The following is a 60,948-nucleotide window of genomic DNA, read 5'->3' on the forward strand; positions in this document are numbered from 1 at the left end:
CATAATGGCAGCCATTCTAATTGGTGTGAGATGGTATCTCATTGTGGACTTAATTTGCATCTCTCTAATAGCTAGTGAAGCTGAACATTTTTTCATGTGTTTCTTGGCCATTTGTATTTCCTCTTCAGAGAGCTGTCTTTTCATATCTTTTGCCCATTTTATAATTGGGCTGTCTGTACTATGGTCATTGAGTTGTAGGATTTCTTTATATATGCAAGATATCAGTCTTTTGTCAGATACATGGTTTCCAAAAATTTTTTCCCATTGAGTTGGCTGCCTCTTTACATTTTTGACAAATTCCTTTCAGGTACAGAAACATCTAAGTTTTAGGAGTTCCCATTTATCTATTTTTTCTTTTGTTGCTTGTGCTGTGGGTGTAAAGTCTAGGATGTGGCCACCTAATACAAGGTCTTGAAGATGTTTCCCTACCTTATCTTCTAGAAGTTTTGTTGTATAGTCTTTTATATTGAGGTCTTTGATCCACTTTGAGTTAATTTTTGTGTAGGGTGTGAGGTAGGTGTCCTCTTTCATTCTTTTGGATATGGATATCCAACTCTCCCAGCCCCATTTGCTGAAAAGCCAGTTCAGTGGCTTTGGAGGTCTTATCAACGATCAGTCGGCCACAGATCTGGGGGTCTATCTCTGAATTCTCAATTCAATTCCATTGATCAATATGTCTATCTTTGCACTAGTACCATGCCGTTTTGACAACTGTGGCTTTATAATAAGCTTCAAAGTCAGGGAGTGTTAAGTCCTCCTCTTCATTTTTCTTTTTTAGAGTGTCTTTAGCAATTCAAGGCATCTTCTCTTTCCAAATAAATTTGATAACTAGCTTTTCCAAGTCTGCAAAGTAGATTATTGGAATTTTGATTGGGATTGCATTGAATCTGTAGATGAGTTTGGGTAGAACTGACATCTTAATGACATTTACCCTTCCTATCCATGAACATGGAATATTTTTCCATCTTTTAAGGTCCTCTTCTATCTCTTTTAATAGAGTTATGTAGTTTTCTTTATATAGGTCTTTTACATCTTTGGTTAAGTTTATTTCTAGGTACTTGATTTTTTTTAGATGCTATTGAAAATGGAATCTTTTGCTTTGAGTGTCCCTTCAATTTGTTCATCTCCAGCATATAGACACGTTACTGACTTATGTGCATTAATCTTGTATCCCGCTACTTTGCTACATGTTTATTAGCTCCAGTAGCTGTATCATCGATTTCTCAGGGTTTTCCAGATATAAGATCATATCATCTGCAAACAATGACAGTTTTACTTCTTCCTTTCCAATTTGGATCCCTTTGATTTCTTTGTCTTGCTGGATTGCCCTGGCTAGCACTTCCAGAACAATGTTGAATAATAGTGGTGACAGTGGGCATCCTTGTCTTGTTCCTGATATTAGAGGGAAGACTTTCAGTCTCCCACCATTGAGTACTATGCTGGCTGTGGGTTTTTCATATATGCTCTTTATCATATTGAGGAAGTTTCCTTCAATTTCTACCTTTTGAAGTGTTTTTATCAAAAACAGATATTGGATTTTGTCAAATGCTTTTTCAGGATATATTGAGATGATCATTTGATTTTTCTCTTTTGATTTGTTAATGTGTTGTAATACATTGATTTTCTTATGTTGAACTATCTTTGCGTGCCTTGAATAAACCCCACTTGGTCATGGTGTATGATTTTTTTATTGTGTCTTTGGATTCGATTTACAAGTATTTTGTTGAGAATTTGTGCATCTATATTCATTAGGGAGATAGGCCTGTAGTTTTTCTTTTTTGTAGCATCTTTGCCTGGTTTTGGTATTAGATTGATGTTAGCTTCATAAAATGAGTTAGGCAGTGTTCTATTTTCTTTGATGTTTTGCAAGAGTTTAAGTAAGATTAGTGTCAGTTCTTTTTGGAAAATTTGGTAGAATTCCCCTGTGAAGCCATCTGGCCCTGGGCATTTATTTGTGGGAAGCTTTTTGATGACTGATTGGTGATTGCTTGTGATTGGTTGGTTGAGTTCTTCTGTTTCTTCTCTGGTCAGTCTAGGTTGTTCATATGCTTCTAGGAAATTGTCCATTTCCTCTATATTAACCAGTTTGTTGGCATATTGTTGTTTATAGTATCCTCTTATAATTTTTTTAATTTCTTTAGGATCCACAGTAATGTCACCTTTCTCATTCATTATTTTGTTTATATGGGTCTTCTCTCTTTTTGATTTTGTCAGTCTAGGTAGGGGCTTGTCAATCTTGTTCTTCTCAAAGAACCAACTTTTGGTGATATTTATCCTCTCTATTGTTTTTTTGTTCTCTATGTCATTTACTTCTGCTTTAATCCTTGTTATTTCTTTTCTTCTACTTGGTTTAGGATTGGTTTGCTGTTCATTTTCTAGCTTCTTCAGTTGATCCATTAGTTCTTTGATTTTGGCTCTTTCTTCCTTTTTAATATACGTGTTTAGTGCTATAAATTTCCCCCTCAGTACTGCTTTTGCTGCATCCCATGGGTTTTGGTATGTTGTGTTCTCCTTTTCATTTGTCTCTATATATTTAGCAATTTCTCTTGCTATTTCTTCTTTAACCCACTGATTGTTTAGGAACATGTTGTTTAACCTCCAGGTTACTTGTATTCCATTGTGGTCAGATAATGTGCCTTGAATAATTTCATTTTTTAAAAAATTTATTGAGGCATGTTTTATGTCCCAGTATATAATCTATTCTGGAGAAAGTTCCATGAGTACTAGAGAAGAATGTGTATCCTGGTGATTTGGGATGTAATGTTGTATACATGTCTCTTAAATCCAATTCATTTATCAGATTGTTTAGGTTTTCAATTTCCTTATTGGTCTTCTGTCTGGTTGATCTATCTATAGGAGAGAGTGATGTGCTGAAGTCTCCCACAATTATTGTGGAAACATCAATTGCTTCCTTCAGTTTTGCCAGTATTTCTCTCATGTATTTTGTGGCAACTTGATTGAGTGCATAAACATTTATGATTGTTATTTCTTCTTGTTGAATAGCCCCTTTTATTAGTGTGTAGTGGCCTTTTGTCTCTCATAACATCCTTGCATTTAAAGTCTATTTTTTCTGAGATTAATATTGCTACTCCTGCTTTCTTTTGGCTGTAGCTTGCATGAAATATTTTTTTTCCATCCTTTCACTTTCAATTTCTTTGTGTCCCTGTGTCTAAGATGAGTCTCTTGTATGCAACATATTGATGGTTCATTTTTTTGATCCATTGTGCGAATCTATATCTTTTAATTGGGGAGTTTAATCCATTTACATTCAACATTATTACTGTGAAGGCATTTCTTGAATTAGCCATCCTATCCTTTGGTGTATGTTTTTCATATATATTTTTTCCCTCTCTCTAATGTCCTTTAACATACCCATACTGAATCTCTTTAGTACCGAACCTTCCTCCATCTCTCTCTCTCCTTTCTTTGTTTCTCTGTTGGTAGGGCTCCCTTTAGTATCTCAAGTAGGGCAAACTCTCTCAGCATTTGTTTGTCTGTGAAAAATTTAAGCTCTCCCTCAAATTTGAAGGAGAGCTTTGCTGGATAAAGAATTCTTGGTTGGAAATTTTTCTCTCTCAGACTTTTAAATATGTCATGCCACTGCCTTCTCACATCCATGGTGGCTGCTGAGTAGTCACTACTTAGTCTTATGCTGTTCCCTTTGTATGTGGTGAATTGCTTTTCTCTCGCTGCTTTCAGAACTTGCTCCTTCTCTTCCATATTTGACAGTGTGATCAGACTATGTCTCGGAGTGGGTTTCTTTGGATTTATTCTATTTGGAGTTCGCTGGGCATTTATGATTTGTCTATTTATGGTGTTTAGAAGATTTGGGAAGTTTACGCCAACAATTTCTTTGAATACTCTTCCTAGACCTTTACCCTTCTCTTCCCCTTCTGGAACACCAATGAGTCTTATATTTGGACGTTTTATATTATTTATCATATCCCTGAGGTCCATTTTGATTTTTTCTATTTTTTTCTCCATTCTTTCTTTTGTTCTTTCATTTTCCATTCTGTCATCCTCCAGGTCACTGATTTGCTGTTCAGCTTTCTCTAGTCTTGTACTATGAGTACAACAGATTTTCTTTTATTTCCATAAGATCATCTATTTTTTAATTTACTCTTGCCATTTCTTCTTTATGCTCTTCTACGTTCTTCTCCATGTGCTTTATATCCTGTGCCATGATCTTCTTCATGTCCTTTATATCCTGTGCCATAGTCTTGTTGTTCATCTTTAGTTCTTTGATTAATTTTTCCAAGTACTGTGTCTCCTCTCATGTTTTGATTTGGGTGTTTGGGTTTGGGTTATCTGTATCATCTGTGTTTTTCATATGCTTTAAAATTTTCTGTTGTTTTTGGCCTCTTGGCATTTGCTTAACTTGATTGGGTTCTTTTAGGATTTGTAGACCAATTAAAACCGTATCTCTAATTTGTCCAATCTACACTTTCTGTAACTAACCAGCAGGTGTCGTCTGCGAGCCACCTATTCCCCTCAAGCCAGTTCTCCCCCACTTTGTCCTTGTGGTGAGTGGGGGTGTGAATCTTGTGGGGTCCAATTGGTGCACCAAGCTTGCATGTGTAGTTGGTGTTTCCCGCGCTGTATATGGGGCGTGTGTCTGAGCGGTTAGAGAGGGGGGGCAGCTTTAATAATCAAATCTTCCTGGTGTTCCTGGAGATTTAAAGCTGTTGCAATAATCTAATCCTTCAGTTCAGTCTCTGTCTCTGCCACTGACCCACAAGTCCTTGGTATTGGCATATGGTCCCTGGCACTTGTGAGTGTGTCCCTCTTCCAAGCCATGCACTCCTAGGTCCTCTGTTGAAGGATGACTGTGCTATCCTTCAACAGGTGAGTGTTGTCCCCCCAGGGTGGTTCTGGGCTGCAGGGCTGTGTAGGGGTGTTCCCAGTTTGCTGAAAGGGTGGAGATTTCACTGATCTCAGCTGTTCCACGCATTCATGATTGTTGTATGAAGTATGCCCAAAGTCAAAGTGCTCTGCAGTGTCTGATCCACACAGCTCCTGGCTTTCTACCTACTGCCTGTTCTTAGATGGAATCCAGGCAGCGGCCTTTCCCATGCCACAAAGAAAAATTCAAAATTAAATCCTTGTCATGGAGGGACCAATTGTAGTTATGGTCCTCTCTAACTATCTGAACTCAACCCTTGCCTGGGTCAGCATTGACAGTTGAAAATGCCTGAGACTTCTCTAATGAGCTATGTAGAATGAGAAAAAAAAAAAAACAAAAAATGAGAACCAGTCCCCAGCCCCTGAATTACCAGTCAAGAGCCAGAGTTGGTGCCTGTTTCTATGTGCTCCTTTTCTTGGGACACAGCCCATTTTCAGTATTCTGAGCTCAGCTGATTCCAAAAGCCTCTGTTTCATTTATGTATGGATATTTTTCTGTCACCCATGCCTCCTCTCTGCCAGGAGAAACCTCTAGGTTCCTTTCCTGCTGGCTCTGGGTTTATCTGTGCTCATAGCTTGTATTCAGTACTCCAAATTTGTTAACTAAAACTGCAGTTGGAACTTGGTTGAGCTACCTTCCATTCCTCCTAGTAGACTGCTTTTTCCCACAGGAGTTTCAGCTCAGCCTGCTGTGCGTGTGGGGAAGTGATGTCAGCTCCACAGTTTGGGGAAGATTTACTTACAGTTCTATGCTGCGATTTCAGCCATTCCATCCATTCCAGATTGGTGTATGATGTGTCCGGTCACAGATGTTCCCCAACAGTTGTTCCAGACTATTTACTATTTGTTCCTGGCTATGTGCTAGTTGTTCCAGAGGACTAACTAAATTCTACATCTCCCTGCCACCATCTTGCCGCACTTGCTACTGTATAATTTTAGTCCTTTTCAATTTTTTGAGACTTGCTTAATGGATTTAAGTATGCTTTATTTGATAAATGTTACATGTGCAATTGAAACAAATGTGTGTTTTGCACTTTTTGGATATAGTATTCTATAAATGCTAATTAGGTAAAATTGGTTGATAGTGGAATATTTTAATTTTATGGTGTGACTGTTTTATATATTTAATTTAATTTATTGGAAAAAGTGAGTTGAAATCTCAATATGATTGTGGATTTGTCATTGCTTTTATTCTACCAATGCTTACTTTAAGTATTTTGGAGCTATGTTCTAAGGTTCATCCAATTTTAGCATTGTTGTTGCTCTCTGTTGAATTAACCTTTTCACTGACATGAAATTTCACTCTTTAATTTGAAGAATACTTCTTGCCTTGAAGTTTACTTTGTATTAAATTAATATAGTTATACATGCTTTCTTAGGTTAGTTGTTTACATATTTGATCCCTCCTTTTACATTAAACTTGTTTGTGTTTTAATATTCTAGTGTGTTTCTCGTAAGCAGCATATGATTAGGTGTATTTTTATAAATATCTCCTAATGATCTGTTTTTACACTATTTTGTTTGTTTACATGTGCTAAAATTATGAAGTAATTAAGCTGGATTTAAATATTGCTATTTGTTTTCTATTTTTCCCATCCATTTTTTTTCTTCTTCTCTTTGCGTATTCTTTTTTCATTTTTTATTGGAGAAGTTGTAGGTTTACATAAAAATCACACATAATGTACAGAGTTCCCATTTACCACCCTATTATTAACACCTTGCATTAGTGTGGAAAATTTGTTACAATTCATGAAAGACTATTCTTATAATTGTGCTATTAACTATAGTCCATCATTTACAATAGAGTCCACTGTTTGTTTTGTACAGTTCTATGTTTCTCTTTTAATTTTTATTCTAGTAACATACACACAAACTAAAATTTCCCCCTTTAACCACATTCACATATATAATTCAGGGCTATTAACATTCACAATGTTGTGCTACCATCACCACTATTCATTACCAAGACTTTAGTCAACTCCAATAGAAACTCTGTACAATTGAAGCATTAACTCCTCACCCCCTATCCCCACCACATCCCCTCATAACCTATATTCTAGATTTTGAATCTATGAGTTTGCTTATTCTAATTATTTCATATCAATGAGGTCACACAATATTTGTCCTTTTGTGTCTGGCTTATTTTACTGAACATGATGTCTTCAAGGTTCATCCAAGTTATCACATGTATCAGACCTTCATTCCTTTTTACAGCTGAATACTATTCCATTGTATGTATCTACATTTTATTTATCCATTAATTGGTTCTTAGACCCTTGGGTTGCTTCCATCTTTTGGCAATTCTGAATAATGCCACTATGAACATTGGTGTGCATTCATTCTTTTTATTAATCAAGGATTTGATAATTCCATTTAATCAGTTTTGGTTTCCCTTTTACTATCAGACTTTTATCAGTTAATCCTAGAGATAGATGTACTTTTAACTTACTAATGTGTAGGTACATTATGCCACAAATAATTCAAGAATCTTCAAAAGTTTATCTCTATTCCCCCATTTTCTGTTACTGCATGTATATCTTTTATTCCCTACCTATATTATAACCCTCACAATTATTTGCTAAGATTATTGTTTAATAGTCAATAACCTTTTATATTTACCCATTGTGTGATGATCTAGTATCATTTTCCCTCAAATTGAATAAATTTCTTAGAATTTCTTATTAAGCTAGTCCACTGGGAATGCAACTGACCAGCTGTTATTTATGTGAGACTTTTTTTCACTTTTATATAAGAAGTTTTGTTTTTGTTCTTGGTATAGAATTCTAGGCTGGCTGGATTTTTTTTTTCTTTCACCATTTTAAAGATGCTATTCCATTGTATTCAATCTTCCATAATTTTTGTTAAGAAATCAATTATTATCTTTACTGTTGTTCCCCTGAAGATATGGTATCTTTTTTCTCTGGCTGCTTTTAAGATTTTCTTTTTATCTTAGGTTTTAAGAAGTTTGATAATGATGTGCTCAGGTTTGGTTTTCTTTGTATTATCCTGCTTGGGGTTTGTAAGGCTTCTTAAATCTATGAGCTTTATCACTCATTAAATTTGGAAAATTTCCAGCCATTATTTCTTCAAATATTGCTTATGTCCTACTCTCTCTTTCCCATTCTTTTCGGCCTCCAATTACATTTGTGTTAGGCCCTCTGTGCCCCTCATCTTTTTCATACTATGTTCTTTTTTTTTCCCCCATTCTTTTTCTCATTCTGTCCTTCAATTTAAATATTTTCTATTACTAACTTTGATTCTAGACTGGTACTGAAATAATTCAAACAGTTCTGAAATTCATATATTGCATCTTGCATTTCTACAATATCCATTTGATTCTTTTTCATAGATTCAAATCCTCTGTTGAAGTATTCTTTGTCTTTTCATACATCTTTTCATCTCAATTCTTTAACATACTAATTATGGTTATTTTGAAGTCCTTGCCTGATAACTCCATTATCTGAATCATCTCTTTTATTGCTTTATCTCATGGTGATTGGGCATTTAAAAAAAATTTTTTTTGCGTGATTTTTGTTTATTTGTTTGCTGGTTGTAGTGGTCAATACAGTGAAAAAGCTTTAGATTATGTTACCTTATTCTCAATGTTGAATGTTGTTCTGGCACCAAGTGTCTATGTTTAGTCCTTACTTATTTTATGTAGTGCACTAGGCCATGGTTTTTAATCCTTGGATGTGGCCTTTTTGGGGTTTATGAAGTTTTCTCCATTCTGCCTGGGCCTAACCTGTCACATCTCTCCATTATTGTACAACCTCTGAAATCTCTTTCAGCTCTCAGCCTCCCAGCAACTGTTCTGTACTAGGGATCCTGGAGTCTTTCCCTACATAATGCATCCTAACAGTTGGCCAAGTACCTGAGGAGGATTTTTATGCAATTTTGAAGGGCTCCTTCTCTGTAGCATCTTCTTCTAAGGGATCCTACCCTCCAAACCCAGCTGTATTAGCAGCCCTGAATTCAATTTCTGTCTCCTCTGCTCACAGACACACTGCTCTCTGCTTGGTTTCTATAACCCTGTGCTGGAATGAATGTGAAGCTTTATCTTGAGTGCTTCCCTTTCCTGAAGGATAACAATCCCATTTTGCTTGCTGTCCAGGGTCTGCAAATAGTTGTTTTATATAAATTGTCTAGCTTTGGTAGTTGTTTACAGCAGGAGGTCAATCATAGCCAGAACTGGAAGTTGAACTATTTTTTAAAAGGACTGAATTTAAGGAACCAACATGTTTTTCTCATCTCTAGCTGCAGTGCAAGGCCAAACATAATGAGCCTTTTACCAAATACTCTCATTCAAATTCACACTTCAGATTGAATGTCCTATATTTTTATAGGGCTCTGTCTTTTATTTTCATGCCTCCCATAAAACATTTAAAAGCTTAATAAAATATACTCAACCTAATCTTTGATAAGCTTTCCTATAATTGGAATAAAGCTAAAATAGTTTACATGTTGAGTTTCATATTAATAAACCATTCCAAAAAACAGATTTTTTAGGTCACAGATAAACATGGAAGTGAAAGTGCTTAGATTTTCTTGAATTGTTAAGTAAGGGTGAAATACATGAGTTTTGTCATCCCATTTCTTCTTGCTTTCTGATGAATGCAAAACCTAAAGGAATAAAAGCTTATACCTTAACTTAAACTGGTAAAGAGAGAAAATTAGAGTTAGGGAGCTCTGTAATTCCCATTTTCCCTACAAATTGCCTTTCAAGACAATTCAATTCCTGGGAAGGAGCCTAAAATAAAACTGTTATAGTAGAAAATCTTGTGTTATGGTCGTAGAAACCAGGATTTACTTTTGTTTCCCTCATGTTGCAAAGGAAAAAGGCGTTACTTAGCCATCCCAATTTCCCAAACACCCCTATTACTATTTACTTGACATTAAAGATTAAAGTTATTTAAATGTTTCAAAGGGGCTTTTAAAATAGAATGCCTACTATGTTCAAAGCATTTATTTAATCATTAAATATACATGGAATATTTGATGTTCAAACAATGTAGAGTTATAAAAAATGACTCAAACATTTTCTTATCTTCAAGGAATTATAATTTTTTGAGGAGGTAAAGAAATATAGTCTGTGGAAGTAAGTGGCTATTTGCTACCCTTTAGGGTGTTATGAAAGTTCAAGGAAAGGAAAGATCTTATTTGTTTGGGTGGGTAGAATGGATCATAAAATGTTTCATGGAGGCACTGGTATCAAATTTGGTCTGGAATTTTGGGTAGAATTTTGACTGGTGGAGAAAAAAGGAAAGGGTGTGCAAGGTGGAAGAATTGTAAAGTCAAAAACAGAAAAGAAAACAGAATAGCAGAAGATCTAATTTGCCTGGAAATCAGAAATAAGACTGAAAGGGTACTGAGAGGTCTCTTTTTTGGAAGCTGAAATGCAGGTGGAGGAGAGTAGACCACAGGAAACCAGAGAGGCTGTTGCTGGTTGGAGGAGCATTGTGACTGGAGCTCAGCTTCAGAAACAATTCACCTGGCCACAAAAAGCACATCAGGACCTCAGGACCAGGACTCATCCACTAAAGTGTTTCCAACCACCAGAGGAGAAAAGCTAGAACAATGTAGTGAGTTCACATAAAAATAAATTTAACGTGAAGGACTTCCCTACATCCTGAGGTTGGATCCTCCCTTATATTCCCATTTTCAAGTCTATAGAGAAATAAATGATAGTAGTTTTTAAGAATGTTATCTGGCAAAATTACAAGTTAACAATCCTATGTTAGTTCTTGAAATACTTTTTTGAAATGTTACTGGTCTGAAAACCAGAAGCCTGAGAACAACTGATATAAAGGGTCAATTGAAGCATGAGAGAGATTGGAGGTGGTGCTAGCCCTCTTGGATTACAGTCGTTGGTGAAAGTGGAAGAGAAGGAAGAAAAGATATTTAGGAAATAAAACTTATAGAATGAGGCAACATTTGACCATGGGAGTTAACAGAGAGGACAATTCCAATGTGCCATAAATAAAAACAAGGGCCAAGAGGGACACTTTGAAGAAAGCACAGGAGCTGCAGATGAGAGACATTTTGAAGACGGCCATTGGAAGCAGCCTCTTGCTCCAGAGAAGCTAAGAGAGGACAAATACCCCAAGTGCAGCTGTGAGAGACGTTTTGAAGAGGAGCAAGCTTGCTAGAGAGGAGCGTCCTGGGAGAAAGCCATTTTGAAACCAGAACTTTGGAGCAGACACCAGCCACATGCCTTCCCAGCTAACAGGTTTTCTGGACGCCATTGGCCATCCTCCAGTGAAGGTACCCGATTACTGATATGTTACGTTGGACACTTTATGGCCTTAAGACTATAACTGTGTAGCCAAATAAACCCCATTTTTATAAAAGCCAATCCATCTCTGGTGTTTTCCATTCCACAGCATTAGCAAACTGGAACAGGCAGGGTAAGCAGAGGCTGGCAGGGAAGATTACTTTGGTTTTAAAAATGTTGTGTGGATATGCCTATAGAACAGCTGTTTGGGAATTTCCAATGGGCATTTGAAGGATAGTCTGGAGCTCATTTAATGACAAGAGACCACAGAGATTTATTTTATACCTACTATGAGCCAAGCACAGTTTGTGGGAAAGCAATATATTTCTATTTATCTTCTCTAGACTTCCTTGCAACCATCTCTTCATTAAGAAGTTGTTATTTAATGCAATCTTTTTCATCTTTCTATGGTGCCTTTTGGGAACATGTAATTCAAAAGTAGTTTACAAATATAGCATAAATATTAAAAATTTACAGTTGTTCTATAAAGATCATAAATGAAAATAAAACTAAGACTGAAAAATTAGTGTATTAGTCAGTATAGGCTAGGCTGTAGTAAGAAATAGACCCAAATTATATAACGGAACATCACAATAAAAGATTCTATCTTGGTCACAGTTTATTTCTTAATGGACAGGTGAACGTGTTGATGGAACAGCTCTTTCTAGGGACCCAGGCTGAGGGAGGTTCTACCTTCATGACCACATGGCTTCTCAGGTCACTGTGTCACCTCCATCTTAGCAGCATTGGAGATTTCAGGCCTTGAAGTGGCCAACATCACTTCCATTCACATTCCACTGGTTAGACCTCATTCACGTGGTCCCATCAAACTGCAAGAGCAGCTCGGAAGCATTGTCAAGCTTTGTGTTCAGGAAGAAGAAATGAATTTTGTTGAGCAATTAGCAGCCTCCAACAATTTGCATTAAATCATCTGAGAAAAAGTCAAATTCTAAAATAAAACACTTGGTCACGAAGAGCATTTGTGTATTAGTTTAACAGAATCTTTACCACTGCTTCTCTGGAAAGAAGTTATTGCCATTTATAAAGAACTTCTATTCATGTAACAGTTAAACCATGCTTTAGTGGTAGTAAAAATAAAACTAGCAACAGGTGAATTCCCATAACATTGTTCAGTGTCTTTCCAAGGGTATCATTTGCATTTTCCACCTGAAAAGCAATCTAAGCTAACTGACCTGAAATGATGGAGGTCAAAAGGAAAGAGGACAACATCATAGTATTACTATGTTCTCTTTAAGCCGATTCTTTATGACCTTCCTCTTTGTTCCTAGAAATATGGGCCTCTTTGACATGTCTGTAGTTTTTGCATTTCTTTCACCATCAGCACTTTGTCTTTAAAATTGTATTTAAAGTGAGTGCATCTTGCTATGAGCCTTTATGTAGCCTGTGACCACTTGCCTACTTCCAATAAACTTTTACTACAAATCTCATATCCTTCATCTTAGTTCTGCACTTGAGCCTGAACATGTGCACAGAGTAGCAGACAGAAACCCATTAACAGTAATCCATCACTACACAAGATCTTATATCACTTGGTATCTAAAGATCACTGCATTTAGTCATGAAATAGAAAATGTATATTATTCTTATCTTTATCTTATCCCTTAGGACTAAAATCCTTCTACTTTAAAATCAAACATCTCAACTGGGGACCCTCCTCTCAAAATGTTAAGGTTATCACCAGCTCTGCTTTGTTAAGTAACGCACTGACATCCACAATAATGTATTGTTTCTTCTGGCTTAGGATTTGGACACGGAAGCTTTTTAAAGGAAATTAAGGATTTCAGATATTAGTTAAAGAGAGCAGATAATCTTTTTCCCTGACAGCTGGGGCATCCGCAAACGCTCCTGCTTGGGGTTTTGAACCTCGGGGGAATGATGCAAAAATGCAGAATCCTGGACGATAATTTGCAGTAACGGTAGAGTCCAGACTCCACAGCATAGAGACGCCTTCCAAGGGGTGGGGTCCTCTGCAGACTATACCTGAAGCATCACCTTGGCTGTGTTCCAGGCAGCCCAGCTTCCCCATTTCCTGTTCATTTCCTGGACCTCATTCTTCTTTGGTTCTGTGATAGCCTTACAAGAAATTGTTTTCTTGTGTTGATCAAGGTACATTTCTGTTGCCTGTAACCAAGAATTTTGATCAGCACATATATCCAAAATATCAGCTATATCTATATTTCCATTAAAATAACTCAGTTTTGCTTATTTCAAAAATTAAATATTAATTGAAATTTTAAAAATATAGACAAGCAAAAAGAAAAGAAAAAAGCACTGTAACCCTATCACCCACAGAGAAACCTCCCACCACCCCCCTTTTTTTTTTTAACATTTTGGTGTATAACTTCCCATACTTTTTTCCTGGGCATATGACTATTCTTCCTTCCTTCTTTTTTTCTTTGACTATTATAAAAAGTGCTATGATACTGTGATCAACATGCTTGTTACACATACTTGCACACTTATATTCTGAATTTTGCTGCTATTCTGCCTTCTGACATTGCTTCTCCACATAAACATAGACATCATAAATTGGTCCAGCCTAGTGAAAAGTATTTGTCATATTCAAGTTGCCTGTGAATATATATGTAGAAATGATACAATTCTTACACACTAGATAGCAGACAGATATAAATTGATTTCAGATGCATCTTCTGATCAGAAAATCAGTCCAGTAGAGTGAAACATGTGTTCCCCTATTGGATAAGAGTTCTCAAGCACCTAACATGGCTATCTCATTTGGTCATGCTCAAATCAATTCAAAATTTGTGTATTCACATTGCTAGGATTCAGAATTTCCAGAGAAATGTAGGGTAGAGGTATATACTACTCTCTTGAAGGGACATGGTATTCAACTAGAAATACATTTTAAAATTTACTGATTTCTCAGAATGCATTATATTGATTTCTATTTCAAGAAGAATTGTAGAATACACATTTAAAAATAGTTCATTACTTATAGGTATATATAGTAACTGCCATGACTAAGTAGATGATCTGAGAGGACAATTTTCTATGCTTATAATTGAAAATACCACTTGCAAATGATAAACATATTAAAACTCCTTAGAAATTCTGTTCTTTATTTCTTATCTTACTAACAGATTTTAGTTTTCTTCATAGAGGTAAACTTCAACCCCAGATGGATTAAAACAAATTAGCAGACACTAAACTAAATGCATTTCTATTTTTCAACCTAGATTTCCTTCAGTTAGTCTTTTTCTGATTTCTCATTCCAGTAATTTGTCTTTAAGGCATTTACACTTTCCCCTTATAACTGCATTTTAATACTAAAAATAAGAACTTATAGCTCTGGTTTTCTTTCTGGTGAATGGTAAATAAATTTTCCTCTTATTGCCACCCCCAAATGATGCTTAACAAACATATTTAAGAAACTTTCACAGAATTTCTGGTAATTACCAAACAAACCTGCAAGTTTAATTTCTTTTTCAAAATAAACCATCTTTAAGCTGTTTTTGAGATTTTTACGATTAATTTACTTTTAAAATCCATGAACATAATGACTGTTTTCATGTAATGGTGCTTTCTCCATGACCAGCTCCTTGATAGAATTGTTCTTTGAAAATATATATATATATATTTAAATATCATCTAATGCTTTACTAAACAAAAGAAAAATAATAGTAAACTTTTTAGATCCAGTACCTCAATATTCCTTTGCTATTCAAATCAAAATGCAGGAGACTTCACATTTGTTACCATGGATTTCAAAAGAATAATCTACATTTCTAAAAGCTATTTATATAGAAAGACAAAAGAGAACATAATTAATCTGGAGTCTTTCCATATCATTGTCTTTGGGGTCCAAGCAGTAGAGCCATTACATAGGTGAAAGAGTACTTTGGCCAGGTTCCAATATATGTGATTCAAGCTGAAGAACAAAACACTGAACTGAGAATTCATTGCCTTGACTCATAAAAAGGATGCTAACCAGAGGGTCTCCATCTTTAGAGACCAAACAAGGGTAAATGAGCTAACATGGCAGCAGCAAAGATGTATTTATAAAACAGTACTTTCTAACACATCTTCAGAGCATAAGACACCTATTCCTCATACTTCTTTGAGAACAAGACAAGCTGCTCATTTATTTAGAATGTTTGTTGGAAAATTGTCTGAAAGGCAGAAAAATATCTTTCTCTACTTGAAGACCACCTTTCTTCCTAGGAGCTCAACCCTTTGAACTGTACCTCCTTTATTCTTCTCAGTGTGAAGTAAACCCAGTTTCAGAGTTTACAGATTCTAATTTTTCATATGCTAACTCCTATTGTAGAATCACTCAGCAGTTAGGAACTTAGTCACTCCATATCAAGGTTAGCCAAGAGAGCCCCTTTAGCAACCCAAACTGAACAAGGTCTATAAAGCCCATATATTATCCTTTTCCCAAAAATTTAGGACTTATTACCACCTTCCTTCCTTCTCTTACTTTACCTTTTGATGTGCAGAGCCATTCAGAGCATTTATTTAGTACTATAATATGCATTAAAAATTTAAGAAACAACCTGTAAAATAAGGAATATTAAGAGCAGACACTTTTTGATATTTGGTCAAGTAGCACAGGGCAAATGGCTGTTTAGCTGAGCTCTCTATTTTTTAAAAAATATCTTTTAAAATTTTTATTGTGGTCATGTATTTATAACAAAATTTGCCATCTTAGCTATCCTAAGTGTATAATTCAGTGGCACTGATTACATTTATCAGGCAATCATCACACCATCCCTTACAAAAATCGAATTTAATATCCTTTTGATATTTAAAAATTCAAATCATTAAAATTTCCTTAAAAATAAATTACAAACATTAAGTTCTATTTGTGAAAGTAAGAAAAAAAATCTCTTTTTTCAAAGTATGTTGGAAAAATGGGATAAAAAACTGTTAAATATTTTTAACAGGACTGACATCCAGGGAAGCCTTCTTTCAATTTTCTAACACTAATATGACAGCTGTTGTTAAAATGTATAACAATAATACAACAGCTGTTATTAAATGTTACATTTAATATTTTGATTTAGTGATAAGGGCTTAATTTTTCCAATTCTAAACCCCAAGGATGGGCTTATCCATATTTTAATTTTCCATGTACACTTTTTTTTTTAAATGGTTTGAGCTTCCAAGTCATCTTCTCCAGTCCAAGAACCCTGAGGTGAGTTTATCTGCTTCTGTTCAGAAGTGCTGGATAGAGCATATCTCTGCACCTGACTGGTAAGCTTTCAAGGATTCCTCCTCTGCAAAGGCACTGTCCCATGTCACACTGCAGGCAGTGTGGTCTTCTGTGGTTACAATTTTAAACGGAAGATGAACATTTACCATCAAAGAGAACATAAAACTTCAGGGCTTCTGTGTTACATAGATTCTACACACCATAATTACTTAATGTTTGTGATAGAGTTTTTCAGAGCTGTCTTGAAACAACCTTAAATACCAAATCCAGAAATAACTTGTTCAATGGCAAAGAAAAGTAATTTGAGGGTCCCTCATATTTTAAAAAGAAGCCAAGCCACTAAAAAGGAATGAACTCCAGCTAGACAAATAGCCTTCAACAAGATTAACAAAATTCAAGACAACAGAGATGCCAGCTAAATCAGCAAGTTAAATTATACTACTTATACCCGAATGGAATGCAACAATGGCTTTCAATTTTTATTTTGCACTCCCCAGCTTCTCAAACTGTAAACATTATCACTTTAATTCCACTTATTATTATTCTATGTGAAAGAAGAATTTACAGAGCAAAATGCTTACTTTCAGGACTTTACGTTTGCAATCCAGGTTACAACAATAAAATTACTAGTTTCTTCCCGTTTAAGCATTCCATATGTGCAATATGTGCATTTTATTTACATTCTGTCGCTATTTCCTCATAAACCTTATAGCTCAAGAATGAAACTTACATTGGTGTTACGTAACAACATTTCAACATTGCAACATACATACCAGTTTCTCTCTCCGTTGAACCCAAGTCCCTGAAAAATATTCACAACATATCAAAAAAGAAAAAAAAATCACCTTGGGTTATGTGGGGAAGCATGTAGAATTGTAGAAATGGAGACACTGCAGAACAGTTGTGTGGAAGAGAAACACTAATTTAAAGTAAAGATGAGGATGTCCTCTCTATTTGTCCTTAACAACGAACCCCATTTATTAACAGCTATAGGTAGCTAACTTAGTATACGACAAGGTCCTGGGCCTGGCCATAAGGAGTTGGTAACCCAGTGGGAATTATGGCGTAAAGTTTTCCCGTAACTAACGTGATTCAAAAAATCCAAATCAAGCAAACCAAAAAAACCTCGAGAAAGTGCTCCAAGTACAGCCTCCTTGGCAACCCAAATCGAACCAAATGACTCAGGTGGACAATTAAAATGCACCGTTTTCTTTAACTAGGTCTATGAAGCCCATATATTATCTTTGTCCCAGAAAATCCAGGAGTTATTAGCATCTTCCTTCTCCACGTTTTAGTATCCTATATATTTATCAACAGTTCTTTATCCCAAATCCACAGTCTTCATTCATTTTTTTGCCTAAACACGATCCTGGGTGCCTCTTGGTGATCAACCCTCATGAGCTGACCGTACGTGACAACAAAATGAAGTGCTGTGGAGAGGGGTCGACATCGCGCAGTAAGTCATCCAAAGGGGGAAGCATCTTGCTTTTATTTACTTATTTATTCGAAAGGCTGCTATGGCCACGGCCGGAGGGGAAGGGGCGCGCTGGGCTGACCTGGAGCCCGGAGGTGGGAGGCCGCGGAGGAAGTGGGGGGCAGCCACGCTCCTACAGCTTTGCCCGACGGACCCAGAAAACGACCTGCCCTTCCCTCATCGCACCCTCGACGCCCTACCCCCGCCCCCCCAGGCCCTTCCCCACCCGCCTGCCCCACAGCTCTCGGCCCCCAACCCCGAGCCGCCAATCTCCTTCCGCAATCCCTTCATGCGGCGCAGGCAGGCCAGGGCCGCTCAGCAGAGCCCTCCGCCCGGCTCAGACCCCGACCCTACTCTTTCGGCCGCGCCCCTCCCCCTCGAATAACGCACCTGCGGCCCCGCCCCCGGCCAAACGCTGAGGCGGCGGCGGGCTGGCGAGGCCGGGCAACTCGGCCCTCGAGGCACAGCCACCTTCCCTTCCCTTCCCCCGCCATTCTGCCCACCCCCTTCGCTCAGCCACCAAGTAGCCGCCGCGCTCCTCAGCCGCCCCGAAATCTAAAAAGGTCCGTCTCGGGCACCACAACCAAATGGCTGAGCCTCCCTGGCCGGCTGCGCAGCCCGCGCATTGGTCCCTTCCCCCCCCCCGCCGCCGTCGCCATTGGCTGTTGCCCGGAGACCCTCGGCGGAGATTGGCTCAACCTGCTGCCGCTCGTCCCGAGGGCCGCAGATCCCGCCTCCTCCGTGATCAGGTTAGTGTGCGCGGCGGGTGCTGGGGGCTCGAGAACCGAGCGGAGCTGGTTGAGCCTTCAAAGTCCTAAAACGCGCGGCCGTGGGTTCGGGGTTTATTGATTGAATTCCGCCGGCGCGGGAGCCTCTGCAGAGAGAGAGAGAACGAGAGATGGAAATGGACAAACGGATTCATTTAGAGCTGCGGAACAGGACGCCCTCTGATGTGAGCATTTGCCAAAAATATCCCTGTCGGTCCATTCTCCTACTTTGTGTGTGTGTGTGTGTGTGTGTGTGTGTGTGTGTGTGTGTTGGGGGGAGACACTTTTTTCTTGAGGGGGGGTCGCCCGGAAGATGTGGGTTTGGGGGTCGGAATGCAAATGAATTGCAATGTTGGGGGGTTGCAGTGCCACCGGAGCATGTTCCGGCTGCTGCCACCGCTGCCCTTGGTGTGTGACTACCTGTGCGTGTGCTCCCGCTTGTGCGCGTCCGAGTGTGCGAGCGAGGGTGCGAGAGTGTTCATGCGAGTGTGCACCCATCGGGGGCCAGCGGGCGCACGCGTTTAGGTCGGAGAGAATGAGGGAAAATAACCGCTTGAGCTCGCTGCTCCCGTGACTCCGTCTGGGGGAAAGATTAACGAGGGAGGGAGAAGAGGGGCTGCCTCCTGGATTTAACAACAACAAAAACGGGGGGGGGGGGTGCTATATTTTATAAATGTATTCCCCTTTCCGCCCCCACCCCGCGCCTTCTCCCCTCCCTTTCTCTCCCTCACTCTCTCTCATGCACACACACAATAAGTTTTGGGCTTCGCGAGTCCGGTTTAGTTTCTGATAAATGTGGGCCGAGGCCTCCGGGGAGAGCGCGTGGGGAGGGGGCTGCAGTGGAGTTGGGAATGGCTTGAGTTTAAAGTGCGTCTTCATTTCTTTGCAGTGATGAGGCGAGAGACGGGGGAGCCATATTTGTAACTTTGTAGTGTTCGTGAACGCGCCCTTTCTCTCCCTCCCTCCCTCTCTTTCTCTGCCTCTCTTCTTCTCCTCTTTCCCCCTCACTCTTTCCACCCCACCTTCGGGCCAGATGCTGATGTTTCTTCCTTTCCTTCCGAAGGGAGGATAAATTAGAAGAAGGGCGGGGGAGGGATTTTCGAACGTGCAAAACCACAGATAATCCCCGTTCCTCCCCTCCTCGGGCGATCGCTATTGCAAGTTACCCAAAGGCTACGTCCCGGTCCCCCGTCGCTCCTACCTCTTCCGGCCTCCCTAAGATACCAGCCTTTAAGCCTCGGCTCCCCCTCTCCGCCCAACACGATCCCCGGCCCATCTTTCTCTGGGGTGGGCCCTTCGGCAGCCATTCGGCGCCTGGTTAGTAAATGGGTACGGCAAAGTTTGTCAGGACGTGAGCTGCCCAGAGCTGGTGCCCGTGGTGGGTATTGGCTGGGTCCAGATTCATGCGGGCACAGAAAACACGCAGCTCCGGTATGGGAGTTTGCCTTCTCTTCGCCGTTATTGATTGGGCAGCGGCGGGAGTACGGCCGGAGGAAACTTAACACAGATGGGAACAGGGAGGCTCTGGCAAAAGCCCACCCTCCAAGGAGAGGGGAAGGTGAGGGTAGGTGATTTGAACGCTACGCTCGTTTTTGTCTCCTCGCTTTCAAACATTAGTGTTTTATGCGAGTTGGCGGTTCGGCGAAGGAGACCCTCCGGCTTGGGGCGGCGACGCTGGCCGACTTTCCTTGTTGCCCTGGGGGGGTAGGGGAGCGCGCGGACAGGAAAGACCCCCTTCTCCAGCCTCGGTGAACGGGGTTCCGCAGAATTGGGAATTTGGGTAGTTCTATGTGCTGACCTTTCCCCCCTCCAGCCCGTTAAAACCCGAGTCCCTGGCGAAGGCAGGCCTTGCTTCCCCTTTTCCCTGGTTTCTCCTCCAAACCTGAGTGAGACTTAAGAAAACAAGATCCTTTTTGTGACACCCCCCCCCCCCAACCACCACCAAAACGCAGCTGTGTACTGTAGACGTGAGAGTGCCTTATGGCGCGCAGGGCGGGTGGCTGAGGGAGGGGAGGGATTGTCCGCCGGAGAAGGCCGGAGTTTCCGCCAACATTTTGCCGGCGGTTTTCCTTTCTCTGGCCGGTATCATTCCAGCTTGGACCCCGGGCCGAAGGATTTGGGGTCTGGGTGTGGTGATGGAGGAGGGGGCCGAAGGCCGCGGTCTTCCCGCGTACTTTCCGGAAGCCCCTGGTGCGGAGGGGGAGGACGCCAAGTAGGGGGTCGGGGTCGCGGCTGATGGGTGTGGAGGCGCGGTTCGCCCGGCGAGCCCCATAAACATTGCTGGCCAAACTGGGAGCAAGCTCGAAAGCGGGTCGAACCGGCTCTTTAAACTTAACTGAGTGTGTGTGTGTGTGTGGGGGGGGTTGGGGAGCCGACGCGCGGAACTGGGAGAGATTTCTCACGCTTCGCCCCCTCGCCTCCTAGTCTCTCGGCCCACGTACCTGCCCCCTGCCTTGAGGCTAGCTGGGGCGCAGATGGGGGTGGAGGGGGCACTGTCTGCATTTGGGGGAGGGAAAGAAGGCAAGCTAATGAGGGACAAAAGGGGTGGGGGAGGAGAATTTTTTTTTTTTTTCCATCGTTCTTAATGCAAATAGTTCCCGGAGAGCGCCCCCTGCGCCCCTGCCTGTCGCGCTCCCCCCAGGGCCCCCACGCACCCACCTTCGGAGCCTCTCCCAACTCGGTTCCGGGGGTTGGTGGCCACGCCGCGATGCCGAAATAGGACGAGCAGCCATGTTTCCCCGGGTCTCTTGCGGCCCGCCCCGCCCCTCCCCCATGGCGCTGCCGGCGCGGAGCGCGGGGCTCAGAGTGCGGGCGCCGGGCTCCATGCGGGGCGCGGGCCGGCCAGGGCCAGAACGCCGTTCGCGCGGGCTAGGGAGCGGATGCGCGGGGCTCGGTCCCGAAATGGCCTTTTGACTTGCCGAGGTGATTTCGAGCTAAAGGTGTTTTGATTATTTTTAACCTCCAGGTCCACCGAGCAGAGGGTCGCCGAGGCATTATTGGGGAGCGGGGGCGGCAGCCAAGGCCTTGCGCGCCTTTGGCACGACTGCCGGGCGCCGAGCTGCCATTTTGTCACCGTGGCTGTTGTGGCTGTGGGGGGGCGGAGCGGAGTCTTGCGCCATCGCCCCGATGGCCTCTGGCGTGGCGGCGGCGTGGGGAGCCGGCTTCAGAGATATATCCCCTCCCCCAGTTGTGGTTAGGGTCCCGACGTGGGGAGGAGGGTTGGTTTCCCCGTGCCAATGGCCTGAGCCTCAGCCGTGCAGGAGCGTTGCGTTGGTGTTTGTACTGGGAGGGCGACGATCCTCATTGCAAGTACAACCCCCCACCTCCATCGCGCACCCTACTTCCCCCCACCTCTCTCCAGTATTTCGCACTTCCTCTGCAAGTGTTTTAAACGTAGTTAAACGTGGCCTTAAAGACAAACCGATCACCCTGGTGTTTGCTCTTTTGGCGGTACTGATAGGAGGACGGAGAGGAGAAATTAAACGTGAGGTTTCTTTTTTGGGAGGAGGGGCGCCGTCGCGCACGCGACTTTTGATTGAAGCTAAGGACAACAACCGGTTATCCAGGAGGGACAGAGTTGTCGGTTCGTTGGGGAAACGCCCTCCAGGGCTAGGCTCTCCGGGAAGGTAGGTTGTGCTCCGTGTTTCAGGTGGATGTTGCAGCGCTCTGCAGGCTGCTAGGTCTAACTCTCTGAGCCCCCATTGCACTTCTTCTGCCCCCCACCCCAATTTTATTTTGCCCAATAGTAGCAAATGTGACCTTAAACCAAAAGAGAGGGAATAACGTTTGCCTTTGAAAAAAGTAAATGATTTCTTCTTGTTGTTGACTGCAGAGCCGGGCAAGGCGTGGCGTTGTGCCCTCCCCATGCTGGCATGTCTTTGGGATTTTTTAAAAGGCAACATCGGTGTTGGTCAGACACCTCACTGGTTGAACTCAGGTAGCTGCTTGGAGATGTTTATGGTAGTGCCCGGCAAGGGCTGCCAAGGAAGCCAGGCTTAACTTTGACCTTTGGAATACTTAACATACTGTTTTCCAGGCCGATTACTGCCTAATTGGGTTCAAGTAGCCAGATATTAACTCCAGTTTATACAGACCAACCAAGGATCCACAGGCAGAAAATAAAGGGTGAACTGGGTCTGTTGTGTTTTCTTGCTGGAATGCTACTGATGGTGGTAGTTTTGGGTCTGGGACTCCACTTTGTACTTGAGCCCTGGCACCACACAATCCTGGGTTTGAGCCTCCCTTTTTGAATCCTCCAACCCAGGGCAAGGTTAACTTAACCTACCTCTGTGAACCTTGGTTTCCTCACCTGTAAAATGGGCGCAATAATCCTGTTTTAGCAGTAAGTGACAGAACTGGTTTGATCTGGTCTCAGTAAGTGGTAAGTGAATGACAGTGTGTTATTTTCAGAGAGAGAGCAGGATGAAATGAGGCTTAACTTTGAGCTTCTCCATGGTGTAGAATATCATCATCAACAAGAAGCAAACAGAAAAAGTTTGCTAACACATAGCACCTGTGCTATGTCAGGAACAATTCTAAATGGATTACACATATCAACTAATTTAATCCCCACAACAACCCTGTGAGGTAGTTGCTAATATTATCCTCATTATACACAAGGAAATTGAGGCAAAGAGAGGTTGCTGCATGGCTAGTAAGTGGCAGAACCAAGATTCAGACCTCTGCATACTCAGCCTCTTCACTCCACTACAGTACTCTTTGAAGTGTCCTTTTGAGTAAGACAGGAGGGAAGAGCTTTTTCCTCTCTGGCTTTGGAATGGTGCCACCTTGTGAGGGGGTGAACGTCTGTCATTGAAGATACTCACTTGTATACTGGATAGCCTCCTGGTTGAAGACACTGAGATAGAGGAAGGAGGATTCAGTACCAGAGGGTCTGTGGATTATTATTTTAAGGGGGAAGCCTGTATTACACCTGGTTAGACTGCAACAAATTCGGTCTTTTAGGTGTTGGTAGACACCTGTCACATTTTGGGTAAAGAGAAGGACAAGCAGGAGCTAGCTTGTATGGAATCTTGCATGTAATGCATTTTTCATTTTTATTAGTCTTTCTCTGCTGCCGAAAACCGAGAGTTGGCATATCCTTGGTATCTGGGACTTAATATTGTACAAACAAAACCTCACGGATCATCTCACTTAATCCTCCCAAAAACTCCTTAAAGGTAGGCTAAGCAGTGTGGTTTCATCCCTGTTGTGGGATGAGTCATCTGAGGTTTGGAGAGATGGTGAAACCACCAGTAGGCAGCAGAACTGGGTTCTTCCGCTGTAAAACCAGAAGCTCTTTTGGTGGACAGTAGGAACTTACAGGGTTGTATAGTCCATTGGGTCCCAAACATGACCTGTCATCAGGATCACCTGGGGAACATGTAAACTGCAGATTCTTGGGCTCCACTCCTAGAGACTGGTTCATCTGCCTGTGTATAGGCTAAGAATAATTTGTCCAGGTGAACACTGCGATTGATTTGATGTTAAGAAACGCTAACTTTGAACCCCAATTAAGCTAAATGTTATTCCTCCCCCCAAAATTCCATTTGTTTCATTAGCAGACTTGTATTAGAAAAAAAAATTGTACTCCATTATTATATTTTGAATTTTATCAATAAAAATTTTGTGGAAATTTCTTTTCCCTTGTTTTTTATCAATACCTATGGAATATCCTCAGTTGTGGCAAAATACACCGTCTGGCCCTTTATAGTAAAAGTTTGCTAACCCCTGGTTTGGCAGATAGGGGATAGGACACTGGAATCTGTATATATTTTCAAAGCAAGCCATCCATTTGAGTGATGCTTTAGGGCTCTTTCCAGTACTTATATATGCGCCTTTGTAACTGGTTAATGTGTAGTGAAAATTTGCCTCAATCTAAGAACCTCAATTGGAAGCGAAATGGTCCTTGTTACCGGTTTAGTATTGAGCACTCCTGTAACCAGTTCTGTGTAGCCAACTGAAATTCTTTATATTGCATGCTCAGAATATTTCAGAAGGTTTTTTTGCTGATCTTGTAGTTGAATGATTAGTGTTAAATTTTAAATGTCTCCTCAGAGCTAGAGAGGAGCTTTGAACTGCAACGGTTCCAGCTTTGAGGCCTGCGGAAGGTGCAACAGCTGTGTACCCAGTAGCTGACATCAGTTCCTCAGAGCACAGATAATTGAAAACCACAGAAAATCCTGGAATCTCTAATTTTGGCCTGCTGCTTGTCCGCCATGAATGTTTCCTGGGGAACAAACCAGCAGCAAAGTGGCTTTGAGTTTCAGAGCCCTTATTTCTATCTCCAGCCTCTTGTGCCTGAGCAAATGAGCAGAAAGAGTGGATGTAAAGATGGGCCAGACTGAGGGAGGAGATAAATCCAAGGGGATGAATTCCATTCCCCATACCTGCAGGCCTATGCTTCAGGGACCGCAAACCCCAGACCCAGTTCCCTCTCTGGGCTACTGCTGTACTGCCAGCCTCTGAAGGTGACTTACTCTGGACTTACACAATCTGCCATCTTTATTTGCAATGCCATCAGAAAGACACCTGATTGAACCTTTGGGGCTAGTCATCCCAGAACTTTGCTCCAAGTTAATTATACTACATTGAAATAAAAAACTTGGGGCTGTTGGTGATATTTTATGGAGATTGCTTAGGATACTAATCAGATGTCTCCTTGCCACCATGCCTTCCCTCAGTTAGTGTAGTCACTTAGGAACAGAGAGCTTGTTGCTGGGGGCGATTGAGCCCTGGTCAGTGAACTTGGCCCAATTGTTTGAATTCTGACTGGGTTTAAGAAGAAGATCATTGCTCTAGTGTCCAGAGGGAGCACTCCCTTACAAATGTGTTCATCCACTCCCCCACCCGATTTTCACTTGTCCACCTCCTGTTCTATCTAGTTTTCTTAAGCCTCCCATGAAGTACCCTCTACAAATCCCTTCTCACCACCGTTTTCCTCCCACGAGCAAGTAGAGAAACATAGACTTGACTCTGAATTTATATTACGTTGAAAGATCATTATACTACAAATATTAATATCCAACAATGATGTTTTCGTTAAAGAGATGCACTCTGGCAGGGATGGAGACTTGTGAAGGCATATGTTATTTAGAACTTCTCATTTATTAAAATTTGTTATAACTAGATGAGCTAAACACCCATGGCTCTGGGCACCTTCCAGATTTGGAAGCAGCCTCATTGTATAGAACTATTGCCTGATGATAACTGTTAATACAAAATCTGTAAACAACATAAAATGTCTTTTCTACTACACCAATCCCTGTCTTAGGGCTATAGGGCCATGACCTGCAATCCCAGTGTTTTCACTCAAATTTATTTTATTTTACTTCTTAGCTGCCCTGGTGTACTTATCTACCCTCTCCTTTACCAAAACTTGCTTCAGACAGCAGATCTAAATGATCAACTTACTTTCTCAACTTTTAGTTACCCTAATGTGGATTAAAGTTAACAGTTGTCTTTCCCAGAGGTATTTGCATTTGGTGATTCTGATTTGGTGAGAAAATGACTAGAGAACTATTAGACGCTTGGGTTCTGGTCTCAGCTTTGCTATTAACTAACTTGGACAAGTTGTTTGGCTTCTTGAACCTTTGTTTTCTCCACTCTAAAATGGGAGTGTTGAATTAGATCAGAGGCATTTCAAACTTTTTGTTCCTAACAGTACGAATTACACTGCTACCCCATATGTGCATTCATACATATTTTAGAAAAAACTGAACCAAAAGTTTCATGAAACATTACTCTTACTATGTGTTTAAAAACACACTTTTCTGTTCATTAAAAACAAACAAACAAAAAACCTTGCTGGCTTTGACCCATAAATTGATTTCATTACTTCTGCTACACCAAGCCCTGTCTTAGGCCTGCTGGGCTATGACCTGCAATCCCAGTGTTTTCACTCAAATTTATTTTATTTTACTTCTTAGCTGCCCTAAAAAGACATTAAAAGATGGCTATTGAAGTTCCTTCATGATTAGATATTTTGTGCTTTGATTTTGGGAAATGAGGGAATGCCCTTTCTAGCTTTGTAAAATCTTTCCAATAAATCACAATAAGTGATTTCTCCTGCTTTTTACACTAGCCTGTCTCTGGGTTTTCAAGCTGGTCTCCTTGCTGCTAGCCCTTTCTCACCCCAGACCTCCTCATGGCATTAAGGAATCATTATCCAAAATTCTTACCCTGGATGGGTGTCTTCCAAGGTTCTTGATTATGCTAGTGGCCCTTGGCCAACCATGTTTCTCCATCCCCTTCTCTATACACTTATCACAGCATGGTATACCTGTGGAAGGTGCCTTTGGGACGCCCACATTTTCCAGCACTGAGGTAGAGAAAGATGTGGAGAGAGGAGTGTCCCCATTAAGCACTTCGCTGCTGCTTTCCCTAGAGTGCTTGGGTGTGCATCTGGTCTCTTCCACTTCGGCCTTGGGTCTTGTGCATGTGTCTTCACTTCACAGTGCCTTTCATTTTGTCTCTGTAAAATGAGGATCTAAGAGTACCTGCCACACAGTTTTGGGTACACGCTGAGCACTTAGTAAACAGTTAGTTGCTATTGTTATTGTGGTTTTGTCACTAGAGCACCACATGGCATTCATTTAAGAGAAAAATCTTACCTTGTCAAAAACATATTAAAAGATAACTTTTGTTTCCATGGGAAAAGAAGTTAGAAGCTAGAATTTCAAACTTGCTGAAGAGTTATTTTTCCTGCAAGCAGCTTAATAGTAAATATATTGTTTCTAGATACGCATTTAGCTGTAGCATCTGAACCTCATGGAGCAGGCCCAAAATTGAATTCCAGGTAACTTTTGCTGGGGGTGAGGTGATATCACAACTTGCCCCTCTCCTAGGCAACACCTTTTCTCACTGCCTTCAGCAACTGTTTCAGATCTCCACTGCTCAAATCACTGGCCAACCCTCCACCATTTCCCTCCTAGCCAGCGACCTTGCCATCACAGAGAAAATTGAAATCTCTTGAAATTCCTAGACCGAGCCTGCCTAACTGCTCAGGTCAGCTGTCCTTTGGGTTTCATCTGCCCCTGCCCTTCAGTCTTCCTTTCTTCTGGACATCTAGCCATTCCTCTTGTTTGGATCCTTCTCAAGCTTGGGATGTTTCTCTCAATTTTTTAAAAAAAGGAAACAGAAAGCCTTTCCTTGATCCTATGCCCCACGGTAGCATCTGCCCCAGCTCTCTCTTCCCAAATTGTCTATAATCATCTTCTGCATTCCCTCACCATTTTCATGCCTTAATGCTCTTCAGTCTGATGTCTTTCTGAAACAGCTCCAAGAATCCTTACAGCCTTCACTGTCTTCTCTTACACAACTCAGCAATGGCATTTGGCATGCTTGACCTTCATGAAATATGTTACCACCCTGACTTTCCCTTTCTCTGCTTTTTTTCCTGCTGTATTTATGACTCCTCAGTTTCTGGTACCTTTTTGCCCACCTTTATAAAAGAGCCATGACATATTGGACTTGGTTAAGTTTGAGGCCTGAGGCCCTCTTATTCCGAATCCATCTTATTCCCACAGAACAGCTTTAGGAACCATCCATGTGCTGTACAGATGTGCCATTACATCTCCAGCCCTAATCTTTTGTCTAGGCTTAGGACCCACCTGATGTCTCCACCTGGGTGTTTCCAAAGTGCCTCACACCCAACATGTCCAAATGGAATTCATAATGTCTGCACCCCTCTCTCTGCCCCACATACGTGGTCCTCTTTCTGTCCATCACAGGTCCTGTCCATTCAAAATACCATCCTCTGCTGCTAGCCAGCTTATCTCCCTGTGTCACAGTCTGGCCCCTTGAAGCCATGCTTCAAACTTCATCCAGAATGATGTTATCAAGATGCACATATAATCCTGTCACCTTGTACTTAAAATGCATCATTGTTCTTAGGATGAAATTCTTAATAAAGCCAACAAAGCCATGCATGATGTGGCCACTGCTGGCCTCTTACTCTTTCCTCTCTCCCTTTCTCTCTGTTGCGGCCTCGCTGGACACTTTTTTTTTTTTTTACTGGATTTATCTCACATCTACTCTACACTCTGACTGCAACCATCACCTACTTATTAGCACCTATTCATCTTTACTGTCTCCTTCATCCAGCAATACTAAGGTCTAGGTTTGGTTCCTTTGATATAAAACCCTTACAGAATTTTCCTTCAAGTTGTAATTCGCAGTTCCTGAATGTGATTATTTAACTAGTGTCTCTGTCCCCTGTGTAGCTAGTAAGCCACATGATAGAAGATATGTATTTTGCTCACCATTGTGTGTCCTCAGAGTTTAGCACTGCACTTGGCACACGATGGACATTCTAGAAGTATTGGTTGGATGAAGGCACCATGGTGCTTACATAATCTTGTCATTTTCATCATCTATTTGATAAATCAGGCATGAAGCCACTGAAACAAAGCATGTGAAACAGCACTGGTTTGGTGCCCACAGCTTTCCTCCTTGTTGGTGTGAATTTCTGATTGAACTGAGCCTCTTGGTGGCAACACACACTTTCTCAAGCCCAGTGGTCTTCAGGCTTCTTTGATTTTTCTATCTTTTATTAGTAAAAAATTAGAACCTGTCCCCTAGTATGTTTACTTTTAGTTATGGATTATACACATACACTATATTACAAATATGTATGTTATAAAATATAATACCAAAAAAAAATACAAATTAAAAAAAAGATGTTAAAAAGTATTAAAAGGAATTGTATTTTCTTTCTGTTCCCCAGTGGATTGTCTTGGGCAATACACTTGGGAGACCACTACTCTGTAGTCATTTTCTCCTTTCATTTTTAATTTGGCCGTGAAAGTTTATGCTGTAAAAGAAATGCCCGTAACTTACTGAGCACCATTTCCTTGTCAAGCTTTTCCCAGCCTTGGTATGTGATAGGTAGGGGTGGTGGGGGGCATTCGTAATCTCCCTTTGATAGACAGGGAAGTTCCAGTGGCCTGCCTGAGATCCCTAGCAAATCAAGAGTCCATTGCTATTTGTCATCTCTGAATGCACAGGCCCACCTGAGCTTCCTTGGTTCATCTCTTAGTGTCCAGCAGAGACAAATTCCTTGTCTGCCCCTGCAGAGGGCCTCAGAGGCCAAAAGTGTCTGAGGTAAGAGGATTCCATCAGCCATAGACAGGGCCAGTGGATGGAGGGGAGGGGAGAGTGTTTTCCTACTTTATCCTTAGGCTGGGGAGTAATGAAAAGGCAGGATCTGCTACAGGAATGGAGGGGCAAAGTGGAAATCTGAAGGAAAGTGGCCTGCTGCTGTTTCTGTGTGAGACACACTTGTAGCACTGCCAAGAGCAGATATGCTGGGACTTTGCAGACAGCAGTGCCCAGAAGATTTGTTGGTGGATTCTGCTGCCTCTGCAGAAGTCATGAGAATGTGTGTATGTGTTTTGGGGAGGGGGGGGTGTGGGGGGTAGGGTTAAGACCTGTAGTACTTGGGCTAGTAAACTTTAGAAATATTACTTTCAGATCCCTTTAGAGGCCATACATTGGCAGAGGGACTCATCCCCACATCCTGTAATCAACTTCCACTTTAGCCGTTGACCTCCCAGAAGGCCCAAGTGGCATGGCTGTGAAGGGAAAGGTGGGAGGAGCCCACTTTAACTGACAGGGCTGGTGTGCCCAGCATCCAAAATGATGCAGGGGCATTGCATGAATTCTATGTAAGTATTTGTGTAGCAGATTTAGTTTACTGAATCCAGTTGCTGTGTGCTGGATTGAAGGGTGGGTGAATGGGCATGGGGGGTTACAGGAAGATGGTGTTGCCTAGTTCCTGTGGTGGAGTTGGGGAGATAGAACATATGTATATGAAATAAAGATGGAAGGAAAGAAGGTGTGTGCTTAGTAAAGAAAATTTCAGCCTTGGCTGTGTCTCAGATCCACCTGGGAAGCCTTTTAAGAAATTCCCAGGCTCTACCCCAGCTGTTGACTCAGAATTTGAGGGTGGTGCCCAGTCTGTGTGTTTTTAGAACATTCCAAAGGGAACTCTTTATAAACACAGCTGGGAACCACCACATTGAGGTAGGATGTGGAATTCCACAGCAGGTAGGAAGAAGTAAACTAAATGGATATAAAAGAAGAGAAAATTAGAGCAAACGGTGTGGGAAATAAGAAAGAAGGGTATAGGATTTAACCTGCTGGGGTGCAGGAAAATGCGCCTTGGTTTACCCCCCACTCCCACCCTCACAGCTTTTCAGAATGCACACTCATGCTATATCTGTGCTCATCACACTTTTAATTTTTCATTTTACCTGTATCTCATGAGGCTGCTACTGGAGGTTGAGTGAGGTGTTATCAACCACGACTGGACTTGACCCATCCTCATTCTCCATGGGGTTGTGAGGTGTTATGGATTGAGTTGTGTTTTCAAAAGTTATGTTGAAGTCCTAATCCTACTGTCTCAGAATGTGACTTTATTTGGAAATAGGGTTGTTATAGATGGAATTGGGCAAATTAAGGTGAGGTCTTAATGGAGTAGGGCATGCCTCTTAATCCAGTATGACTGGTGTCTTTGTAAGAGGAGGAAATTTGCATGCAGACTGTCAGACAGAGGGGAGAATGCCATGATTTGCCAGCAAGCCACCACCACAAGCCAGGAGAGAAGCTGGCTTTTTTCCTGCAGACTTTGGAGGCAGCCTAGCTCTCCCAACACCTTGATTTTGGACTTCCAGCCTCCAGAGCAGTGAGGATAATTTTCTATTGTTTTAAGCCACCCAGTTTTTGGTACTTTGTCACAGCAGCCACAGGAAACTAAGACAAGAGGTCGGTGGGTCTTGTGGAAGAAGAAGGGGGCCCCAGGGTCTAGCAGCCAGGTATAGTGAGCAGATCCTGTGGGCTTCTGAGGTCCATTGCTTGAGAATATCCATCAGGTCACCCTTTTGAGCCTCAGTTACCTCAAAATAAGACTTGCTTCCCAGGGGTTGTCAAGACTGAAAGAAATGTGGTGTTTGTGCTGGTTGTGTCATGGACAGCCCTGAATGTGAGTAGAGTCTAACTGGCCCAGGCTTGAACAAGCCATCTGAATGGGGCCGGCCAGCCTGTCTGAACAACACTAGGTGTCTGAGCTTGTGTGTGGTGGGAGTCAGTTGTTGGAAGATGTCTTTTCTGAACCCTCCCCTACCCCGGTGCCTTGGAGGTGGGAGGGACCAAGGGCAAGGGACAGAGCCCCTAACTTTATTGAGGTGAGGTTGGAGAGCCAGTAGCCAAGCTGTGGACATTGGCTTCCTCACAGCCTTCCTTTCGCATCATGGGGTGGGAGGTAGGGCCACTCTGCCTGGTTTGCCTTTTGGGTCTGCGTCAGCTTTTTCCGCTTCTCAGCTTCCTCCTGACTGCAGGTCTGCCCGTCCCAGTCCTTCATCTTTCATTCAGACAGCTCCTAAGATGTCCCCTTCTCTGTAAAGTCTTTGACTTCCTGAAAGAAAAGGAGCAAATTGTGTCCATCCCATCTAACATAAAGGTACATCCTCAGAACTTCCAGGGCACTCAGCACTCTTCTCTCAGCTAATTCTCTTAGTGCCTCAGTTGGGTGTGCATTTGGGGCTGAGCTCTTAGTTGGGTCTGGTCAGTGTCTCTCTCCATACCGCCTTCCAGAGGGCAGTATTGAGAGCTCGCAGAGCCCAGTGTGGATACATGGGTACTTCAGGAAAGCTTCAGGATGACATCAGATGTGGTTCTCTAGCTGGCTGCCTGTGGGAAGGATCTGTCTGTTCTGGCACAGGGGGCCTGGTCCATATGGAGGGCCGGGAACTGGCCGTCACAGTTACCCAAGGTGTTTCTTCTCCACGTTTACCCTTGCCCATGGAGATTTGGGTGTGCCCAGGGTGTGGCCTAGGCAGAATGGGCAGGCATGTTCTTTAACAAAGTTCCCCAGCTGTCTCTGATAGACTGAAGAAGCCAGTCTGCAGAGGCTGGCCTGCAGCCATGAGTGGTTCTGCTCCTTTCAACCCCGTATGGTTTGCTCCTCTATTGCAGACATGCTTCTTTGTGTCTTGGTTGAGAGTGCTGGTGTGTCTGTACATTCAAGCATGGTCCGTGAGTCTAGGAAGACTTCAGTAGGAGAACTCTCAAGACTTACTGTTTGAGGTGGGGGTAGAGGAGCAGGTCTGGGAGCTGGCTGGGGAGTGGGATAGGGTGGGGTGGCAGGAGCTAGAATGGAATGTCTTCCTCTTAAAGCCGAAGGAGCACTCGGGTTAAGGTAGGCACTTGGCCTTGCCAGCCAGTTCCAGCTACAGTGTGGTCATTGTCAGGAGCAACCAGCCACACAGGGCAAGTTGGAGTGGAAGTGAGAATGTGCCTCTGTGTTTGGCCAGTGGCCATAGGCTCCAGTAAGGTCCGAGAGGTGCCCACTGCATCAGAAACCAGACTTGTATTGGGTAAGTGCCTTGTTAGCCCTGGGAGGCTCATTACAGCCACAGATGTCCTGACCAGTGCCTGATGTTAACCCGAGTTATGGTGATGATTTTGGCAAATAAAATATACTGTGGAGGGATTAAGTGGCTTGCCTAAAGCCACTCAGACAATAAATGGAGGTGCAAGATTGAAATCCCTGCCTTGCTTACTGACCCTCTGAATGACTAGCTGACTCATTCATTCAATGTGTATTTATTGAATGCCTACTGTGTGCCAGGTTTTGTTCTTGTCACTATGGATACAGTGGTGAACTGCACAAATAGATCATATGTCCTTCCCACATGGAGCTTTCATTCCATTGAGGGAAATACTCAATAAACCATCAAAGGTATAATTGCTGCTGTGCTGAGTACTGTGAAGACAAGGTGGTGTTAAGGCAATGGGTGATCAGGAGGGCCTCTCTGAAGAGGTAACACTTGAGCATGCACTTAAGTGACCTACACTAGACTTCAGCCCCCATGAGCTAGAACCTTAGAATATCTGTTCTGGGAGTTCTCTGAGTTACTTCCTGATGAGAAAACTGAGGCCCAGTGAGGTTAAGATTCTAATTCATGAAGTGATTGGTGGGAAAGATTGAGTGAACAAAAGAGGGACAAAATACAACTGGCTGATACTCTCTGCTCATACCAAATACATCTGTCTCTGCCAGTCAGCCTTCAGGCAAGTGCTAACCACCTGGAGTTGATCTTTCTCTGGCCTAGGCAGAGATGCTGCCCGATTTTGGTCACCGTATGCTCTGATTGCAGAGCAGAGTGGAATTTCCATTGGTCTTTCTGAAATAAGTGTTTCTTGGAGAGCTCCAGTTACTACATTTTGGATTCCAGCTGGACTGCACAGGCTCTTCCCTCCCTGGTTTGGGGCTTCAAGAAACTTTGGGTTGGCTGGAGGGACCCTACTGATGCTTCTGACCAAAGATGGTGAGGGTGGGCTCAGGGGGCCTCCAGGATTTATTTTAAGGGAAGAGAGGCCCACAGTTAAATCGGAGTTCACAGATCCAGCCACTGACCCACCTGTCTCAAGGTCCAGGCTGGGTCATACTTGGCTGATAGTTTTCATTTAGAAGCAGCCATCCTGCATGAATTTGAAAGGAGCTTCTGGTGAAGTAAGCCCATCGGGAAAATATGTTATGGGGGCTGTATAGTGTGATGCTTCCTCCATAAGGTTATTAATTTTCCTTACGCTTCTCCCTACTAGTCTTCCTTATCCCCATGTGTTCCTTTAAACCCTGGACCTGCTCTTAATGGAAAAAGGTAGCAACCCAACTTCAGGAAAAGGAGCCAAAGAGAATATTATAACAGTGTACTAACATGTGGGTAAAGAGACTCAAAAATATATTATTATATCTAATAATGTAGTATTTCTGTCCTCCTTTGTCCCACCCATTCTCAGTACCCACCCTCCCCCGATTCTCTAGCCACTCACCAAACTGTGCCTGCCCCCATGCCCTTGTATATACTGCGCTAACACAGCATGCCCTATCTTCCCTTTAGCTACTGGCAGAGTCTTCATTATTCAAGTCCCAGATGCATTTTTCTCAAGTCCCTCTGCTGTTCTGCTTTGAGCTTCTAAAGGGAAGGCACTAAATTTTCATCTTTTTACTAAATATTGAGAAAAAAAATAATATCTTTGTGTGTTTCATGTGTTTTTATCTGTTTGTTGAGTACCTACGTGTCAGACACCATATATATTCTTATTTAATCTGTAGAGAAACACTGCAAAATGAGTGGGATTATTCCTGTTTTAACAGATGAAGGAACTAAGGTTCAGAAAGGATAAGCCCAAGGTGATCCAGTACTGAGGGGGCTGTTTGTGGACCTCAGTGCTGTGCACATAATCTCAAGTTTTGGCATTGACCTCCTCCTGCCTTCTCCCAGCCGCTTTAGGGCTGCTGATAATATGGAAATACTCTGCACTCCTGACTTCCCATTCCTTTCTCTTCTCTATCATAAAGTCTGCTGCATTTTTCCCCTTAGAAAAGCAAAACAGGTGATGCTGAAATTTCTGATTTTTTTTTTTTATGAATGTTTTATTTTGAAATAGAAAACAGAAAAGTAAACAAAATAAATGTATGGTCAATGAATTTTCTCCTGTTTTCCCATCTTTAAATTATTATTTTACACTGTCAGGGAAATCCCAGTAAAATCATCTTTTCATGTGCCTGCCCAGGCCTTTCTGTGCCAACGTCTTGATAAACACGTCTGGGTTTCACGTTATGGCTCAGGCATACTTCAAGCACTAGAGCTGTGCACACAGATAAGAAACATACCCGGGGGCCTCAGAAATACTCAGGAGGGTCTGAAAAGCCTCCCTATGGATGGTTAGTTGGGGGTGGGGGAAAGCCCAAACCCTTTTACAATGAAAGCAGGTAGAGACTTAGTTTGCTGCTAAAGAATAAGCAGCAGTATATTCCAACCTTCCTTAAGTAAAGGGTGGTGGTGGTGGTAGTTGAGTGGGTATATACGTGTCCTGTGTTTTGCCTGGAACACTTGCTGCCCTTGTCATCAGCAAGAGCACTTCTGGGATGGAAGGGAACTTAACTTCTTACTGTATGCTTTGCACAGTGCTAGGTACTTAGCAAGCATTACTTTTTTAATCCTTTATGACACCTGTGAGATAGGTTGGCCATGCATTTCCAGACAGGGAGTCTGGTCCTGAGAGCTGAGAGAGCTCTCAGGGCTGCCTGAACCACCCCTGGTGTTGTAACAGTCCCTTCCCTTGCTTGTCCGTTCTAGGCTGAACCCTCCTAGGGCAGAGGCAAAGACACCTTTATCGTATCCCCAGAATTTGGCTCAGAGCATGTCTTTTAGTAAGGACTAAGTAAAATTTATTGAATGAGTAGCGGTTAAGTAAACTGTCCACACAAGTAGATAGTGGAACTCTAAGGGTCTGTTACTGCCGCCTTCGGTCAGAAATGGGATCTGACTCCAGCTCTTTGTTAATAAGCTGGGTAGACGCAGAGTGACGTAGAGCAGACCTATTTGTTGAAAAATTATTTATTAGAGCAAAAGATTGGGAGCAATCTAAATGTTCATCAATAGGGACTGGTTAAGAAAAATGATGGCACATTCCCACAGTGGAACTCTATGTTGTTGCAAATAAAAAATGAGGATGCTTTTTATGTACTGATGCTAAACAAACCCCATGAAAAAAGGCAAGGTGAATATCAGTAAATAATTTGCTCATTTGGGGTAAAAGGGAGAAAAATAAGCATCTAAATTTACTTTTAAATGTGTCAACAAACTGGAAGGTATTTAATGAGCAGGAGGGAGAATTGACTGTATCTTATACTTCGTTTTGAAACCATGTGAGTGTGTTACTTATTCACAAAAATTAATAGAAAAATGTAATAGAAGTGACTTTGGACAAGATACTCTTCTTATCTGGGCTCAGTCTCCCCATCTATATATGAGGAGATTGGACTAGATCAAGGCTTCTTAATTCACAGTGGAATGTTATGTATTTATCTGGCATTCTTCACCTTTTTCAGGAGACTCTATCCTAGAATGGTCTGTGCTCTCCCTTCCAATTGCTGGCCATGCCTGGCCGTCTGATCCTGCTAGGACTTTGGCAGCAGAACTCTTGCCCCCAAGGTGGATCAGCTCAGGATGTTTGAGAAAGACTGGGGTGGGGCAAAGAGCAAGGAGCTTTCTGCAGAGGCGTCAGGCCATGTACCCATTCCCATTCCTGGGAGTTTATTCTCTGAACACATTGCCCTGACGTGACCCAATGGTTCTTCCCTCAAAGTGAAGGATTGCAGTGAAGAGAGACTGTTTGGGGCATTCTGGTGAAGCGGTACAGTTTAATAGGAAGGAAAAATGGCAGAATGTTTCGTTAGGTTATTTTTAATGCTTTTCAGTTCAGCACACATTGAGAGCTATGTGCAAGGTACTGTGGAGGATTCAGAGTTACATGACACCCAGTGTCTGCCTTCTGGGAGGTGAAGTCCTTGGTAAGAGATTTGCTCATAAAATTCATCACAGTAACCTCCAGGATGGCCCAGTTTACACAATGCTTTCATATCCATTGTTTCATTTGGTCCCATGGAAACTAGTAGGATTGTTAGAGATTCTTCTCCCCATTTTACAGATGAAGAAATTGAGTCACAGTGAAGTCTTGCTGAAAGTCACACAGTTTTAAGTGGTAAAGCCTGGAACTAAACCAGATTTTCTGACTACTTCTTATGTGCTCAAACTCTCATAATCAAAACATTTTTTCGTGGGGAAATATTTTCCGGGAGTATAGTTTAGGCCCATTTCTACAGGAAACATTGGGTAAGCCTAGAACCATGTGTAGCATGTAATTGACCCCATAAATATTGTTTGAAGGTGAGAACTGGCGTTTAAACAAATAACATTTCTTTAAAGAAGAATCAACTCTTATAGCATTTTAAGAGGTTAAAAAAAAAACACACACACAGAAAGCAAAACCTGAGGTTCATCTTGTTATAGGACTTCATATTAGATAATAATTAATTTATTTAATAATTGTTGGACTATGTGTCAAGCTCTTTACAAACAGCATTTAGTGGCCTCTCCTACATATGCTAAACAGGGACAGGCGCTCATAACTTTCAGAGCAGCCCATTCTTTTGTGGACAGCCATAGTGATTTAAACACTCTTAAGTTCTATACTGGACAGAAAGCTGCCTTTGTAATTTCTGCATCCTGGTCTTAGTTCTTGAACCATATGAACAACACAGAATAAATGTATTTTCATTTGCATATGATTCTCCTTCAAAGAAGTAAAGACAGATAGTTATCATAGGGTAACCCCTGCAACCCCAAACACAAGTAGTTCCTTCAGTTGTTCTTCCAGTGTTGTAATCTTCAAATGCCTCCCCACCCTGGTTGCCTTGCTCAAGTTTCAGAGTGTACAGAGTAGAATTTAAGGTTTGGTCCCTTTGGTTCAGAGTGGTTTGGGACTCTGACCAAGGGACCTTGGTCCGTTCCACTTGTTTCTGTCAATACAACCTGGGATGGGCCTTGTCTGGGTTAGCTGCCATGGCAGGGGCCTCCTGATGAGCTCCTGATGAAAACTAAAATCATTAGGTCCTTTTTATGTGGTCTGTCACCTGCCTTTTACTGACTTCAGGATTCATAACAGTTTTAAGATTTTTGTGTTTTGTTTTGTTTTTTAGCATTTTGAAATCAAAGCAGCTGCAGACCTGTGAACAATTCTTAATCTGTGTCCTATTTTGAAAAGCAGTAAATACAGGTAGTAAAGTTCTGTCACCAAAATCCAGGTGAAGAGGGTTGGATTCAGGAAGTTACCTGAAACCTACAAACTTGGTCCTTTTTTTCTCTTTTTGACAGCCTGTGTCTTTTACTCAGTGTCTGATGTTGTCTGTCTCTCCACCTTTCTTCCATGCTCCAGAAATCCCTCTCCTCCCCTTCCTTCCAGCAGCCCCTTACCTTTATATTCCTTCCTTGCTTCTTATTTGTCCCCTTTCAGTTAGCAGAAATATGAAACTAATATTTATTTCTTAGTATTTCTTGCACTACAATCACCAGTACTTTTTTTTGCATATTTTATTGAGATATATTCACTTATCATGTATTCCATCCAAAGTATACAGTCAATATCTCATAGTATTATCACTTAGTCGTGCGGTCATCACACTCAATTTTATACCATTTTCATTGCTCCGAAAAGAAAATTATCAGATAGACACCTCAAAAAGAAAACCCAAAATACCCCATATCCTTTATCTCTCCCTGTTATCTACCCCTAGTATTGGTGTGGTACACCAGTTACTGTTGATGAAAGAATTTTAAGGTATTACTGTTAACTGTAGTTGGTGGCTTGCAGTAGACATTTCCCCCCATACCACTCTATTATTAACTCTTTGTACTGGTGTCATATGTTTGTACTAGTTCATGCAAGACCTTATTTAAATTTGTAGTGTTAATTAGTGATATATATGAGAGAGTTATATCTTTTGATAACAAAAATCATAATATCTTACATTTAGAAATAGAAAAGTGGCAACTTGATTTAAAACAGTAAAGAAACAGACTACAACACAGTGTAATCAATCACCAATGCTTTTACCATAAGTATTTAATTTATAAACTTAGGCAAGTTGCATATTTCACATTTCTCTAAGGGAGAAAGAACTGAGATTAAATTGCTTCTTCTGTTTGATCCTTGGCTCATTTGTTTTGTGGCCTTGGGTAGAAAAAAACTTTAAGCTCCAGCCTTAGGTTCTTCTGCATGATTGGCTCCTGGTTCTGCCCAAATCAGCGGTTTCTGATTGGAGGTTGGACACTAGGGCGTCAGCTGTGGCGTTTGCTCTGTTTCTGCCATTGCCAATGCTGTTGTCATTTTGGGTAGAGGTGGTGGGAAAGAGGCCAAGGTCGAGGGTTTTGTCTCTGAGGCTTTTTAGCCTTCCCCTGCCTTTTCTGTACTTCTGGCCCTGCTGGGATGTATGTGTATATGCTGGGGAGGGATAGGAGGGGACCAGGATCAGGCCTTAATTCTGTTGACTGAGGCCTGGGGCAACTTTCCTAATAGCTATTTTTATTCTCTGCGTCTGTGTCCTTTTGCTTCAGGAAGTTAAACATGAAGAGGCTGTGGCTTTGGGGTTGAGCCCCAAGTTAGAAGTTCTTGAGAACCACCCAAGATTTGACTCTACAGTGGGCTAACTCTGTGACCTTGGGTGAGTCACTCAGTTGGTTTCCACCTAGCTTTGTCAGTTGCTGGAGGAGTTGAATTGGATCCAGTAGTTCCCCAGAAGTGGCAACCACGGGGTCCTTTAAGCTTTTTGAAGCATTTTTTAATAGCCAACTGGAGATCCGGCAGATGCCTATACTAAAGCTCTGGGAAGTCCCCAGCCTCTGAGCCTGAATGCTTGGAGTCTTCTAAGATGAGTTATGCTAGAGGGCTGGGCTGGGGAAAGCTTTGATTTTCTAGCTTACATATATGATGAGTAGAAGTGGGGAAATGAGGTAACTTTTGCTTCAGAGACATTTCTTCTTCGGGTCCTGTGTCATCTGGGACAGAGGGCCTAGGGAAGTCATTTTGGTTTATTTTTGGTGCTTTGTCCCAGAGTGGTTTTATGGGGTGCTTTCTCTCTAGAAAGCAAGTTTAAGGGGTTAGCCTTCTAGAATCTAGATGATTTTCCAGAGCTGTGGCCCATGCACGTTTGACCACTCAACAAGCATTTACTAAAAGCCCTCCTCTGATCAGTCACCAGGTGTGCACAGAATGTTTTGGGGAGAGGCCCTGAAGAAAGGCGGTCAGATGTCCTGTTGCATTGCACTGGCTTTCCACGGGCCCCGGTAGGCTGGGGCAGGTTCTCTGAAAGGGATTGAATGGATACATTTCCCATTGTTTTCAGGTTCAATAAGGTGATGCCAGGGGAAGTGGCTTTGCAAACTGTAAAGTGCAGAAGAAATGACAGGTTGGTGTCTTTTTTTTTTTTTTTTTTTTTTTTTGCTGTAGGTCAGGAAGGCTAGCTGAGGGGGAGGCAGGGACAGGTTGCCTTGGGACAGGGCTGGAAATCGTACCTTGGGTTTGCATTTGATCCCTGTGGCCCTTAAAGGCTTTTTGAATGGGGGGTAACAGGACATGATGTGTTATCATCAAAGCAGAATTTTAGAAAGATATATCAGGATTTGCCCCCTTTGTTCTCTCGTCCTTCTTTTTCAGTCTCCTAAGTGGCCTTTCTGTTGCATGAGGACAGTGCCGTGGTTGTTTAATATCATTGGGAATGGGACCCCACAAACTGAGGTGCCTGCTCCCTACTGTCAAGGGGAGCTTGGAAGCTACCTGATGGCCTGTGAGATGAAATGACAGACATCAGATGGGACAATGCCAGACTTCCACATTCAGAACCCAGCATCCTGGGCCTCTGGGGACTGTTTTTATGATCCTGGTATGTTTTAGGAGACCAGGTGATTGATTTTTGCAGTTTAGTAATTACCTGGGATGATTGCCCAGTGTCCCAGATTTCCTTTCTGGCTTCCTTTCACGATGAATCCTGGTCTCCTTTAGCCCATGAAATCTCCCCCTCCCTTTGGGAAACATTGACAGAGTTTGAATGTGGGGGTATACACTCATGGACTAAAAGCATATGGACCCACAGAATTTTAAAGCTAGAAGGAATCTCCGATACATGCCCAGGCTCCATTGACCAGTGTGCGGATTAGGGAACTGGCCAAAGCTACAAAAGTAGAAGTGACTTCTCAGGGTATACAACAGGTTAGTGGTGAAGTGGGGTCCAGAGCCCAGGTTGCCAGGTTGCCTGATGTGCCGTTTTGTACTGTCTTGGTGCTTCTTGTCCCCCTTTCCTTCTCCTGATTACCATTCAAACAATACTTGCTTGGCTAGTACAGTCACTGGACTCTGCTTCCAACTCCTGCTTCTCCAGGCCTTCCAGAATCCACTGAAAGTGAGATGGAAACAACCATTTAGAAAATGGATCCTAGATTTCCACTCATTCGTGTCACCCTCATCCCCCCCCACTCCAAATTCCAGTGAAGTCTGATCCAAAACTACTTACTCCTCTGTTTCCAGGGCCCCAAAAGAGCCCTCTAGGCCTGTTTTCTCCTGTTCTGCACATTTCCTTTTCTGTACATACTCTTAACAAGTCAGGCAGGGCTAGGGTAGGGGCGGGGACAATCAGGGAAGGCTTCCTGCAGGGGGAGGGATTGACCAGTCCTTGATCTATACTCACTGGAAGGGAGGAACGTGGTTTAAGGGAGGCAAGCAAAGACATAACTTGAGAGGGGGGGCCAGCTCTGCCAGGGTTCACTGGCTAAACTGTTCCATTCTCCAAGCCTTGTCTACCCTTCTGGCTTGAGGAAGCATCTGCGGTGGAAACAGCATCTCTGCCATGCCCAAGCAGAAGCTACCTCCTCCCCACGCTGGGCGGGAAGGATAGGAAGCCTGTTTCAGGTGGTGTGGGAGCAAGTCACAGGGTTTATGTTAATGCTTCCTGGCCAGCCCTCCCCCAGCTGAGTGGCTTAGCCCATTACCCCCGGCCAAGGCCGACAGCTTAATTACCGCTGCTGCGCCTCGGCTTGCGTTTCATGGCTCCCTAAAATAATAAGGGATGGCATCATCCACCTTGCCAGGGCCATGTGCTCCGCGCCTGTGCCTCCAGAGCTCTACTGTAGAAAACAAAAAATTGCAGAGACACAAGAAGCATTTTTCTTGGAGAGATTTTTATTTATTTTTAAAGTAATGTGGATTTGAAAAGATCTTTTAGAGGTTTGGAGACCTGAATCTTAGATACTGTGGAGGCTGCAGAATTGCCTTCTGCTAGCAGAAACTGCAGAGCTACATGGATGATGTGTTAATTCCATGTCTTACATTGGGAACTGGGATTTCTGATCCAGGGCAATGGTATTGGGATGGCGTGTGGTATGGTGTGTGTTGTGGTTTGGTGTGTGGTGTGGTAGAAAGATCACCCAGCCTAGGGTTCCTGGCCTTTAGCCCCAACCCTGAACGTTGCTTTTTCATCTAGGAAAAGAGAATAAACTAGGTCAGCATTTTGCAATTTTTACATTAAAGTTTTTGTTTTTGTTTTTTAATGTGATAGAAAAGAATAATTTTAAGGGTAAGTTTAGTTTTCAGTTGAGTTTACTTTCAGTTGTATATACCTTCAGACACAAACATGTGCACTGAGCCAAGGTGTAAAATGTATTTCTTGCTGTGGGTTGTGGTCAGAAAGCTCTTAAGGCCCTTCTAACTTTTGAAATGTCCAACTTTTCTCTCCAGAACCTTGACTTTTCCCCCATGGAACATGACTGACGTTTGCAGGTTTTGCCGCATTAGCTTTTGAGGGAAGACTAGATATTATTATGGCTAAAATGACAAAATCACTAGTATCTATCACAACTAACACCTTAGTGAAGACCATTTCCTCACTGCTGTGATGTCTCCAACAGTTTGGCCTTCTAGCTAGAGATGGGATCTGCAACAGGGGATGGCCCATTTAAAAGCTGACCTATTTAAAACCCATGAGCACCAAAATACACAGGGTCAGTTTGATTTGAGTCTGCTCTTCTGTGCAAAAACTGGAATCTGAAAACTAAATTGGTCAGGGACTGACAAGGTTGAAGCCAGACTACAAATAGTTATTGAATTCTTGCTCACTGAAGGAAAAGAAAATTAAGACTCTAGATTAGTTAAAAGATAATAATAATAAACAAGGTACAGAAGCACAGCGTTCTGCTGATGTAAAATCGGGAGGGGTGTGTTTTGGTTCTCAACTGGTTGAGACCTCATGTTTTCCATAAGGAAACCTTGCGGGCAGCCTGGGTAACTCAGATCTACTAGCCTGCTTTTTGTGCCCATTCTTGTGCATTGACTGTTAACGTAGCAGTGAAGGTGGCTTTGGTTAAAGGAGAAGGCAAGTGGGGATTTGACCAGGTCTACCTGATTCTAGAGCCTGCCGTCTGTACTCAGAAAGTGCTGGAAAAATAGACAGTTATCCCTCTGAGCTTCCTTCTCTCTGGTCCCATCCTTGAGAGGGCCCTGTTTTAGGCCCAAGCTGTCCGTTTTAATCAGAGCCAGCTTCATGGGAATCTGTGCTTGGTTTAATGCTCTGCTGTTGCCTTCTTGAAATTCTTAATAATTTTTGAGCAAGAGACCCCACATTTTCATTTTGCACTGGGCCCTACAAATTATGTAAGTGGTCCTGGTTTTAATATATTTTATCCCTTTTCTTGCTCTTTCTGGGTATCTCTAGTCTGCCTATATAGTTTGCCCATCCTATCTGTGGTAGAGGCATTTAAAGAATACAGTCAGTCCTGACCTCAGTCCTGCTGCCTGGCACACCAAACTGTAGTTGTTTGTCTGTCTCCTCCCAGCTCTCCACTGCACCTCTTGCAGGCAAGGACTCCAGCCTTGGCTTGCAGTAGCTGCCGTGTCCCCTCAGCGTTTGCCCAGGTAAACATTGCCGGTGCACCTGTGTGGATAGGGGTTTCTCATAGCTAGAGACCTTTGTGCTGAGCACTTGGGGGTGGAGGGGTGCTGGAGGAGCATGCACTATTAACTTGCCTCCCAGGAGCTTGTGCTTGAGTTGGGGGCATAAATAAATACCTTAAAAATGTTTTTGTTGTTGTTTATTAAAAATAATACTTGTTCAACATTTATTCACCTAGTTACATTGCAAATTTCATGATGGTTTGACTCACTACTTCATTCCCAGAATCTAGTGTTGTGCCTTGCACAATAAAGAAGATCTTTGTTAAGCAGTTACTCTGGTGTCCAGCTCCCCATTAGGCTGATTACACAGGACAATCCCTGACCTAGGTGGATCGGATGCTTAATAGACAATTAAATGATTCATGTGGCTACTCTCAGAGCCCCAGGATGCTCAGAGCTGGGTGCTGGGAAGGCATCCTGGAGAGGGGGAATTTGAACTAGATTTGTAGTGTAAGGGTGAGAGGTGGGAAGTGATGAGATTGGAGGAAAAGGGGGAGTGGGGGAGGTTGAGAATGGAGGGCCTTGTAGGTCATGTTTAGGAACTTGAATTTTTTTCTCCAGTAGCAGTGGAAAGCCATGAATGTTTTCTAGGCTGGAATTTGTACTTTAAACAGATGTTATTATCCCCTTTCTATAGAGACAGAAGCCTGAGCACTTGGGGATATAGCTAGGATCATTGAGCTGGCTGGATTCTTTGGCTCCACATTGAGGCCTATTTCCAAGTGGTCCAGGCTGCTTCCTGACCACCTCCATCCTCGCGGTCACAGAGACCCTGTGTGGAGGCAAAAGCAGGCTTGAAGTGGCAGGGACCAGGGCTGCAAAATTGAGAATGGAGACGAAAGGTCAAATTTTTAAGAGATTTCTAAGGACAAGGTTTCACAGTTTTGAAACACGCAATGGTTGTCTCTTAGAGTAGTAATGTATTTGTGTTTATAATGAAAGTTTCAGCTCCCATTGTTGAGAAATGACTGATGGGTCCCTTAATTGGGATCAGTTTTTCAGGAAAGGCAGGGGCCCTGGCATTGCTGAGCCCTTCATTTATTTTATCACCCACACCATTCCCTGCAGTCTGATTTCTTTGGAATCTTCATTGCCTCCCCAGTGACATCTTTTGGGGGCTGAATATGAATATGAAGGATCTTCTTGGGTGTTAATTTTGAGGAGTGAAGCATATGATCCTGTGTAGGTTTGTTTTGGGGGGTTGAAAGTTCCTTACACTGAATGATTCCAGTCGTTGGAAAGTAACCACATTCAGATATTTTTAAATGGCCAGTGGTATTGTGAGAGTCAAACCCAAAGTACAAATTTTCAGTTTAATTTTAACTCTTTTAACTTTGCACTTAGCTCACACCCAGGACTTGGCAAAGGAAATGGGCCTAAAATTTTTATTTATTTATTTTTCTTTTTTAAGCAGAACACACCCTGGATGTAAAAGGGTTGTTCTCTTCATGTTGAAGGTTTTTACAGCAGTGGCCACCAAGTATGGATGAGAGGAAGGGGGTTGAAATTGCAGCAAAAGGAGTTCAGAGTTGATTTAAGGAGCTCTGGGGTCAGAGGTTTTGAAACATGTTAGCCTACTCTGGGACTCTCCATGGAGGTAGGGGGATGGGCTGAATGATTTCCACAGGTCAACTGTTGGGCTGGTGATTTTGTTTTGTCTTGTTTGATCTGTTTCAGACACTTTGCAGGCAGCCTACCTGCTGTCCCCAATGTAACACACCATCCTGCCTTGCCTTGCAGAAGAAGCAGGGGGCTTTCCCCCGGTGTAGTTTAGGCTTTTTGGTGGTATCAGCTACCTCAGGATCTAAGCCCTGCCCTCTCCCTTTTCTCTTTGCTCTGACCCCATACAGTGATGAAACCCCTCCCAGGAAGGAAATGCAAAAGCAGTGGGGATTCCTAGAGTCTCTACTGCCTAGACCATTAACAGCCACCTGGTCCTTCAGAAGGTTTCTCAAGTGAATGGAAACATCCTATTGGGGGTTGGGGGGTGGGAAGAGCTTGGTCCCCAGATGCTTCAGGCCCCCTCCAGATTCTTGGTTCCTGATTGCAGCATCATCTGAGCAAGGCCCAGTTGGGCTTTGTGCTCTGGTTACCAAGGAAGTGTAACCAGATGGGAACTGCTGGAAGTGGCACCCTCCCAGCTAACAGAACCATGGAAGAGGGGCTAACAGAGAGCAGTTATGGCCAAGAGAACTTGTACAATTGTGTTGGAGGTTCTGGGAGAGCTTGTGCCCTCATCATCTTACAGCCAACAATGATAGCCTTGATTGAATATGTACCCTCCATGGTCAAGTCCTGGGATTTTAGGATAGATGGTTCTTCCCTGGCACCCCCCTCCCTTAAAACCCACCCCCACACACAATTTTTTATTTTAAAATAATTTCAAACTCACAGGACAGTTGCAGAAATAATGCAAACCCCGTAACAGAGGAATCTAGCATACCCCCACACCCCCAGATATCCAGACCTACCAATTTTAACATCTTGACACTTTGCCGAATCCTTCTGTCTTCCTTTTTTCTTGTCTATCATCTGAGCATTTCAGAGGAGGTTGCACACATCATACTCCTTAAACACATGATACTTCCATGTACATTTCTAAGAAACAATGATATTCACTTATGAAATCACCTAAAGTACAGTTTTCAAGTTCAAGAAATTTGATGTTGCTATATAGCTTACATCCTGTTTTCCAGTTTTTTTCTTGTGTCCCAATAATGTCCTTTTGAGCCCTTTCTCCTCCATTCTTAGATCCCATTCAATATTATGTATTGTTTTTAATTGTCATTATGTCTTTCTCTTTTTTTAAGTGTGAAAACATATATACAACCTAAATTTACCCATCCCAACCCCTCCCAAGCATACCATTCAGTGGAATTAATCACATTCACAGTGTTGCAGTACCCTCACCACCATCCATTACTAGTACTTTCCCTTCACCCCAAAAAGAAAGCCCTACACTCATTTTGCGTTAACTCTCCATTGCCCTTGCCACCCACCCCTGGTTAACCTATAGTCTTATTTTCTATGAGTTTGCATATTCTCTTTCTTTATGGTTACCATGGGGCTTATAATACCTTAAATCTATAACAGTTGCCTTGATACCAACTTAACTTCAATAGCTTACATAAACAACTATGTTCCTATACCCTTCTGTCACCTTATCTTTATGTAGTTCTTGTCACAAATTACTTATTTATACATTATGAATCCAAAACCATTGATATATCATTACATATTATGCATTTGCCTTTTAGATCCTGTAGGTAGTAAAAAGTGGAGTTAGAAATAAATATAATAGTACTGATATTTATATTTAGTCATTTTGTTATCTTTGCTGGAGATGTTTATTTCTTTGTGTGGCTTCAGTCAATTGTCTTTCCTTTCAACCTGCAGAACTCCCTTTAGCATTTCTTGTAGGGCCAGTCCAGTGGTTATAATGTCCCTTAGTTTTTGTTTATCTGGAAATGCCTTAGTTCTTCCCTCTTTTTTTTTTAAAAAAAAAAAAATTGCTATCATATATCCCACCTAAAATTTCCCCCTTTAACCACATTCAGAAGTATAATCTCCCTCAGTTTTGAAAGATGGTTTTGTTGGATACAGAAATCTTGGTTGGCAGTTTTTGCTTTCAGCACTTTAAATCTGTCTTTTTCAGTGCCTTCTTGCCTGCATGGTTTCTAAAGAGAAACCAGCACTTAATCTTGTTGAGGCTCCCTTATATGTGGCATATAGCATTTCTGTTGTGGCTTTCAGAATCCTCTATCTTTGGCATTTGACAGTTTGACTATAATAAGGCATGGTGTGGATCTGTTTGGCTTTATCCTCTATAGAGTTCATTGAACATCCTGGATGTGTATATTCATGTCTTGTTAAGTTTGGGAAGTTTTCAGCCATTATTTCTTTGAATATTCCCTCTGCCCCTTTCTCTCTCTCTCTTCTCTTTCTGGGACTCCCACAATGGTGCGATGCTTGATGGAATCCCACAGGTTTCTTTTAAAAGTCTGTCTGGTATGTCTTAGGTCTGGTCCTCCTCACTGATGGTTTCTAAGGCTTTAATTTTCTCTTTTCCCTGGGCCTTCACTTCCTGTGTCTTTGTTTTGTAATCTGTTGTTGAAACCTGGATATTTTGATATTTTAATGTGTTATCCCTGAAATTTAGATTTTAAGCCCCCTGTTCCTTAAGTTTTTATCAAAGTTGTGTTGTAACAGCTTTTCTTGAATGTCAGGAACTAACAAAAAAATAAAATAAAACACCTTTCCCAATCTTAGCAGATTGATATGTGCACACACTCTCCTTCAGAGCTTATCCATACAATCAGTTTAGAGAGTGGCCCCAGGCTTTCCTTGATCCTTTTGCACATGCCACTTGTCTTGGGCATGTTCTCATGGCCCTAGGAAAACAGTTTCTTCACCATCCTGGGCACTACACTGTTTTGTCCTACAGCCAGCAATCCCTTGCTCTGGGCAGCACGACTTGACTGCTCTCCCACAGTGTTCTGTAGGAGAACTCTGGGAGCTGCCTTCTACATGCAGGGCAAGTTCTGGGGTGGCAAGTCCCTCAGGCCACTACCAGAAAGATTGCGCCAGACATACATGCTCCCAGTATGCTCACGAGGGTTGCTCTGCTCTTTCTGGAACCAGGACCAGAGATCCACTCTGGGAGTGCAGGTTGGCCGGGCTAGGTCTCCACCCAGCCTGTGAAGCATAGGGGAGAAGCCAGCCAGAGAGCTTTTAGTGGTCTTTTTCTTGATTCAGTACCTGCCCTGTTACTACAGTCCTTAAATTGTTCTCTGGAACTTTTAGAAAGATGTTTCTGCCAGTTCTTGGTGGTGGTTCAAAGATTCTGTGGGGGTCGGAGCCCTGAAGCATCTCATTCCACCATATTGATTGGAAGCCCTAGGATAGGTGGTTCTGATGTGGCTATAAAATGGGGAGAATACCCCAGTACTCCATGGGGTTGTTGTGAGGGTTGAAAGAGATAATATATGTGAAATACCTGTAGTGTGCCTGAAGAGGGCTCAAGAAAGATCTGTGATTATTACTAATAAAATTAGTAGTAGCAGTGGCTTACAATACTGCCCCCAAGAGGAGTAGCTTGCCAGTTTGGGTGTGGTGTGGAGCTGGGGACTGGCGTAGTCAGAGCTTTGAAACCGTATCCTGTGTCTGTAGTATTCCTAGGCTGCCGGCAGGGGTGGCAGGCAGTACTGTGCCTCTCCAGGAAAGAGACTGACTTCCAGGGGGAATTCCCTTCATTCCCCAGCACTCCCTTCCCTATCACTGAGGCACTCCTCTCCTTGGTTAATGGCAATAGGAGGAGAAGCCCTTGACCTGTTTAGCAAAACCACATGTCTGAAATCTTTTGAGGTAGATTGGAATCCCTTTTCGTATTTGTCTTTCTTTGATGGAGCGTAAAAGAATTCCCAGGGCCTTACAAGGAAACCAGTTACTAAAGAAGACTGTGGACCTTGTGACTCCAGTGTTTACTGTGAATGATAGTGATGGTCCCCCTTCCCCCAATACAGTTAATCTCCCTACATTTGCTCTGGTTTCCTAAGGCCTGGCTGCCTCGCTCTATATTGCTTTCTTGTACTAGGGCTGAAGGCCTCACAGCATTTATTCCCAGGCATTCTTGCCAGTGACCTTGAGAAGGTGGCTTGACCTGGCCATCTAGCCTCTCCTGGGACTTGAGGGGCGTGGGAGCAGACTTAACTTCTTTCATCCCAGCACCAGTTTCGAAATGGTGGGCCTTGATGGCCAGGGCCTCACTGGGAGAGACCTGCCATTCCCTGGGTTTTACCCTCTGGGCTTTGCCAGATGGAACCCCAATAACTGCTGCTGTTTGGGACAGAGCACTGTGCCTCTGTCATCAAGGAAGACTGGGAACAGGGTAGCTATGGGCCCCTGCAGGACTCAGATGCATGTGTGCCCTCAGAGCTCCCCTGTTCTCTTGCTGGCAGGGATGGACCAAGGAGAGGCCCGGCAGGCCTGCTGGGCATCCTGTCCCTATGTCCTTTTCCAGGTTTCCACTTTTCTCAGAGATGCCTGAGTAGGAGGGACAGTATTCTTTCTACCCCACCTGGAGGACCATGGCATATTGTGGTCATCCTGGACTCTGCAGGAGGAAGCTAGACAAACTGGCTTGCTCAGAGCATGAGGGAGAGTGAGCAGCCCTGCGCAGGGCATCACAGAGGGTTTTGAGTACCAGATAAAGCCAGGAGGGATTGCCTTTATAAGGAGCCTTTCAGCCCTGGGTCATTTCGTGCCTGAGATTTGATTACTCTCTCTTAGCTGATCTTCTTGCCATCTTTACTGGAGCCTGGAATTTCACCGCCAACTCTATTCCTGTGTTTAAGACAAGTCTATCTTTAAAAACCTAGTAAGAGAGTAAGTAGCCTTCTATCTGTCCTTCCTCCTCCTCAGAAATTTTTTAAGACTCAAATTTTGGGTAAGAGGAGAAGGGAGGAAAACATAAGAACTCTAATAAGGCAAAACCGCCTCCTTGGAGTTGGGGGAGTGGTAGAGAAGGGCACAGAGGCACAGCCAAAGACAGACTTGAGGGCTTTGCCAACCTCAGCATTTCATTATGGGCCCATCTTAGGGTTGTGGATTTCCATTGTCTCCTCCCACTTCTGTGCTCAGGACCCCAAAGAGAGAAGTCTAGAGCTATGCTGTTCTGTATAGCTCTTTACACTGAATTAAAATTAAATTAAAAATTCAGTTCATCAGTTGCACTAGTCGCATTTCAAGTGCTCAGAAGCCACATGTAGTTAGTGGCTACTCTCTTGGACAGTGAGGAACATTTCCGCCATTGCTGGAAGCTCTATTGGGCAGTGCTGGTCTGGAGAATAGGAGGAATCCCTGGTCTCCTGCTCCTGTCATAGGGCAGGCCAAGCAGGTGACCATGGTGACACATGCCAGTACCAGGTGGACAGGCTCTGACTGTGATGGCAGGAGCTGCTGAGAGCAAGCATATGTGTGCATCTTGGAAACTGTCAGCAAGCAGTAGGTCACAGACATGTGGAGGCAAAAGGAAGGGGGAGTGGGGGAGCCAAGGATAAGAAATAGGTAGCTGGCCTTGAGGGGATGGTCAAGTTGGGGTCATGATGAGGCATTGGGGTCAGGGGAGATCTGACGGTATTTTGAGTCCTAGCCCAGAGGTCCCTAAAAACCTGGTCCTGGTAGGGAGCTGTGGGGCTGATGTTTTCTTCTCTGATGAGGTTTTGAGAGAATGTGGCAGTAGGGTTGGAATAAGACCACCATCCCAGGCAGTGGCAGCAGGGCATGTTGGATTTGTCTCCTCCAGTCCAACAGAAGCTCCTGTTCGGAGTGGCTCTCTGGTTTGGCAACTCTACTCATCCAACCTTCCCTTCTTCTCAATACTAAGGGCAGAAAGACCAGGGTGGGTGAATCCATCTTTTGATCATTGTCGGAACAATGATCTGGAAGAACCAGAAAAGCTCTGTCTCTGTGCCCACCAAGGAGGCCTCTCTTGAGACACCTTCCTCACCTCCATTCATGCATCCTTTCCTTTCTAGGTGAAAGAGCTTGTCCTGGACAACTGTCGGTCGAATGAAGGCAAAATTGAAGGCCTCACAGATGAATTTGAAGAACTGGAGTTCTTAAGTACAATCAACGTAGGCCTCACCTCAGTTGCAAACTTACCAAAGTTAAACAAACTTAAGAAGGTAAATATGAGAGTGTAGGGAGTATGTGTGTGTTGGGAGGAGAGGGGAAGGAGAAAGGGTACTTTGTGTTTCAGGAGCATAATTGCAGGTAAAGCCAGATGCATGTACCAGCATGCCAGGTAATTCCTTAAGACAACTTTCCCTTTCTCTAGGTCTGGGGGAGAGCCAGGTGGCTCTGCGCTGAGTGCCTTTGTTTTAGGAGCTGTTTTTGCTTTTTCTCTCCCTACCTTTGTTTAGCTTGAACTAAGTGATAACAGAATCTCAGGGGGCCTGGAAATATTGGCAGAAAAGTGTCCGAATCTCACACATCTAAATTTAAGTGGCAACAAAATTAAAGACCTCAGCACAATAGAGCCACTGGTAAGTCACTTGAACCTCTCCTCTCCACTGGGGTGGGCTGGGGTGGGAGGGGGGAGGAATTGATATTGGAGAATATTATCTTTGTTTTTATATAACTTGTGTTTTTCCCTACTTATTTGATTCTTATTATTGTGCTATGAGATAGAATTGGAGCAACTCTTTTCTGATTAGTCAAGAAACTAAGTACATAGCTTGACCAAGTTTGCTCAGCCAGATGGGCAGTCATTGTAAAGGTGGGGTTGGACCAATTAATGGTCTAGTGCTTTTCGCCTTGTAGTTTCTGCTCAGCTTTGGAAACCTGAGCCGCAGTTTCTTCAGACTTAGGGTATAACTTATGCCCCTCTTGGGGGTGGGGGTGGGGGTGAGGAAGGGACAATCCAAGAATAAAGCTGATCATGGATGTGGACACCCTTTCCTCCCTAGGTCGTTGACCTGAGGCCTGTAACTAATGGTGGGAGATGGGTTGATCTGACACAGAACCCCTGGATGATGAGGCTCTGCTGGCAGCTTGGGTTGTCTCAGGAGCCTGTGGTGACAGAGGGCTGTCTGGTGTGGGAGCCTTGCCTTGTTCTGGCTTTCCTCTACATGGCACGGAGAACAACAACTGCTGGCCACCGGTCCTTGGTGTGACTGTGACCAGTGCCTCAGAGACCTGGACAGGGTTCCCAGCTCCTCTGTTCTCCTCATAGAGCTCTGCAGACCCCATACCTTGCTGATTTACTAACCAGAAGGGGCAAATCCTGTTCAGATTAACAATTTCTATGTTACCAGGATCTGAATTACTTTATTTCCTTGATTTTAAGGAAATCAATGATAGGATGTGTCACTGATTAATATAAACAGCATTTTTGAAATGTAGAAATACTGCATTAAATAAACATGACCATTGTAAATGTTCATGTAAGAATCATTTTATTAACTATGTCTTAGAATTGGCAAAGACCACAAGGGCATTTTGCCAAGTTGGTCTGTGCTTACCTTTTCTTGGTATATAGGGTGGAGGTTGGGGGTGCTCCCTCAGTTTAGGTTCGAGTTTGCAAGGTTATTGTCCTAATAGCACCCCTTGCTCTCCATGGAAGCTTGAGGGGATGGTTGGCAGGACCAGGGTGACAAAACAGGCACTTCTTGTCCAAGCTCAGCTTTACTTGTCCATTTGTGACATGGGGTCAACTAATAGCATATGTTTCAAACAGAACTTCTTTTTATGTTTTCTGCTCATCTCCTAGGAGAAAGCAGAAGTGTTCTGAAATCCACCTGGAGGATGGCTTGATTTCATAATTTCATTAGGAAAGGAAAAATCTTTGATACTTTATATATGTGTGTTCTGAGATTGAGTTACAGAGACAGAGAATATAAAATCCTTGTAAAATTCTATGATTTGGTCACCATTAGGAAACAGAGGCTTCCCCTGCCAGCTCACACTTGTTTTAGTAGCTTCCCCTTCCCTGGTTATCAGTGTGATGTGTTAGACTTATCTTCTGGGAGTGGCTGGAAAATTTGCTTTTGGTCAAGGAGTGCCAGCCCCCACCCCAGACCACAGCGCAGATGCCCCCTGCCCTTGAGCACTGCTGAGAATGACCCAGGTCTCCATCGTGAGGTCTTAGAGAGAGTGACCTGGCTTCCCATTGACCCTGAGGGACAGTGGTTCTACTACCCAGTTGGACTTAGCCCCTTTCAGAACAGAGGCTCATCCTGGCACCTAGAGGACAGGGAGGGGCAGAGTCAAGATGCGGCTCTGTTAACTTGCCAGCTGTGTGACCCTTTCACTTCCTGGGCATCAGTTTCCTCTGCCATGAAATACGGGTTAGAAGGCTCTAATGGTATAAAGCTTTGAGAAAGCAAATCATGTTAACTACCATAGACAAAATCCCCTTTCCCTCTAAGAGAACTTTGGTAGTTGAGGTGATAGAAGAGTTTGCCTGTCAGTTTTCCTCTTATCCTGATTAAATCCCAATCCTGTGACCTTGGTGGCTCTTACCTCCCTGTGCCTTCCATTCCCTCATCTGTAAAATGGATTAATAATTATTTCTACCTTTTAGGGGTTGTGAGGATAAATTGAGGTAATAAATATAAAGTGCTATGTTAGCTGCTATTATTATTATCATCATTGTTATTTGCAGAAAGGTTTAATTCATGTCTCCTTTTTAGTTCCCCTGTGGCTTGGCCCTAGGGGAAGGACAGGGATAACCACCAAAGCTCTTGGTTCATGTACCAAAAAGAACACCAAGTTCATTTCAAGCTGGTTTCTGTTAAGGGAGAAGCTGAAATTGGAGAATAAAGTGTAAGCAATGGACTAGGTTTTAAAAATCCTCAAGTTCCAGCCCCTTCATTTTTCAGATGAAGAAACTGAGGCTCACAAGCCAGGGGTGACTTGTCTGGCATAGACCACAGCTAAGCAGAGCCAAATCAGAGTATCCTGGTCCCCTGCGAGTCTTGAGCTCTCCATACTGTCTCATGTCACCCCTGCCTGTTCCCCAGGGCTATTTCTGATGTCTCCTCCCCATCCTGCCTCCCTCCCACAAATTGCTCACTGTCCACTCCATTTTTCCACTTGCAGAAGAAGTTAGAAAACCTCAAGAGCTTAGACCTTTTTAATTGTGAGGTAACCAACCTGAACGACTACCGAGAAAATGTGTTCAAGCTCCTACCACAACTCACGTATCTCGATGGCTATGACCGGGATGACAAGGAGGCCCCTGACTCGGATGCTGAGGGCTACGTGGAGGGCCTGGATGATGAGGAGGAAGACGAGGATGGTATGTGTGGAGGGGAAGGACCAGGGTTGCAGGGGTTTGACCTGAGGTCTGTGGGCTCTACAGAGTGGGCAAGCTGGGTATCGGGAGGCCCCCACCTGGCCACTGAGAGCTAGCTACCTTGCTGCCTCTTTCCAAAGCTATATGGGGAAGTGGGGCTGTTTACTTTGTTTACTGTTTTGTAATCTGGCTCATTGGTTGGCTCCTCTAAAAAAACAGGGCATGAGAACATCCTGAGACTCTCCAACTGCATAGAAACTCCTTAGAAAACCATCTCACTGAAATCCTTCTCACTTTAAGATTTCCGCCTCCCCATGGACCCCCAGAGAATGAGATTCTCCAGTGTCTCTCTGCACTGTGACCTGGACAATCTCTCAGGGAGGGGATAGAGGAAGCTGGGTTACAGCCTGAGTGTCCCCTTCTCCCATGTAGGTGTTCTGGAGGTTATGAGCTGGAGAAGTTGTGGGGCCCCCTGGTGGCTGCTACCCACAGGACCACAGGCCAGGACTTGCTCTCCCTTGCGGGGCAGAAGGGGGCGGGGGGCGGTGGCTAAGCAGGACCTTCAGGAAAGAAAGAAGGGAGCATCTCTCCTTGTTCCCTCTATACCTTCATGTGCTGCAAGCACAGTGCAGCTTCCCTGCAGATCCTTGTGACCAGGGTAAAGTTGAGGATTGAGGCACTTACCCATTAATTCAGGCACAAGATTTTATTTTTCCGTTAGTTTGGTAATACTTTGTGAGGTATTCAGATACCCTGTTTGCTTTGACAGCGTTCTTATTATGTTGTAGAAGGGGCACAGGTTTCTAGACCTAGCTCTGCCACTAATTCTTTGTGTGACCCTGAATGGGTCACTTCTCTGTGCCTCACATTCCTTATCTTTAAAGTGAAGAGGAGATGTACTAGATGCTCCTTCTAAGTGAATTGACTTTTCAGCTTTCCCAGGCCCTGTCACTCATTCCTTTGATTAATTTCTCTGTAGTCATTCACCAGACAGTATCTTTGCTTTCGTAAAACTTGCAAATAGTGTTTATCTTTTGGATACCTTTAGGGTACTTATCTTTCATATTACATTAGGTTGTGCTCAGTCATGCGCATTCAGACTTTGGGCTGGGGCAGGGGGTCATGGGCCTCACCCTGAAGACCCTGCCAGGCCCATTAGCCTGACGCCTGTGCTGGTGTGAGGAAGGAGCCAGCTCTGCACGGATTCCCTTATTGTTCTCTATTTCATTTTCACAGAGGAAGAGTATGATGAAGATGCTCAGGTAGTGGAAGATGAGGAAGATGAAGATGAAGAGGAAGAAGGTGAAGAGGAGGATGTTAGTGGAGAGGAGGAGGTAAGGAGCTTGGGCTGGCTGGCTGGAGTATCTCCCTGAGTCCCCCTTACTTTTGCCTGAATCAGTCCACTAAATGTCTCAGTGCTCAGTCTTGGACAGCCCAGGAGCCCTGGTGGGGAAGTTACCCCCATATAGCAGGGAAATGAGTCCATTTCAGGGCCTTTTACTGGGCTGCTCTTAGAGAGGTTGGACTAGGAGTGGGGAAAAGGGGATTCTGGAGGCATGTAAAGAGGGGACACACCTCCCTGGGTAAGCCAGGCCTTCATTTCTGGGTAAAAATTAGTTCTTTATAGAAGTATGGAATCAGTGTCCCTGTTTCCTACCCTTTTGTACTTGTATATTAATTCAGTAAATATTCACTGAGCACTTAAACAATGTGCTAGGGGAAATCAGAGACCAGCCTTGAATGAATAGTCAGACAGGAGGATAAGACACTGCTGGATCCCAAATCAGAGAGCCACGAGGGTCTCCCGCGAGCCATGGAAATAGTGTGTCAGGAGTGTACCATTATACAACAGATTGGCTGTTTTCCAATTTTTTAACACGGTTTGTGAAAAGTCTGTGAGGGGTAATATAGTATAGAGGTTAAGAGCACAGTCTTTGCTGGGGTGAACCCTAGCTCTACCACCTGCCCCTGTGTCCCTGGGCAAATTGCTTGAATTTTCTGAGCTTGTTTCTTCATCTGTAAAATAGGGATTGTGATGTATATCTTGCTGGGTTGTTAATAGGATAAAATAAGATACAAGTAAATACTTAAGGACAGTGTCTCACAAGAGATAAGTGTTTGACTACTTACTATATCAGGCTTTCACACCTTTTTCCAAGGCCCTGGCACTTTTCTGGGTTTTGTATTTGGATGTTGTGAGTCTCTGTAGCAGAATCATTTCCCATGGCTTATTCAGAATTCTAAATCAACTCTTGCAAATTGCGAAAGTTAGACATAGAGAGGTTTAAAACAACCAGCACTGACCAAACACGGTGCCTGCCTCTTCCTTTCCAGCAATCCCTGCCTTCTTCCCCGATTTTTTCTCTTCTTCAAGTGAGAGTGCAGACATCCACCTATCATACAAACTCACTCAGGCAGGATCTCCCAGCTATCTTACTCCAGGCTTGGGAAGAACAGGTCAAGATGAATAGAAAAGCCAAGGAGATAGGTTTGGTTTCTGTCTAGTTCTGTTGCTGGGTTTTTGTTCTCCCTGGGTCTAGGCTACTAAGCTATTGTGAGTATTTTAGAAATAAAGACTTAGAAAAATAGGACCCTCTGAGGCAGGGCCATAAGTCATGTTGCCTAATGAATTTTTCATCTTGCCCTTCCTGTCACAGGAGCCACAGTGTGCAGGGGTTTGTTTTTGGTTTTGTTTTGTAATCTCATTGACCATCTGCAGATTTCCAGCTTCCAGTAAAAGTGAAAAAGCAGAATCTTAGCAAATAGACTGATTAGGAAACTATTTGGTGACATTATAAAGGATATTTCCCTTGACAGAAAGAAGTCTATCACCAAGTTCTTTTAAAACAGTGGACTGTCTGATGCTTTAGGAGCAGGATTCAATTTTCAGATATTCTCCTTCGCATCTAACTTCAGCATAACCCAGGGTCCTGTGTTGAAGTCATACAACTTGTTGAATGTCAAGCAAGTTGGAAGTGGTGTCCTCAGGGGCCTTGAATTTGTTGCCCCATCCCTGCCTCCAGTAATCCAAATCTGTAAAGATGGTGAAGTGGCTGGGTAGAGGAGGTAGATTTGCCCTCGGAATGTAGAATTGCTGAAACTGTGGTCTTCTCTGGAAGCCAAAACTAGATTAAGGACAGATGAAAGGATGGCCTGCTTTACACAGCAAGGAGTCTGTGAATACTGGAAAGCTGCCTGAGTTGCAGGGGTTTCATTCAAGATCAGGAGTTCTTAACCTGCAGATGGAATCCACGACCCCCCTGAAGTTGATTGTAAATATTGTATGTAACATGGGTATTTTTCTGGGGAGGGGGTATAAAGCTTTCTGTAGATTCTCAAAGGTGTCGTTGATCTAAAATAGGTTAAGAGCCTTTGTTTTAGATTCATCCTGAGATGGCAGGTCCTTGTTGTGGAGCTCTGAGAGGCTGGGGGTGATCTCTGCCTTTTTGAGCTCCGTGTCAGGAAAAGTGGCTGCCTCTGTGTGCCTCTAGGCTGTGGAGATCTCTAATGTTCTGATGTCTATCTTCTCTCCTAGGAGGATGAAGAAGGTTATAACGATGGGGAAGTAGATGACGAGGAAGATGAAGAAGATCTTGGTGGTATGGCAGCTTTTCTTATTCTCTGCTGGTAGCAGTCTGGCCTCTTCAGTAGTAGAAACTAGATTTTTTAGGCCCAGAGCACTCTGGCACTGGGTGGAAAACACTTATCTGAGGTGCCTCCCTGGCTTTACCAGATACCCTGCTTCAATTTGCCAGAGATTTGGGCTTCAGGCTACAAAGCTTCCCAGATGTGCGGTCCCTGGTTTCTCTGCAGGTGGGTTAAGTTAAAGAGACGAGATCATCATCTAATCTAAATACCTTCCTTTTTCTTACTCTTCCAGAAGAAGAAAAGGGTCAAAAGCGAAAACGAGAACCTGAAGATGAGGGAGAAGATGATGACTAAGTGGAATAACCTATTTTGAAAAATTCCTATTGTGATTTGACTGTTTTTACCCGTATTCTCCCCGCCCCAAATCCCGCCCCCCGAAACTTATTTTTTTCTGATTGTAACGTTGCTGTGGGAACGAGAGGGGAAAACTGTACTGGGGGTTGCGGGGGGAGGAAGGGAGGGGGTGGAATAAAATACTATTTTTACTGCCACTCTTTATTTTTTTTCCCCCTACTTTTTCTTTGTGTGATTCTGTCCCTGTAAATGCAATAGCTAAGTACACACCAAGTGGGCATTTGTTCCTTACTCTCAGAGAGGATGGTTTGGAGTCTCTTACATTTCCTGGTATTTCCCCACTCTTGTTGGTTGGAAGGCCATGGCTGACCTCATTTTGGTTACTCAGTCAAAGCCCAGCAGGGGCTGAGCACCAGCCATATCTTAAGTCTTGTTCTGGTTCATGTGATTTCTGCATTTCCTGGGCCTGCTAGAGGCATCAGACGCCCTAGTTTGTAAATAGCAATCTAAAGGTATATTTTGGCACTGGTTTGGGGATATTCCCCGTCTCTCATCCCCCTTCCCCCTTCACAGATGGTGGCGGGCTTCGCTACACAGAGGACTCTGATATTACTCTTAAGAGCCCAAGAGCTGAAAACAGCAGGCTTGTGAGTCACGAGTAAAGTAAATTTGGTAATTATCATTAAAAGAGAAATGCAAACCCTCAAACTTCAACTTCTATAAAACAAAACAAAACAAAAAAAACACTGCCCTATCTTGGTCTGTAAAATATTAGAAAGCTTTGTTTTACAAAATGACGAGAATTCTTCCACATGTCCTTCTGTGCTTAGAACATTTTTACAGACCTAAGCACAGGAGATGTTGCTGCATGTCAGCTGGTTTTTTTTTTTCATACACCTGAGCACGGAAAAACTAATGCAAAATTGTATTTTCTTACCTAGTGGAAATCTGGAATGACTGAAAATTCCTAGTGAATGTACAGGTTTGCTTTCATGTCCCTCTTCTGGATTGCTTTAGAAGTGATGTGTTACTTCCTAGCCCCTGTTTCATCTGTATAAAAGAACATCTGCACCAGTTTTTCTCTTCCCCCTCAGAAGAGCCAAACTTTGAGTTTTATGTCTGTTTGTCATTGATAAATTTCAATAAATCTTTTTATACAATTTCTTTGGGGATGACTTCTTTGAGTCCAAGAGGCCACTGATCTTTCTAAAATGCAAAGCAGAAAACTTTGCTAGCTGACGGGGGTGGGAGAGCGACTTAATTTTTGTTGCCTGGTAAGTAGCTTTTCCTAGAGGATATATAACCTGACACTGCATTTCAGACTGTGAAAAGAATGAATGCTTGAAAACCTCAGGAATGTATAAAACATTATTTCACAAGTCTGAAGATTTACATATGGCTTATATTTTGTTCTTTTTGTACCTAACATTTTATGATCATTTCTCCTGCCTCTAAAAAGTTTTCAAAAGTATATATCTTAAATGGCTATATAATAGTCCACCTGTATTCTGATTTGCTTAATTCTAAACAAATAGTTGGATATTCGGGTTATTTTCAACTGACCAGTATAGTGGACATTGTTAGGTAAGCAATTTTCTGATTTTTAATGGATTTCTTACTACAAACTCTTAAAAATAGAGTCGATGGACCAGAGGTTTTAAAGTTTATAAAGCTCATGTGCGAAGTTCCATTATGTTTTCCAGAAGGGTTACAGCAGTTTACTGTGAGGAAATTTATCTGTCTCCCAACTTTATGGCCTTGAACCTCCGTGAAGCCCTAGTTTCCTGTCTTACAGTCAGGGTGTGATGCCAAAAGTGTGAAGTGGTAACCAGGTGCCCTGGCATCTCCTCATCTTCTCCTCAGGGTGGGCATCCTCTTTGGTCCAGGCAGGGGATGTGGAGAGGTGTCCTATCAGCCAGCTGCTGTGCTAAGAACTAGGGCTTGCCCTCCCAGAGCTGGTGAAAAAAACATGAGGGTGGGTGGGATTGAGACTCACCCTGATTCCCCTCCTTTGGGGATCTCAGGATAGACTAAGATATGGAAATTAATGCTACAAAATAAGATGGATGTATAATGAATGGGCCTGAGGAAGGAAACCATTCGTGCCAGGTGCTCCCAACAACTCTTGCAGAAGGTCTTTTGTGCCTGTTTTACAGATGAGGAAAACAGGTTGAGTAACTTGGAAGATGAGTAAAAGGTGGAGCCAGGGTGAAACCTAGGTTTGTCTGGGGCTATTTCCATTTCATCCAC

At 43.0% G+C, this 60,948-nt stretch overlaps 1 protein-coding gene and 2 long non-coding RNA genes across 7 annotated transcripts; 2 read left to right on the top strand and 1 right to left on the bottom strand.

Annotated features, from left to right (window-relative positions):
• Positions 1–11,683: 11,683 nt before the first annotated feature.
• On the bottom strand, positions 11,684–21,867 carry LOC119531842. 2 transcript variants are annotated; one of them, XR_005216419.1, is made up of 4 exons: positions 21,270–21,867; positions 18,544–18,718; positions 13,175–13,315; positions 11,684–12,104 (listed from the first exon to the last, which is right to left on the bottom strand). It is a non-coding gene; the product is annotated as an uncharacterized LOC119531842 (long non-coding RNA). The 2 variants fall into 2 exon arrangements; XR_005216418.1 differs by having other exon boundaries at positions 11,684–12,033; positions 21,270–21,854.
• ANP32A (acidic nuclear phosphoprotein 32 family member A) lies at positions 18,591–59,862 on the top strand. 4 transcript variants are annotated; one of them, XM_037833568.1, is made up of 7 exons: positions 18,591–18,796; positions 51,494–51,643; positions 51,881–52,003; positions 54,561–54,759; positions 55,993–56,090; positions 58,292–58,355; positions 58,637–59,862. In XM_037833568.1, the coding sequence occupies exons 1-7, from the start codon at positions 18,743–18,745 to the stop codon at positions 58,696–58,698; spliced, it is 750 nt and encodes a 249-aa protein (XP_037689496.1). In that variant the 5' UTR covers positions 18,591–18,742; the 3' UTR covers positions 58,699–59,862. The 4 variants fall into 4 exon arrangements, with proteins under 4 accessions (XP_037689496.1, XP_037689495.1, XP_037689497.1 ...); XM_037833567.1 differs by lacking the exon at positions 18,591–18,796 and adding an exon at positions 20,004–20,175; XM_037833569.1 differs by lacking the exon at positions 18,591–18,796 and adding an exon at positions 20,004–20,169.
• On the top strand, positions 39,578–41,606 carry LOC119531843. Its single transcript, XR_005216420.1, has 3 exons — positions 39,578–39,681; positions 40,363–40,425; positions 40,674–41,606. It is a non-coding gene; the product is annotated as an uncharacterized LOC119531843 (long non-coding RNA).
• Positions 59,863–60,948: the final 1,086 nt, after the last annotated feature.

Source organism: Choloepus didactylus, chromosome 4 (assembly GCF_015220235.1).
Source record: "Choloepus didactylus isolate mChoDid1 chromosome 4, mChoDid1.pri, whole genome shotgun sequence".
Taxonomy (NCBI): Eukaryota; Metazoa; Chordata; class Mammalia; order Pilosa; family Megalonychidae; genus Choloepus; species Choloepus didactylus.

Excerpts from the sequence above, each read along its gene's own strand:
- ANP32A (XM_037833570.1), top strand. The coding sequence starts at position 21,491 with ATGCGCGGGGCTCGGTCCCGAAATGGCCTTTTGACTTGCCGAGGTGAT. Across the intron at positions 54,760-55,992 it reads TGAGGAGGAAGACGAGGATG|AGGAAGAGTATGATGAAGAT; the intron begins GTATGTGTGGAG and ends TCATTTTCACAG. Across the intron at positions 58,356-58,636 it reads AGATGAAGAAGATCTTGGTG|AAGAAGAAAAGGGTCAAAAG; the intron begins GTATGGCAGCTT and ends TTACTCTTCCAG.